A 72,089-nucleotide genomic window follows, 5' to 3' on the forward strand; every position below is an offset into this window, starting at 1 on the left:
TGTAACTGTCACTTAGTCCATTAAGCTTAACTCTGCTCACAGCGCTTGCTTTACGGAAGCGTCTTCCTGAATGACCTTTAAAGGTTATTCTTGTGTTGTCCTTTCAATTATCGTCGTAATGCGACCTCTGGAATTCTTACGATGTCAACTATTATCAAATCCTTCAGTCCCGAATTCATATTCAGTTTATCTTATTCACTAGCCCATACTAATTTCTATTAGTCCAGGGGTCTAACCTTGCTTTCTGGTAATCACGTTTGAGTCACCAACTCATTTCTCGAAATGGGGACATGACTCTATGGATTATACTCTTTTATTGTCTCAAGGCCTGTAGTTTCTTGTCTTTTCCTTCACTTGAATATAGAATCTGTAGTCCTGTCATATTTTGATTTACCGTTATCATCCATTTATCACATCTTACTCATAATTCTTTATTTACTTTTTTCTTATTCTTCTGCTAATATTTCTGTCTATCACCTTATTATGAAAACTTCTTCAAAACATTCCTTCACTTTTAGTTATAACGACCCGGCCGGTCCTTTCGAGAGTTATAACCCCGTTTTCCCCATTTTTACTTCTTTTTATGTTATTCAGCTATATTATATTATATCGGGTTAGTTGGTTTGGGACCGGAGTGGTTTCAGAGTGAATTGAGACACTTAGTCTCTTAAGTAGAAACTTAAGTTGGAAAAGTCAACCGGATATTGACCTATGTGTAAACAATCTCGGATTAAAATTTTGATGGTTCCTTTAGCTTCGTTAGGTGATTTTGGACTTAGGAGTGCATCCGGATTGTGATTTGGAGGTCCGTGGTAGAATTAGGCTTGAATTGGCGAAATTGAAAATCTGGCGATTTCGGTTGGCAGTGGAAAATTTGATATCGGGGTCGGAATGGAATTTCGGAAGTTGTAGTAGGTTTGTCGTATCATTTGTGATGTGTGTGCAAAATTTGAGGTCATTCGGACGTGGTTTGGTTGGTTTCAGCATCGGGTACCGAATTTAAAAATTTAGAAGTTCTTAGGCTTGAATCCGAAGGTAATTTGATGATTTGATATTGTTTTGAGTAATTCGAAGGTTCGACTAAGTTGATATGTTGTTATATGACTTGTTGGTATTTTTGGTTGAGGCCCCGAGTGCCTCGGGGTGATTACGGGTGGTTAACAGATTTGTAAAAGTTGGAAAATGCAGTTGAAGCTGCTGCTACTGCTATTTTCGCACATGCGAAAGGTGCGAGGCCGCAGGTGCGAGTTGGAGGTCGCATCTGCGAGCCCGCAGGTGCGAAACCTGGGGCACAGATGCGAAAAGGGAGATGCTGGGCAGGTTTCGCAGAAGCGGAGAAAAAGCGCAGGTGCGCTTTCGCAGGCACGAGAATTTGCTGCGCAGATGCGGAAAAATGTGAGGCCAAGGCTGGAGCGTAGGCGCGAAGGATTTGGCCGCACCTGCGAGCCCGCATGTGCGAGGCCCGGAGCGCAGGTGCGGAAGCTGGGGAATTAAGTGAAGTTCACGGATGCGGCACCTTGACCGCAGGTGTGGTCCCGCACGCACGGAAAAAGAGCCCGCAGGTGCGAAAAACCTGGGCAGAAATCATAAATAGAACCCTTCGCGAATTTGGTTCATTTTCACTATTTTCAAATCGGCTTGTGGAGCTTTTGGAGTGATATTTGAAGGGTGATTCAAGGGCTATCAGTGAGATAAGTTGCTTGAGCCCTAATACTTGTATATATGGTGATTTTTCGTTGTTTAGTCATTGTAATTAGTGAAAATGAGGGGTTAGGGCTTGGAATTTTTAAAAGTTTAATTTAAGGATTTGAGGGACCAAACGATGTCGGATTTTGATGAATTTGGTATGGTTAGACTCGTGAGTAAATGAGCTTTCTAGTTTTGTAAATTTTGTCAGATTTCGAGATGTGGGCCCGGGGGTCGGGTTTGAGCCAATTTCGGATTTTGGTCTAATTTTGTAGCTTTTCTTGTGAAATTCATTCCATTAGCGCGTATTGATGGTATTGTATTGATTGTGAATATATTCGGAGCATTTGGAGACCGAGTCCAGAGACGAGGGCATCCAGGAATAGGATTTTTACGCTGTTAAGGTAAGTAACAGTTTTAACTCTGGCTTTGAAGGTATAAACCCGGAGATTTGACATCACGTGATTGTTTGGAAGTGATACCCACGCTAGGTGACGGGCGTGTGGGTGTGCACCGCGAGGGATTGGGACTTGGTCCATCCCGTGAGGCTGTGAGGCCTAATGGCCATTATCTGTGGTTATGTGTTTATTTGTTGTTGAACTTGTTTGCCTTCATGTTAGAGATCATGCTTAGGCTTCATTCATGCTCACGTTATTTGTACTCAGTCATAGAAATTATTGTACATATTTACCACAGTCTCTATTATTTTGCTGATATGTTGTGATACTTGATGTGGGTTGTGTCCCCTTATTGGTGGTGCATTGTGAGGCTGGAGAGGTACATGACCGAGTGAGGCCGAAGGCTTGGTTGTGAGGATATTAATACCATAGCGCGTGAGCTATCCGCGTAGCACGTGAGTTGACCGTGCGGGTCCAGGTATTGATACCGTAGCGCGTGAGTTGTCCGTGTAGCACGCGAGTTGACCGTGCGGATCCAGGTATTGATATGATGGCACGTGAGTGCTCTGTGCTTAGCGCTTGGGCTTTGGGAGCCCCTCCGGAGTCTGTACACACCCCCCAGTGAGCGCAGAGTGTTGAGTGTGAGTGATGAGTGATGGAGTGACACTGCTGTGAGGTTGTATTTATTTGTGATGTTGCTGCATTTATCTGTTAAACTTCTTTGTGGCATTTACTGAGTTATGAAATTTACCTATTTATTTCTGTTTATTTTTAAATTGTGAAAATAAAATAATTGGACTGTTTTACTTAACTCGTCACTACTGCTCAGTTCCTTAGTTATTTCTGTTACTTACTGAGGTGGTTGTACTCATACTACACCCTGCACTTTATGTGCAGATCCAGGTGAGTTAGCGCATGGCGATCGTTGAGTTCAGGCCGGCTATCTGTGGATATTGCAAGGTAGCTGCTAGCGTCTGCATGACCTTGTTACTCCTTTTGTCATTTCTTTTTTTGGACAGTTAGACAATTTATATATCTTAGTTTATAGTTTTAGACGCTCATGACTTAGTGACACCCCGATGTTTGGGTCTCGTTTCCGTATTTATTTCTATATTATATTTAGAGTGGATTTAGTTTATGAAAAAGTTAAATGTTGGAAACGTTTTATTAAATTCTTATAATCGGTTTAGTAGTAATATTTTGGGGAGTAGGCTTGCCTTGTAACACGATAGGCGCCATCACGACCATGGTTAGATTTTGGGTCGTGACAAGTTGGTATCAGAGCTCTAGGTTACATAGGTCTCACGAGTCATGAGCGGGTTTAGTAGAGGCTTGCAGATCGGTACGGAGACGTTTGTACTTATCTTCGAGAGGTTGCAGAACCCTTAGAAAAATTTCACATTCTTGGATTCTTATCGTGCGTTTTGTGTATTCTAGTAACTAAACATCTTTATTTCATTCTCTCACAGATGGTGAGGACTCGTGCTACCGATCAAGAGGGTCAGCCACCAGTTTGGGCTGCAAGAGGCCGAGGCCGCGGTAGAGGTCGTGGTAGGGGCAGAAGTGCAACCCGTACAACAGCTGGGGCAGAACCTGCAGATCCACCGGTTGTCCCAGTTTAGGACCAGGTTCCAGTTGTTGATGCGCCAGCTCAGGCACCACCTGTGCCTATTATGATTCCTGGCCTTCAGGAGGCCTTGACTCAGATTCTGACAGTGTGTACCGGCCTTGCTCAGGCGGTCTCTATTTCGACGGCCGCAACCACTTCTCAGGTTGGGGGAGGCACTCAGACTTTCGTTGCTCACACACCCGAGCAGGTTATTCAAGGTCTTTAGACACCGGAGGCACCACCAGTCCAGCCGGTTGCAACTACATAGGATTATGTGGTTCCTGCTATGCCTGAGGATGATCAGCGTAGGTTGGAGAGGTTTGGGAGACTCCAGCCGCCACATTTCAGTGGCACAGAGAGAGAGGACGCTCGGGATTTCTTGGAAATGTGTTAGAGGATACTCCGTACTACTGATATTTTGGAGACTTGTGGGGTCTCATTCACTACCTTTCAGTTTTCTAGGGCTGCACTCAGATGGTGGGAGACTTATGAGAGGCATAGGCCTGTTGGCGCAGCACCCCTTACTTGGCAATAGTTCTCCGTTCTTTTTCTGGAGAATTTTGTACCTGAGTCCCGTAGAGAGTAGCTGCGCAGGCAGTTTGAGCAGCTTTGCCAGGGTGAGATATTTGTTACACAGTATGATATGCGGTTCTCCGAGTTAGCTCGTCATGCGGTCTGGTTGGTTCCCACAGACCGAGAGAGGATCAGGAGGTTTATAGATGGCCTCGATTTTCAGCTTCGATTGCTTATGACCAGGGAATGAGTATCTGGGGTTACCTTTGATGAGGTTGTCGACATTGCTCAACAGATTGAGATGGTTCGAGGTCAGGAGAGGGCTGAGAGGGAGGCTAAGAGGCCTCGTGGTCAGGGTGATTTCAGTGGTGCTCCTCAGGGAGGTCAGTTTCAGCAGGACCAGTTTTAGCAGAGTCAGTCATCATTCAGTGCATTGCCAGCACATGGTTCTCATTATGCCCCGCCTGCTCAGGTATCATTGGGTAATTTTTTTGGGCATCATGAGCAACAGTTTTGTCAAAGGAGGGGTTGTTTTGAGTGCGGGGATTTTGGTCACATTGCGAGATATTGCCCTAGGCTGTTGGGTGGGACTCCGCAGCGGAGTACTCGGCCAACGGCACCAGCACCAGTTCCTCCACCACCCGCCCAACCAGTTAGGGGTGGAGTTCAGCCAGCTAGGGGCGGAGCCTAGTCATCTATGGGTTGCCCGAGAGGGGGAGGCAGATTAGGGGGTGGTCAGGCCCGTTTCTATGCCCTCCCAGCCAGGCTAGATGTTATTTCCTCAGATGTTGTGATTTCAGGTATGTTCTTCTTTTAGACTCGTTCGAGGACGAACGTATTTTTAAGAGGGGGAGGATGTAACGACCCGACCGGTCGTTTCAAGAGTTATAGCCCCGTTTTTCCTATTTCTATTTATTTTTGTGTTATTCAGATATATTATGTTATATCGAATTAGTTGGTTCGAGACCGGAGTGGTTTCAGAGTGAATTGAGAAACTTAGTCTCTTAAGTAGAAACTTAAGTTGGAAAAGTCAACTGGATGTTGACCTATATGTAAACGATCTCGGATTTGAATTCTGATGGTTCTGTTAGCTCCGTTAGGTGATTTTGGACTTAGGAGTGCGTTCGAAATATGATTTGGAGGTACGTGGTAGAATTAGGCTTGAATTGGCGAAATTGGAAATCTAGCGATTTCGGTCGGCAGTGGAAAATTTGATATCGAGGTCAGAATGGAATTCCGGAAGTTGGAGTAGGTTCGTAGTGTCATTTTTGATGTGTGTGCAAAATTTGAGGTCATTCGGGCGTGGTTTGGTTGGTTTTGACATCGGGTGCCGAATTTAGAAATTTAGAAGTTCTTAGGCTTGAATCCGAGGGTAATTTGATGTTGTTTTGAGTGATTCGAAGGTTCGACTAAGTTGGTATGTTGTTATATTACTTGTTGGTATTTTTGGTTGAGGCTCCGAGGGCTTCGGGGTGATTCCGGGTGTTTAATAGATTTGTCGAAGTCGGAAAATGCAGGTGAAGCTGCTGCTACTGCTATTTTCGCACCTACGGAAGAAAGAGTCGCAGGTGCGAGTTGGAGGTCGCATCTGCGAGCCCGCAAGTGCGAAACCTGGGGTGCAGATACGGAAAAGGAGATAATGGGAAGGCTTCGCAGAAGCGGAGGAAAAGCGCAGGTGCGCTTTCGCAGGCGCGAGAATTTGCTGCGCAGATGCGGAAAAATGTGAGGCCAAGGCTGGAGCGCAGGCGCGAAGGATTTGGCCGTACCTGCGAGCCCGCATGTGCGAGGCCTGGAGCGAAGGTGTGAAAGCTGGGGAATTAAGTGAAGTTCGTGGATGCGGCGCCTTGACCGTAGGTGCGGTCTCGCAGGCACGGAAAAAGAGCCCGCAGGTGCGAAAAACCTGGGCAGAAACCATAAATAGAACCCTTCGCGAATTTGGTTCATTTTCACCATTTTCAAGTCGGTTTGTGGATCTTTTGGAGTGATATTTGAAGGGTGATTCAAGGGCTATCAATGAGGTAAGTTGCTTGAGCCCTAATACTTGTATATATGGTGATTTTCTGTTGTTTAGTCATTGTAATTAGTGAAAATGAGGCGTTAGGGCTTGGAGTTTTTAAAAGTTTAATTTAAGGATTTGAGGGACCAAACAATGTCGGATTTTGATGAATTTGGTATGGTTAGACTCGTGAGTAAATGAGCTTTATAGTTTTTAAAATTTTGTCAGATTTCGAGACGTGAGCTCGGGGGTCGGGTTTGAGCCAATTTCGGGTTTTGGTCTAATTTTGTACCTTTTCTTGTGGAATTCATTCCATTAGGGCCTATTGATGGTATTGTACTGATTGTGAATAGATTCAGAGTATTTGGAGATCGAGTCCAGAGACGAGGGCATCTCGGAATAGGATTTTTACGCTGTTAAGGTTAGTAACAGTTTTAACTCTGGCTTTGAGAGTATAAACCCGAAGATTTGACATCACATGATTGTTTGGAAGTGGTACCCATGCTAGGTGACAGGCGTGTGGGTGTGCACCGCGAGGGATTGAGACTTGGTCCGTCCCGTGAGGCTGTGAGGCCTAATGGCCATTATCTGTGGTTATGTGTTTATTTGTTGTTGAACTTGTTTGACTTCATGTTAGAGATCATGCTTAGGCTTCATTCATGCTCACGTTATTTGTACTCAGTCATAGAAATTATTGTACATATTTACCTCAGTCTCTCTTTATTTTGCTGATATGTTGTGATACTTGATGTGGGTTGTGTCCCCTTATTGGTGGTGCATTGTGAGGCTGGAGAGGTACATGACCGAGTGAGGCCGAAGGCTTGGTTGTGAGGATATTAATACCATAGCGCGTGAGCTATCCGCGTAGCACGTGAGTTGACCGTGCGGGTCCAGGTATTGATAACATAGCGCGTGAGTTGTCCGTGTAGTACGTGAGTTGACCGTGCGGATCCAGGTATTGATATGATGGCACGTGAGTGCTCTGTGCTTAGCGCTTGTGCTTTGGGAGCCCCTCCGGAGTCTGTACACACCCCCCAGTGAGCGCAGAGTGTTGAGTGTGAGTGATGAGTGATGGAGTGACACTGCTGTGAGGTTGTATTTATTTGTGATGTTGCTGCATTTATCTGTTAAACTTCTTTGTGGCATTTACTGAGTTATGAAATTTACCTATTTATTTTTGTTTATTTTTAAATTGTGAAAATAAAATAATTGGACTGTTTTACTTAACTCGTCACTACTGCTCAGTTCCTTAGTTATTTCTGTTACTTACTGAGGTGGTTGTACTCATACTACACCCTGCACTTTATGTGCAGATCCAGGTGAGTTAGCGCGTGGCGATCGTTGAGTTCAGGCCGACTATCTGTGGATATTGCAAGGTAACTGCTAGCGTCCGCATGACCTTGTTACTCCTTTTATCATTTCTTTTTTTGGACAGTTAGACAATTTATATATCTTAGTTTATAGTTTTATACGCTCATGACTTAGTGACACCCCGATGTTTGGGTCTCGTTTCCGTATTTATTTCTATATTATATTTAGAGTAGATTTAGTTTATGAAAAAGTTAAATGTTGGAAACGTTTTATTAAATTCTTATAATCGATTTAGTTGGCAAGTAGGCTTGCCTTGTAATATGATAGGTGCTATCACGACCATGATTAGATTTTGGGTCGTGACATTAGCCTCTCTTGATTCAGCTCACTGGCTCTTAGAATCGCCTAACACTTTCTCTTTACTTGGGACGAGAGCCATACAAAGGTAAATATTTATCTCTTCTAGGATTCCAATGCCAATCTTCTAAAATTTGTGAACATTCTAGTATTCATATCTTGTTGAACTATTCTAGAGTGCACCATCTAGGTGTCTCACAAGGAGAACTATTACCACGTTTGCAATATCCCTCGGAAAGGTGAGCTAATGATAACAATCCATCCACATTATTGGATTACTCTAACCCCAGCTGGATGCTGATATCCCATCTTTCTCTTAAGTTATATCTGTTAGCTCCCACATGGCATAACTGAAATGGGTGTTGTCAAGTGAATATATCTTTGTTATTGTTGAAAGTAACTCAAAATGCTTATATTTCTTTGCCTGAATTGTAAATACAGATAATCTTCACTAATTGGGTACCTCGTATCCTTCTTCACCTAGCTTCTTTTACTTGTTGAAACTTGTATCTACCTTCTGATTCTCTCGTTGCTTTTTACCATAGGGGTAGATAGATATTCATGCCTTAGGGATCCTTATCAAGAGGCTCACATGTCGTAGTACACACATATCTACTGAAGGTCTTACATTTACTCATCATAAGCATAACGCAAAATTGAGCTCCTCTGACTCAACTTTTCTATAACCACATTCAATCTCTTACGAACAGTCTTTCTGGATATAGATGCCGTTGTATAACGAATAAAATAGAACTTAGGAGTTTGAATTTCTTATAACTGAGCTCTACCACACGATCTAGAGTAAGAAGAAAGAGTGACAGTCCTAAATGCCATGTAGCTTCTTGCTTATAAGTGTGGTGTATAACACACCCATAAACAAGACTCTACTAGACACGGCTTGTAGACTCCATAGGACAGAACTGCTCTGATACCACTTTTATCACGACCCAAATCGATGGGCCGCGACGGACACCCGGTACCTTACTCAACCGAGTACCAACGTAACATATCTTTCGTATTATACTATCATAGGTAATTGAACAAGAGAGGTTGTTGTGAGATAAGTAGAATAATACATGAGGAAATACTCAATATAGGGTGACCCAACTTGATTTACCGATTTATATATATGATGTACTGGACTATAAGGCCAATCCAGTATCCGTATACATGACATCTGTCTACAAGCCTCTAAGAGTACATAAATATCATAAAGGTCGGGACAGAGCCCCGCCATACCAAACAATACATATTCAAATCATACTGACCAAATAAGAAACTTCGGAACAACTGGAGTGCACAAACACCTTCTGTTGAGCTGATAGCCTATTAGAAGAATTCTCAACCTGTCTATCGGGACCTGCGGGCATGAAACGCAGCGTCCCCAGGCAAAAGAGACGTCAGTACAAATAATGTACCGAGTATGTAAGGAATAAAAATCAGTAAATCATAGATATGAGAGAAACATGGAGTAAAAGACTCGACATGTAAGTCTGAATAGATCTGTGAATCATTTAATATTATAATGCCATACATGTGCGTATAAATATCATACCATGCATAGGTATATACGTACATAACATCATCAAGCCTCTGAGGGCATCCCATCATATCATCTCAGCCACTGTGGGCAAAATCATCAACGTATACCAACTGATCAGGTGGTGGTGCGTATATAACGCCATAACCTCTTCCAATATCCCATATACATATAATATACACGTATATATCGCCTTCTGGTCATGGGTAAATGTACATGTATAAATGTATGAAATGCATAAGAAATATGTTAATAAGATTTCTCGAATATCATAAAATCAATATGCCTTTCGGACAAACTTTATCAAATACGTATTTTTCCGAGACCCATGAACAGAGGATATAATAATAATTCACACGGAGAATCAAGAATATAGACATCCCTAGTATTTCTATGAATAGAGTCAATTATAAAAGTTGCGTATTTGCTCGTTTCGTTTGTATCGTACGGATCATGCCAAAAGGAAAGAAGGGATTGCCTTAACATACCTTAACTCCGTTGAGTCTTTAATACCTTCCAAGAAATTCTTCAAATAACTCAATTCAATCTACAATATCATAAGGAGATTCAAAATCAGTGTTGAGTAAAGGCTATGTCCGCAACTTAAACTAGTAGCTCGTTTACGTAAATTGGGCCAGCATCTCCCCAGTAACTAGGCCCTCCTCCAATACCCTATACCAACAACAACAAGAACACAACAATAACAATATGTAAGCATCATTTTCCAACCTTATTTCCATCACAATATACCACAAAATAACCCACACACCCTAATCAATTCATATATAAAACGACAACCAAAGTAGTGTCAAACAACCTAAAAAATGTAACGACGAATGGCCAGCCCACCATTTTATCATTATGTGGTGTTTCTCCACACCATTTATCCTCCAAAACTCCATTAAACAGCAGAAAAATATACATCCCAAAGGCAACACGAAACAGCCCATAAAACAGTCCACTACAAGTCAAATAACTCGAACTCACGGCTTTCGATCACCGTCTCGTGAGTTCTAACTATTAGAAAATAAATTTATCAACATTCCTTGATATTTAAACACCTAAATACAGAAAGTACACATTTTCTTAACTATGAAGTACCTTCCAAAACTCAAACTACAAAGAAAAAGAGAGGCGATATAGCGATACTTACGTCGTGGGGATCGTTTTAATATTATCGCTTCTTGATTCCGTGCCCGGGATGATCATATTGTTTGAAGATCTTGTAGAGAGCTTAAGAGTAAAGTTAGGGGTGTTATTTGGGAGAGCTCTCTGGAAAAATAGAGAAAGAGACGAGATGGGATGTAAATATCCCATTTTTTAAAAGTAAAAAAAAATGCTACTTGGCACCCTATGATTGGCCCTTCTTCCAACGCTTATAACTTTTTATCCGGGTGTCGTATGAACGAACGGTTAAGTGAGTTGGAAACTAAATTCCAAGACCTTTAATTTTATATATAATATGTCCCAAAAATACCTCATATATTACACTAAATATATTTCTCAAAAAGCTCTGTTACAGGGCAAATCCTTAGTCGATGTTTTCGCAACTTTAATCCGATTTTTTTTCAAACTTCATATTTTCTATCCAAACATCATATATAACCATATTATGACTTTAAAATTATTTAAATCATGATTAACAAGTCTCATATTCATTATGTCACCTTGGGACACACGGGGTATAACAAGTCACGTTTCATGTTTTTTCAACAAAAAAAAAAAGTGAAATATGTTTTAAAAAATGATGTCCAAACAGAATTTCATCTTCAAACCAAACTTAACCCAAATCAGATTTTTTAAAATAAATTTAGAAATCTATGACCAAACGATAGCTTAGTTTTTTGTTAATGTCTGGTTATTTGATTTGAGCTAAAATGATTTTTGATTTAAGTAATTTGATTGTGTGGAAATTTTATATACACAAAAATCATACTAGAGTAGATATGCATCTCAATCTTCATTAATTTCATAGTTCATGCTAGTCTTTAATAAGTCGATACATCTTAAAAGTATGAGGTTGATATGTTCTTTTCATATAAGCTTACCGGCTTAGCCATACTATATCAAAACTCGAGTCATTTGCTTCCTTAAGTCATGTTCATATCATTTATTTGGGCAGAAAAAAAGATAGTGAGTCACTTGAAATATTTTCGTTAATTAATCCTTGAAGTAGTTAATAAATAAAAATTAAACCTTTAAAATAACAACTTTTCCTTTTTTCCCTTAAGACGGATAATGCTTTGCAAATTTCACTTGCTTATAAAATGGGATAATTCAACTCCTACCTAAACTCACGTTTTCTCTTCCCCTCGTCATTCTACAATAAATGGCATTTATCTGTTTAATTTAAAAGGGTAAATGTAAAGGGAAAAAAATGTGCTGTATCAAATACTTTCATTTTAATTGTTAAAGTTTAGAATTTAATGTTTCTTGTAATTATCATATCTCCCTTGAGCCCCCGTCCCCTTTATGTGAAATATTACAATTTGAGGAGCTAAACTATATTTTTTTTAATTATGATTTTCTCGATCTCTTTTTAAGTATTTTGAATTATTAGCTATGTTGATTTATAGTACTTTTTATCAATACTAACATCTTCCACGTATAAACACAATTCCTGAAATTAGCTCCTGGATTATAACTCTCGATTAAATCAGCACGGACATTGGCCGTGGAAGCCACGGCAATCAAGTTATCGTCAGGCCGCAAAGGATATATCACAAACAACCCAAAATCTTTAGAAACATCTTTATTCCTACGAGAGCAATTCACAACCACGTTTAAGGTCGCATCATCTGGAATATTATTCTCAGGATGGCTATTAAACCTCTTTAACAAATCCACACCCGTTAAATCCGAATAATTCGACGCAACTCGAGCATATGTATCTCCAGTTTATGGAAAAACAAATAAGAATCTCTAATGTAGTTGGAAAAACACATTTATGGAAAGAAAAAACTTTTGGCGAGTTGTCCTCATCGAAAACAAAAACATATTAATTATCCATACCATATTAATTTTAAATATTTAAATATTAAGACTACATATCTAGTTTAAATGGAAATGATTTAATAACCAACAATTTAGTTAATTTTAAAGTTTTAAATATAAGGAAAGTGTTATAAATATAGGGAAATAATTAAATATTATTTTTAAGTAGTAGAAATTAATTAAATAACTATTTCTAAATAGTATAGAATTAATTAACTACTCCTAAATTAGTAGTAAGAAATTAATTAAATGACTATTTCTTAATATTAGGAAAATAATCAAATGACTATTGTCCAATGTGAACTATAGTTTAAAACTCTATTTTAAAAGGGTAAAAAAGATGAACGATATTTCACTAAGAGTTTGCGTGCTTTTAATATATATATATACACACACATATATATCTACATACATACTGTTATTTAAGGTTTGATACGAAGAAAATATATTCTTCGGAAAATGTTGAAAAATATTTTCAAGAAGAAACTTTGTCTCACCATCCAACACTCCAAAAATTTAAAATTATTCCAAATGGATCAACTAAGAAAAATACAAGAGAAAAAAGTCGTTTTCCTTTTTCCATTTAAAGGAAAATATATTTTTAGAAAAAATATCTTTTAGTGTTTGATTATAGAAAAAATTACTTATTTTCTGAAAGATGATTTCCTTGGTACCAAACACACCCAATCTTTTCTTTATTAAGGAATGCTGCTTAGTTTCTTGCTTTCCAAACACAATTAGCATGCATAGATATGTTTCTTTAAATGCTTAATTTTGCTACCGACTGTAGCATGCTAATTGCCTTCTAGCTAATTGGGGTACGTGAGTCGATAATTCCTTATCATATGAAGTATTAAATTGATAAAACTAGAAACTAGTCAAAGTAATATATTTAATAATTTTGAAAAATAATCATAGTAACAAACACATCCAAATTTACCCCGTAAAAGCCATAAAAGAAGATGAATCTTTATATAAATAGCGATTATATTTTAGCTGATATATATAAATTAAATATTAATTATATATAGTTATACGTATACGTATGTTATTGAGTGACTACCTGTTTAAGTCAATTCTTCAAAAGAAAAAGGAAATAAAGTGGAGAAAGAATTGCCTGACTAGACAAAGGACTAGAGTGCTGGTCCATTTGAGGAAAAATAGCTAAACAGAGAGGATAGACAAAGATGGTCATAGTTTTTGAAGCTAAAATACAAAAATCAAATGACTTTAGGCAGAGCGTATAAAGTCAAAGCCAAGTAATGCACTTGAAGCAAAAGCATGTCTTCTATGTCTTATGAGCTCTTAATTGCGGCATTTTCTCACATTATTGTTGTGTTTCTCTTTTACACGTTTGTTAAAAAACTATTTGTATACGGTCAAAATCGATTTTAACCTTCATATGATTAGTCAAGATTGGAACATAATGGACCGAAGGTCATCTTCATAATATCGGATATGAGGTCCGAAGCCAGATTACTGAGCTCGAAGTTATTACCGAGCCCGAGTCCAAATCAAACTATGAAATGAAGCGGTGTGGTCGAGCTTAAGAGCCAAAGACCAACCTATATCGAGCCCGATTCGATACCGAGCTCCGAGTCAATATTGAGCTCGAGTTAATATCGAGCTCTAAATCTAGAAATCTACCAATACCGAATCCGACCAAGATCGAGCCAAGAGACAAGAGCCATTACAACCGCACTGAGGGAGAGAATCTCGGCGGAAATTAGGGAAAAACTAATCTATCATGGCATTCCCACTATGTATTTTTAAATATATCTAAAGTAGGATTCCTCCACTATAAGGGGGATAACTACTATTTCTGTAAGAAAAAAGTATTAAGACATTAATACACTCTCATATTATTCACGGAGAAAAACATACTGATATCCATATAGAGATTATCCTCTTATGAGCTTTATACATTGAATCATCTTGCTTCATAAACTAGTTTTTTATTCAATTTCGTTTGTATTTCATTCTTTATACAGTCAATACTCAATATATTTCTATTTACTTTCCGATTTATGCTAAGTTATACCACGTATCCTTAGAACTACGTATAAATTCAACTCTATCCATTTTTCGGGTAAACAGTTTGGCGCCCACCATGGGACTAAGGATAACCGTGGTTGTTTGATACGAATCTCTATAAAACATACCATTTTACACTTGCTCTTGGAAGTATATTTGATTTCAGGTTGAAAACGACGAATTCTCAATTAATGGCCCTACCTATCGACAAAGAAGCTGGCCTTCAAGATGAAAACAACAACTTAACCCCCGAGGGTGGAAGGCCACTCGTCGATCCCGTTGGAGCTCAGGTCGAAGAGCCAATAGACGTCAATGCGCATGCGTCCATTGAGGCGAACCAACATTCCGACCCTGAAAATAACATTCATGGTGGAACTCGGTCTGCAGCTCGAAATACCCAAAACGCTGAGGAAAACGGAATCAGCTTGCGTATGATCTTCGAGATGGTGCAAGCTCAACAAGTAGCAATAGCCTAGTTGTAGATCCAAACCCAGGCACCGACCAGACTCGAGCCCAGTCCACCCTAGAAGTCACCCACAAAACGGGGCCAGCTATAGTAAGGTCAAATGAGCAAGAATCGGGGACTAATTCCGAAATTGTTAAGATGCTCGAAGAACTGACAAAATGAATAGAGTCGGGAGAAAGGAGGATCGAGGCAAACGACAAAAAAGTGAAAACATACAACTCAGGGTTAATCAGATCCCGGGGGCACCACCAATATTGAAGGGCTTAGATTCCAAAAAAATCATACAAAAGCCTTTCCCCCTGAGCGCGTGTCACGACCCAAACCGATGGGCCGCGACAGGCACCCGGCACCTTACTCAACCGAGTACCAACGTAACGTATCTTCCCAGGGGCACTCTCTTTTATTCCCGTAATATTCATACGGTACCTTTAACTACCCCGACTCCTATCTGAATATATCTCAAGTATTACAATGACATTACTGCGAGGCTGAATTCACTGTATTGGGTTTTACTATGCTAATCTTGCACGATCTGCTGATTCATCTGTAACCTCCTGTCTAGCCGTAACTAGGCTCTTCCTGATCAATTACTAACTACTCGTTGGCCCATTCTCATCTCAATATTCCTCGTAATCTTTATTGGGTTATTTCCTTTGCCTTAACTTACGTCTCACACTGGCTCCTTATTTATCAATAAGGTCTTGGGCCGGGACCCTTACTTCCTTTACTTGACGTCGTGTTTGCATAATGTTCTGGAATCATAACATATCTGTAGGATTTGGATAAGTGCCATCTCATTCCTTTTTCATTTTTATCGCATTCATTCTTTACCATTCCATAGTCACTAGAACCACTTAATTCAGACCTAATGCCACATCACTCCATATTCCCTCATTTAGGGGAGTACTAAGAACTGAAGCCACGAGGATCTACCTATAGATGTTTTACCTCTTCATCCTTGGCATCGTTTAACAACATCAATGTCCCTTACTCGCCTTGTGGCAATCCTCTTGTACCAAGGATAACAAATTCCCTTACTCGCAATGGTGACACTTAGTGCAACTGGCACATATAATCCCTTAAGTTTAACTTTGTTCATATTGCTTGCTTTTAGGGAAGCGTCTTCATGAATGACCATTCTCTGAATTTTTCATGAATCATTTTCTGTTGTCCATTCTATTATCGCCGTAACGCAAATCTAAAATTTTCATGATGCTGACTATTATCAAGTCACGCAGTCCCTAATTCATGTTTAGTTTATCTTGTTCACCAGCCCATACTGATTTCTATTATTCTGGGGTCTAACTTTTCCTTCCGGTAGTTGCGTCAGAGTCATGAACTTATTTTTCGAAGTGAGGATATGACTTTATGACCTATACTCTTTTGTTATCTCAAGGCCTGTCGCCTCTCGTCTTTCCCTTCACTTGACTATAGACTCTGTAATACTATCATTTTTTAATCTACGCATCACATCTTACTCATAACGCTTCATTAACTCTCTTCTCATTTCCCGCTAACATTTTTGTCTAACACTTATTTTGAAAATTTCAATAGGACATTCTTTTGCCTTTAGCTCCCCTTGTTCCATCTACTGGCTCTTCGGGTTGTCTAACATTCTTTCTCTACTAGGGACGAGAGCCATACTAAGGTAATATTTATCCCTTTAAGGCTTCCAGTGCCTATCTTTGTAGTACTCATATCTAGCTGTACTATTTTAAAGTGCGCCATCTAGGTGTCTCACAAGGAGATCTATTAGCACATTTGCAATATCCTTTGGAAATGTCAACTAATGCAAACAATCCATCCACCATTTTGGGTCACTCAAACCCCAGCCGGATCCTGATATCCCGTCCTTCTCTTAAACCATATCTGTTAGCTCCCATAGGGCATAACTAAAATCAATGTAGCCAATTGTACGTGCCTCTGTTACTGTTGAAGGTAACTTAAAAGGCTTATATTCCTCTGCCTGAATTATAAATACTGTTAACCTTCATTAACTAGGCGCCTCGTATCCTTCTTCACCTTGCTCCTTTTACTTGCTGAAACTTGTGTCTCCCTCCATATTCCTTTTTACCGTAAGAGTGGATAGACATTCTTGCCTTAGGGATCCTTATCAAGAAGCATACACATCTTAGTATACACATGATTTGCTTAATACCTCATATTTATCCATCATAAGCATGATGCAAAAATTGAGTTCCTCTGACTCAAATCTTCCACAGCTATATCTCATATCAACCGTCTTTCTAGATGTACGTATCATTGTACTATAAGTAAAATAGAGTTTAGGAAATTGAGTTCTTACAACTGAGCTCTACCACACGATCTAGAGTAGGAAGAAAGAGTGACAATCCTAAATGCCCTGTAGCCTCCTGCTTATAAGTGTGTGCACAACACATCCATAAACAAAACTCTATTAGACACGGCTTGTAGACTCCCTAGGACAGAACTGCTCTGATACCACTTTTGTCACGACCCAAACCGATGGGCCGCGACGGGCACCCGGTACCTTACTCAACCGAGTACCAACGTAACGTATATTTCTTATTACATCATCATATACATGTGACATACGAGCCTAATAGGCCAACATGATCATTTATAAACTCAAAACATAGGCCGTACAATCTTTCACGTACACGACATATGTCTATAAGCCTCTAAGAGTACATAAATATCATAAAGATCGGGACAGAGCTCCACCATACTAATCAGTACATGCCCTAATCATACTGACTACATAAGAAACTCCGGAGCAAATGGAGCGCACTAACACCTTCCGCTGAATTAATAGCCTACTTGGAGGACTCTCGACCTGTCTATCAGGACCTGCAGGCATGAAACGCAGCGTCCCCAAGCAAAAGGGACGTCAGTACGAATAATGTACCGAGTATGTAAGACACATAAATAAGTACATAACAGACCTGAAAGAAATATATAGTAAATGACTCAACCTATAAGTCTAGATAACTCTGTAAATCATGAAATACTCATAGTGACATGCATATGCATATGTATGTCATGTCGTGCATAGGTACATATTTCATAACATCAGCAGGCCTCTGAGGGCATCCCATCATATCATCTTGGCCACTGTGGGCAAAATCATCAACGTATACCAGCTGATCAGGTAGTGGTGCGTATATAACGCCGTATCCGTTTTGCCATATCCCATTTAAATATAATATACATATATACGCGTATATAACGCCATCTGGTCATGGGTCAATGTACATGTATAAATGCATGAAATGTATAAGAAATACGTTAATAAGATTTTCTCGCAATACCATAAAAATCAATATGCCTTTCGGATAAACTTTATCAAATACATATTTTTCTGAGACCCATGAACAGAAGATATAATAATAATTCACATTGGGAATCAAGAATATAGACATCTCTAGTATTTCTATGAATGGAGTCATTTGTGAAAATTGTGTATATTCTCGTTTCTTTTGTGTCGTATAGATCATGCCAAAAGAAATAAGGGATAGCCTTAACATACTTGGAGTAGGAAATCCGTATGATATTCTTGGAAAAGGTTGCACCGTACTCTTTTAGAACCGTAAAAGTTTTACGTTGTTAAGCTTCTAATAATTCTTCGTTGGATTTGGTTGAAGAAATCTCGTTGTTAATATCTTTGTAGGAACTTGAATTGTAAGAATTGGTAACGTTCTGTTATGAAGTGAAGTGTTGCTAAGTTTTGATATGAAGCCTTTTGTATTCAAATAACATAAATGAAAGGTTTTGTACTTACCACCTTACTTACAAGTCTTTGTATTTAAATTATAAAAAAAGAGGTGTCTTTGTTCTTGACATATTAAGAAGTTTTAAACACAAAATTTGAGCCCTCATCCGTAACTTAGCAATCTTGTATCCCATCTTGACAAGGTAAGATAGTCTCTTAAATTTGTAAACTTATGGGGCCCACTTTGTGGCTAAGTGTTGCCTAAAGGCTTCCTAACTATGCCACGTAACCTTAATGAACTAAGAGTCATTATTTTCTAGGGAATTTGCTGCCATGTTTAGGTCCTTTAAAGTTATCCATAACTTTAATTACTTAATTAACTTAATTAGCTTAATTATTTAGTTAATCTCCCACTAAAAATTTATAATTACCCAATTATCCACATAATCAAGAATTATCTCAAATTACTTAAAATACTACTCACTTATAATACACTTTACGTATCCTACTATCGTGGTCATGGGGTACCTTGTATGGCATTAGTCCATAAATGCCGGGTATTGTAGCTAGGACCGTATTTTATCCCAAATCGACAACCTTCAACGAACTCATTTTCTTTGATTCTTTTACCCTTTATTCTTCACGAAACTTACTTATCGCTCATTATAAATAGCATAGACGCGTATAACCTCGAGATAATACCATCCCCGAGTCTACGTCGATTAACTAAAGACGAAACTTTAACGTACAAAAATGCGGAATGTAATATCTCATTTTCGAGCTTATATCAATTTACTTATGGCGTACTTCCATATATGAAAACATGGGGTGTAACAACCCGGCTCCTAAACCGATCCCAAAGAAGTTTCTCATGCCTGAGATTCCTAAATATAATGGAACGACTGATCCCAATGAACATGTCACCTCTTACACGTGTGCCATCAAAGGGAACGATCTAGAGGACGATGAGATCGAATCTGTATTATTGAAATAATTCGGTGAAACCCTGTCAAAGGGAGCAATGATATGGTATCATAATTTACCGTCTAACTCTATCGATTCTTTTGCTATACTTGCAGATTGTTTCGTAAAAGCACATGCTGGGGCTATAAAGGTCGAGACCAGGAAGTCGGACCTATTCAAGGTAAGACAAAAGGATAACGAAATGCTAAGAGAATTCGTATCTCGTTTCCAAATGGAATAATTGGATCTACCACCAGTCACATACGATTGGGTTGTTCAAGCTTTCACTCAAGGTCTAAACGAACGAAGCTCGATGGCTTCACGGCAGCTGAAGCATAACCTGATCGAGTACCCAGCTATTACTTGGGCCGATGTGCACAATCGGTATCAATCCAAAATAAGAGTCGAAGATGATCAGCTGGATTCTGGTTCCGATATTAAAAGGGATATCTACCAAGAACCAAGGTCAAACAAGGATCGATAATGGCCGTATAACGGAGATCGTAGGGGTAGCGAACCTTCACACAACCCCATACGAGGTGAAAAAAGAAATGATCGAGGCCAAGGGTCTCAGGGGCTGATAAACAGAAATGGGTTTGACAGGCATACCGGACCCAAGGAAGCACCTCGGTTATCCGAGTATAACTTTAGCAACGATGCATCCGCTATCGTGTCGGCTATCGGACGCATCAAAGATACTAAATGGCCTCGACCTATGCAGACTGATCCTGCCCAGAGGAACCCCAATCAAATATGGGAATATCATGGCACTCATGTCCACAGAACGGAAGATTGCAGGCAACTAAGAGAGGAGGTAGTCCGGTTATTCAATAAAGGTCATCTTCGAGAATTTTTAAGTGATAGAGCCAAAAATCATTTCAAAAATAGGGATTTCGGTAGAAAAAACGAAAAAGAAGAGCCACGACACATCATCCACATGATCATGGGTGGGATCGATACCTCCGAGGGTCCGGTGCTTAAACGCACTAAGATGTCGATTGTATGAGAAAAGCGATCCCGGACTCAGGATTACATCCCTGAAGGAACCTTGTCCTTTAATAACGAAGATGCGGAAAGAATCATGCAACCACATAACAATGCACTGGTAATATCTGTACTTATGAATAGAACTCAAGTTAAACATGTGTTAGTTGATCCAGGTAGTTCGGCCAACATCATTCGATCGAGGGTCGTAGAGCAATTAGGCCTATAGGACCAGGTCGTGCCCGCAACCTTGGTACTAAACGGATTCAATATGGCATGTGAAACTACTAAGGGCGAAATAATCCTGCCAGTTAACGTGGCCGAAACCATCCAAGAAATGAAGTTCCACGTGATCGAAGGCGATATGAGATACAACGCCCTATTCGGAAGGCCGCGGATCCACAATATGAAGGTCGTACCCTAGACCCTCCACCAGGTTTTGAAGTTCCCAACATCGGAGGGAATCAAAACGCTCTGCGGGGAGCAACTGACCGCAAAAGAAATGTTTGCCGTATATGAAGTAATTCCGATATCATCATTATCATCAACAAAAGGATCGGATTCGAAGGAGGATCGGAATACCAAATAGCAATCACAAACGCCAGCCTCGACCCAATTAGAGAATCAGAATACTGACGAAGATGATGAATATAGGATCCCTCGATCTTTCGTGGCTCTCGATGATTCCGACGCCACCCAATCAACAATCGAAGAACTAGAGCAAGTCATACTAATCGAATATCTACCCGAACGAAAGGTATACCTGGGCACGGGGTTAGATCCCGAGCTCAGGAGAAAGCTTATTCAATTCCTTATAACTAACATAGACTGTTTCGCTTGGTCCCATCTTGACATGACAGGGATCCCACTGGGAATCATCACTCATAAGCTAAGCTTGGACCCAAGATTCCACCCGGTAAAACAAAAAAGAAGACCCCAGTCCGAGGTCAAACACGCCTTCATCAAAGACAAGGTAACTAAACTTCTTAAAATAGGGTCCATTCGGGAAGTAAAGTACCCCGAATGGCTAGCAAATGTGGTGGTAGTCCCTAAAAAGGGGAACAAGCTTAGAATGTGTATAGATTATAAAGACCTGAATAAAGCATGCCCTAAGGATTCTTTTCCTTTTCCTAATATCGATCGTATGATCGATGCCACGACCGACCACGAGACTCTCAGTTTTCTCGATGCCTATTCCGGGTACAACCAAATACAGATGAACCCGGAGGATCAGGAAAAGACCTCGTTTATCACTAAGTATGGGACTTATTGTTATAATGTAATACCATTCGGTCTAAAAAATGATGGTGCAACTTATCAACGCCTAGTAAACCGAATGTTCGAAAAGCAAATAGGAAAATCAATCGAGGTTTATACTGATGATATGTTAGTTAAATCCCTGCGAGCAGAGGACCATTTAAAGCATTTACAGGAAACTTTCGACATACTAAGGGAATACAATATGAAGATCAATCCCGAAAAATGTGCATTCGGAGTGGGCTCGGGTAAGTTCTCGGTTTCATGGTGTCCAATCGAGGAATCGAGATTAATCCCGACAAAATCAAAGCTATCGAGGACATCGTAGTGGTAGATAACGTAAAGGTCGTACAAAGGCTAACGAGATAGATAGTCCATCGGATCCAAATAAGTCGAGAGCTCTACGCACAAAAGCTATACGGTTCACCTTATCTAATGATGGAACGCTGTTTAGAAGGACGTTCGATGGTCCACTGGCAATATGTTTGGGACCGGGAGATACCGACTACATCCTACGTGAGATTCACGAGGGCATTTGTGGGAATCATTCCGGTGCCGATTCATTGGTCCACAATATAATCAGAGCAGGATATTATTGGATCGATATGAACAAAGATGCAAGGGAGTTCGTTCGAAAATACGACAAATGTCAAAGACATGCACCCATGATTCATCAACCCGGGGAGCTTCTCCACTCGTTCCTATCTCCTTGTCCTTTCATGAAATGGGGAATGGACATCGTCGGCCCCCTCCTATCGGCCCCAGGTAAGGCTCAGTTTATTTTGTTTATGACTGATTATTTCTCTAAATGGGTTGAAGCACAGGATTTCGAGAAAGTCAGAGAAAATGAGGTAATAGACTTCATTTAGGATCACATCATATGTCGGTTCGGGATGCCATCCGAGATTGTATGTGATAATGGAAAGCAATTCATCGGAAGCAAAGTAACTAAATTTCTCGAAGACCACAAAATCAAAAGGATCCTATCAACACCTTATCATCCCAGCGGGAACGGACAGGCTGGATCGACCAACAAAACCATTATCCAAAATCTTAAGAAAAGATTAACTAACGCTAAAGGAAAATGGAGAGATATACTACCCGAAGTTCTATGGGCATACCGCACAACATCGAAATCGAGTACCGGAGCGACACCATTCTCGTTGGTTTATGGGGCCGAAGCTCTTATCCCGGTTGAGGTCGGATAACCTAGCACCAGGTTTCGATATGCAACAGATGAGTCGAATAACGAGACGATGAACACGAGCCTAGAATTATTGGATGAAAAAAAAGAAGCGGCTCTCGTCCGATTAGCCGCCCAAAAACAGCGGATCGGAAGGTATTATAATCAAAGAATCAAAATTCGATATTTTAAAATCGGGGACTTAGTGCTAAGAAAAGTCACCTTCAACACCTGAAATTCAAATGAAGAAAAACTGGGTCCGAATTGGGAAGGACCGTATCAGGTTCTCGAAATCGTCGGAAAAGGATCCTACAAGCTCGATGTAATAAATGGCAAACAACTACCAAGCAACTGGAACGTGTCGCAACTAAAACGATACTACTGTTAAGGTACGACCCTCCTATGTTCATTTATATTTCAAAATTAACCCTTGCAGGTGTTCGACCATAAACAAGGATGAATTATTCAACTCGAAGCCTTAGGCCTGAAAGCATGCGTTGCACTCTTTTTCCCTTAAACCGGTTTTGTCCCAAATGGGTTTTTCGGCTAGGTTTTTAACGAGGCAACCATTGATCGTGCTAACTTACAACAATTCAACAGTATTCGAGGCCTCTTTACAATCAACCTCGAATACTGGGGGCATTACCCTCAAATATATCAAGTTCGATTATCAAGTTCAATGCAAGGAAGTTACTTCGTGACAACAGGGTTTCGATAGGAAAAATTATAAGAGCCAAATTGTCAAAACGAACTATGATCGTGTAGTTTTCTCGATCCCTGGTACAAAACATGAACAACATGTATAATGACTCCCTGGGATGATTCATTTCGAGGTCCTCAGATAGGAGCCACCGATTTTTCTCCCTGCGTAAAAAGAAAAGCAATTTTTCATGGACTCAGGAATGTCAGCAGGCTTTGAAAGAGCTAAAACAGTATTTATCGAGCCCTCCATTGCTTCATACCCCGAAGGCAGACGAACACATTTATCTGTATCTAGCTGTCTCGGAGATAGCGGTAAGTGGAGTCCTAATTCGAGAAGAGCGAAGTACGCAATTCCCTATTTATTATGTCAGTCGAACTCTAGGCGAGGCCGAAACTAGATATCTGCACTTAGAAAAATTAGCGCTTGCTTTAATAAGTGCCTCTAGGAAATTAAAACCATATTTCCAGTGCCATTTGATATATGTTGTAACAACTTATCCTCTAAGAAATATTTTACACAAACCTGAGCTTTCAAGTCGATTGGCCAAATGGGCCATAGAGATCGGCGGGTACGACATCGAGTATCGACCTCGAACCGCTATCAAATCTCAAATCTTAGCGAACTTCATGGCTGACTTTACGCCGGCCTTCGTACCCTAGATCGAACAAGAATTACTGATAAAATCGGGTACCTCTTTAAGAATCTGGACCCTCTTTACGGATGGTGCCTCGAACGTAAAGGGGTCCGGACTGGGCATCGTACTAGAATCGCCCACAGGTAATATAGTCAGACAGTCTATTAAAACTACAAAATTGACTAACAATGAGGCCGAGTATGAGGCCGTGATTGCAGGTCTCGAACTAGCCAGAAGTTTGTGGGCCGAGGTCGTGGAGGCTAAATGTGATTCCCTCCTCGTGGTAAATCAAGTCAATGGGACTTTTGAAGTTTGAGAAGATCGAATGCAGAGGTACTTGGATAAATTACAAATGACTCTACATCGATTCAAAGAATGGACTTTGCAACATATACTTCGAGAGCAGAATAGTGAGGTCGACGCTCTTGCGGACTTAGGTTCGTCGGTCGAGGATGACAAACTCAACTCGGGGACTGTCGTGCAACTCATAAAATCAGTAATCGAAGAAGGTCATGCCGAGATCAACTCCATAAGTCTAACCTGGGATTGGAGAAACAAATATATAGAGTACTTCAAGAACGGCAAACTCTCATATCTCAGAATCCATCATCTATTTTGTGATCTATTATGCAAATATGCTTAAGGGCCGACCATTACCCCATAAATCGAGGACTGTCAAATATTATTGAACATCACTTACATTACTCGAGTTTGAGCAAGCACTAACTCAACTACTAAGCCTAAGGGATACTCTTACTTCGAGTTCGAGCAATCACTCACTCGACTATCAAGCTTAAGGGCTAATCTTATTTCGAGTTCGAGCAATCACTCACTCGACTACTAAGCCTAAGGGCTAATCTTATTTCGAGTTCGAGCAATCACTCACTCGACCACCAAGCCTAAGGGATACTCTTGTTTCGAGTTTGAGCAAGCACTCACTCGACTACTAAGCCTAAGGGCTAATCTTATTTCGAGTTTGAGAAATCGCTCACTCGACTAGCAAGTCTAAGGGCTAATCTTATTTCGAGTTCGAGCAATCACTCACTCGACCATAAAGCCTAAGGGATACTCTTATTTCGAGTTCGAGCAAGCACTCACTCGACTACTAAGCCTAAGGGATAATCTTATTTCGAGTTCGAGCAATCGCTCACTCGACCATAAAGCCTAAGGGCTACTCTTACTTCGAGTTCGAGCAAGCACTCACTCGACTACTAAGCCAAAAGGGCTAATCTTATTTCGAGTTCGAGCAATCACTCACTCGACCATAAAGCCTAAAGGGATAATCTTATATCGAGTTCGAGCAATCGCTCACTCGACCATAAAGCCTAAGGGCTACTCTTACTTCGAGTTCGAGCAATTACTCACTCGACCAATAAGACTAAGGGCTACTCTTACTTCGAGTTCGAGAAAGCACTAACTTGACTACCAAGCCTAAGGGCTAATCTTATATCGAGTTCGAGAAATCACTCTCTCGACCATAAAGCCTAAGGGTTACTCTTACTTCGAGTTTGAGCAAGCACTAACTCGACTACCAAGCCTAAGGGCTAATCTTATATCGAGTTCGAGCAATCACTCACTCGACCATAAAGCCTAAGGGCTACTCTTACTTCGAGTTTGAGCTAACGCTCACTCGACTATTAAGCCTAAGGGCTAATCTTATTTCGAGTTCGAGCAATCACTCGCTCAAGGCTACTCTTACTTCGAGTTCGAGCAAACACACTCGACTATTTTTTAACGTTCGAGCAAACGCTCACTCGGTTATAAAGACTACAAGGTCCGACTTCGATCAAATTGCCTAAAGCCTCGAACTTATGGAAACTTTCATAAGGCATGAATGAAACAAAATTTTCACAAGGCAGAAAATGAAACAAAGACAAATCGGGAAAGGAAAAGATCTTCATATATATAAGTATTTACATGGTCCGATATGGACCCTACACAAAATGATCAAAAAACAAAAACCCCTAAGGTTCCTGATTATCTCCGGGAGCAGTCTCTTCTCCATCGAGCTCCTCCCCGCTCTTGCTCTCATCATCATCATCATCATCATCAGAAGCGAGGGTTCCAGCATCGTCTTCAAGCTCTTAAGACTTTTTTTTATCTCTTCAGTGAGATCGAAACCTCGAGCACGGATTTCCTCGAGGGTTTTCCTCCGAGATTGGCATTTGGCGAGTTCAACAACCCAATATGCTCGAGTTTGAGCGGTTTTGGCTGCTTTTCTTGCTTGTACTTGAGCGGATTTAGCATCAGCCCGATAGACGACCACGAATGCATCCGCCTCAGCCTTTGCTTTTTCAGCTTCAGATTAGGCCTTGGCAAAATCGGAAGCCAACCGAGGTTCAAGCTCCTCTATTTTTCTTGCTTGAACCGAGCTCCTCTCCTTTATGCCTTGAAGTTGACTTTCGGCCGATGATAATTGGGCTCGAGCATCCTCTTTATCTGCAGCAAGGCGGTCCATACCTTCTTTCCACCCCAAGGTCTCCGTTTTTATTATATCGACCTCCTCACGGAGCTGCCCGATCATCTCGAGCTTCTGTTGCAAATGCGAGATCGAAATATTAGCCTCCGATCCCGAATCAAGCCCATGAGTTTTTAAGATTTTCATTACCTGCTCGGTCAGATAAGTCCGATCTTGGTGAGCCTTGGTCAACTCGGCTCTGAGGTCCTTGGTCTCCTCTTCTCTTTGCTTACAAAGTCTGAGGGCATTTCTCTCCTCCGTGAGCCTTCGGAGGTCGGCCTCGTACCAACTCAGCTCAGCTCGGGACTGAGAACATGCTTATCGATGAAGCACTGAGTCCTACACAGAAAGAAAAGAAGTTAGAAAAGAAAAACAAAACAGAGAGGTAGTACCAACAAAGAAAGTTAAGTCTTACCCGATTCAGAGCCCGCTACACTTCGTTGAAAAGGCTCGATGCCTCACCCGAGTCCTTCATCGAGATTTCCAAATCGCCCAGGCCGGTAACATATTTGATCCCGGTAAAATAATCACGAAAAGGATCTTCCCTTCTGTGGCCCTCCTCGATAGAAAGGGTCTTCAAGGCCCGAGCCTCCCGAATCATTTCCTCGGAAAATGAGGGGAGAAGCGGGGAGCCTCCAATTTCTATTGCCCCAAGTGAATCACTTAGTGCGTTCTCTCTCTCTTAGGGGCCTCGAGACCAGTCCCCGCAGTCGTACCCACAATTGGCTCATTATAGTGGGAGGTAGCCTCGATCCTCGATGACTCAGGGACTTCGACCAATTCTCTTCCCGAGACTCCCCCATCACAAAATTAAATCTTTGCGGCCATCATCGATTCAGTAGCCTTTGGAGCCTTGGCGCTCATTTTTCACTCGGGACACCAGCCTAGAGTCATTATGTTCTTCTCCTTCGTCTTCATCCCTTAGGCGCCGAACTGCTTCTTCGGTCAGAGGGATGGTATTATTTCTCGGCTTACGAGATGTCCTTGTCTTAAGTTCTGGATCCTCAGAAGTAGAGGCCCTTTTTCTCTTGTTGTCCTTCGCCGGTTTTCGAACCGAGGCCGAAGCCTCTTCCTTGCCAGACGGGGGCCTCATGACCACATCTTTTCCTTGGCCTACACACAAGAAAGTTAATTAAGTATAGGAAAATCATTATGTTCGAATCATCGAATACATGGGAAAGAGGCTTACCATGATTTTTAGCCTCACATCGTCCCTTTGATAAGTCGCACCACGAGCGCTCGGCATATGTGGAGGTCGAAGCCAGGTCCCGTACCTAGATCTTAAGGTTAGGAATAGCACCGGGCATCCAAGCAACCGCTACATCACGGAGAAGGATATCGGTAAAAAAGAAACAAAGGAGCAAAACAATAAGACCTAACAGTAGAAATTATACTTACGCTTCATGTTCCATTCCTCGGGAAATGGCATCTTCTCAGCCGGGATTAGGTCCGGAGTCTTCACTCGAACGAACCTGCCCATCCATCCCCGGTCCTTGTCCTCGTCTATGCTCGAGAACATCATTTTGGTAGCCCGGCGCTGGAGTTTTATTAACCCACCTCGATAGAGGCGGGGGCTGTACAACCTAATGAGATGGTCGAGGGTGAAAGGCATCCTCTCGACTTTGTTCACGAAGAAGCGGATCAGAATAACGATCCGCCAAAAGGAAGGGTGAATTTGGTATAGAGTTACTTGGTATTGGCAACAAAAATCGATGACAACAGGATCGAGGGGGCCCAACGTGAAAGGGTAAGTGTGCACACTTAGAAACCTTTCACATGAGTAGTAATATCTTCTTCGGGAGCCGGGATTATCACTTCTTTGTCCTCCCAATTGCAATCTTTCCTTAGTTGTTCAAGATGGCCCTTGGTAATCGAGCACATGTACCTTGATACTGGCTCGCATTGACCAGGAACCGGCGAAGCTTTATCGATCTTAAAATCGGAGGTAAGAACACACACCTCGGGAACACACTCCTCAGGTCATGGCTCCACCGGTGTTTTGTCGCCAACGGGCCGCGAAGAGGAAGCTTTTTCTTTCTGAGGAACGATTTTTGACATTTTCGCCATCGGGATTTGAAGATTGAAGATAGAGGAAGATGACAAGATTTGGTGTTCTGAAGAGGGATTTTGCAGTGAAAATCACAAATTAACAGATGAAGAACTCAGAAGATGCGAAAGGAAACTTAGAAGATTTGGAGATGTAAAAGGGAACTTAGAGGATTTGGAGATGTAAAAGTAAAAAGTGATAAAAAGAGGGGTTATTTATAGGATTGGCAATGACGGTTCTGTGTCAACAAAGGCTGACCATCATCTGACACGCATTTAATGCCTTGATAAACTGAACCGACGGGACATCTATCACGTACGTCATGGTCGGGCTCGGCGCAAACGCCAGTTTGTATCGAGTCATACCGCTTGAAAATCATGTCGTTTCTCGCCACATTCTTCCCGAGAAACGAGAAGACTATCTGTATACGGTCAAAACTGATTTTGACCTTCGTATGATTAGTCAAGATTGGAACATAATGGACCGAAGGTCATCTTCATAATATCTGTGAGCACCTAATTTATAATCCCATTTCGAATAATGTCACTTAAATTGAAAAAACTCTCATATCCCTTATCCCCTCGGGAAAAAGGAGGTATGACAATATCGGGTATGAGGTCCGAAGCCAGGTTACCGAGCTCGAAGTCATTACCGAGCCTGAGCCCGAGTCCAAATCGAACTATGAAGTGAAGCGGTATGGTCGAGCTTAAGAGCCAGAGACCGACCTATATCGAGCCCTATTCGATACCGAGCCCCGAGCCAATATTGAGCTCGAGTTAATATCGAGCTCTAAATCTGGAAATCTACCGGTACCGAATCCGACCAAGATCGAGTCAAGAGACAAAAGCCGTTACAGCCGCACTAAGGGAGAGAATCTCGACGAAAATTAGGGAAAAGCTAATCTATCATGGGATCCAGAGGCGGATCCAGAATTTGAAGGTTACGGGTGCCAAGTTGGTCAATTTGATCAAATTTAGCCTTCGGTTTGGGTCATACATCTTTCCGATTAATACAGATAAAACTCGATCAAATGAAAAAATATAATAATTATGAGTACTTGGCGCAAGACATAAAACTTTCACTAATATTACTAGTATCATAAATATACATCATTCATTTATCATGGTCTGTGACGAGTTTTCATATTTTGAAAATGGTAAATAATGTCGAGTTTGGGGGAGGGGTTTTGTTTTAAAAAAACAAGTGTCAACTATAATGTGTTTGTCAGTGTACTTAAGTTTCTTTAAAGAGATTGCTCTCAACGGGACTGGAACGCTCGACCAATGGAAAGAAAAGCTAGACCTTTGCCACTGACACCTCCGTCCCTTTTGTTATTATGGGTGGCACTCTATATATTTATACCATTTATTATACATATATATATATACGCATACAGTTTCTGCCAAAGCTTGCGGGTGTCGTACCACCCCGAATCTACTACATAGATCCGCCCCCTGATGGGATCCCCACTATGTATTTTTAAATATATCTAAAGTAGGATTCCTCCACTATAAGAGGGATAACTACTATTTCTGTAAGAAAAAAACATTAAGACATTAATACACTCTCATATTATTCAAAGAGAAAAACATACTGATATCCATATAGAGATTATCCTCTTGTGAGCTTTATACATTGATTCATCTTGCTTGTTCATAAATTAACTTTCTATTCAATTTGGTTTGTATTTCATTCTTTATACAGTCGATACTCAATATATTTCTATTTACTTTTCGATTTGTGCCAAGTTATACCACGTATCCTTAGAACTACGTATAAATTCAACTCTATCCGTTTTTCGGGTAAACACTATTAATAAAAGAAATGTTTTACTACTATATCCTTATTTAATAAACTTTTAGGTTTTCTATGCTATGTAGTCAACGTTTTTACTTTTAAGAACATTTGATACTAAGGGCAAAAAGAAAAGAAAGTAATCAATTATACCTTGATTTTCCAAAACGGCAACTAATTTGTACCAAATGTATTAGTAACCACCACAACTATTATAGACCGCAAGGGAGTATTTTCACCACCATTTATATACGAGGACATTTTAGTGCGTGACCTAGCTAAACTTGTGTGTGTTAATATGAGCTTTCACTAGTTATTTACACAGATAGCCGACGATATTTATTGTTTATTTTTTCTAACCATATAAATTAATTATACATAATTATACACATATAATACATAAATTATGCATATATTATACCTCAATCAGCTATTTTTAGTTTAAGTTGTTGGGTGAGTGGCTATTTGGGTTAATTCTTCAATAAATAAACTAATACTATAATAGATGCTTTTAAACTGAAATATGTGTTGGAACTGGGAAGAAGGGGACTTCGTAAAGCACCTGAATAACCTATGAAGCTTTATTAACCGTTTCGATGGCATACTCCAAGAAAGAAGCCAATTCTTTCATAGTCATAAAATTCGAGAATATCGAATAGTATATGGCAAAGTGATCGAATATACTTTACATTATGCGACGTGGCGGGATGGATGAAATTTATCCAGCGTTAACCAAAGGTTTTAGGTTCGATCTTTGGGAATTAGCAACATCTAAGACGTCACGTTTTTTTCTTAGACGAGCCGTACACTGCGCGAATATAAATTAATTAAGCTGTTGGATTTCGAATAAAGCAAAAGACATAGGTCCGTAGGATCTGTCTTGACAAGGTAATGATCTTATTGGTCAGTTAAAAGGAAAAAAAATACTGACTTCAATTCCAAAATAACTTCTCTGTCTTGGGCTAGTTCTTTTTTTCCTTTCATTTCCAGTATCTTTAGCTGACAGGTCAACCATTGTACTAATCAAACCTTGTTCACCAAGCAACAGATTGTTTGTTTGCCCATTGACTAAAAAGGATAATCTTATTTGACTTTACTATAGGACAATAAAAACACTTTGAGCTTACAACAAAAAAAGTAAAAAAATACAAAGAAAAAGAGCGGTATTATTGAACCAGAAAAAACAACAAGCGATGAAACCAATGACGGATAAAGCCCCTTAACTATAAGCTAAGTAAGCCTCTCTATACCATACATGTGTGCGTCGAGCCTTTCATTTAGAGCTGGACGATATATATATGAAACTATGAATTCAAGGGTCCTTTGGTTGAAAAAGTTGCATTTGAACTAATGTATTCAATCAAATGCGCAAGTAAAAAGGATTTAGTTTATATACAGAGTGTAAATAATTTTCACATATTATAATTGGTTATAATAGGTTCTTTATATTACTTTTTAGGCCAGCTACCAAATTAGGCATAATATAGACAGTTGCCTTTCATAATAAGTCATTCTTACCTGATGGCCGTGTAGAAAAACTACATACTGCCAGTGTATAGAAGTTAACTCGCGTTAAGATGAAATTTCAAAAATTCTGTCCTTACCAAAAACTCATTGGTGAGTCTGTATTTCAACTTTGGAAACCCAAAGTTGTAGAGGAGCAATAAGAACAAAAAAGAAAGAAATAGTTCTATTTCTAAGCCCTAATTATTAGCTATTAGCTATCTTCATATTGCCAACACTAAGCATTCTAATAACTACATTATATGCCATGTTTGCTGCTCTGTTCAAAGCAATTTCTTTCTTTACATGGCACATGCCTTTTTGTCACGATCCAATTTAGGATCATGACCGGCGCTTAGGAGCGAGTGCTCCCAAGTAAGCCTTATCGGTAATTTACAAAAAATCGGATAGAGTTTTTCCTGTTTTAGGACTATCTAAAAATAAACCTGTCTCAGAAATCAACAACACAACCAACCTATATCGACCAAACAAGTTTTAATCCTCATTCGTGAAATATTTCCAACACAATAATACTAACTTCATCTCCAAGTATACGATAGGAAAGACTAATACGAGTAAGTCTATATCAATAAAAGAATATTTATGACTCATAAAAATGACTATGGAGGGAGCGACTCTAAGAGTTTTAAGAAAGAGACTATAACAAATAAATAACAATCTTTGGCCACACGAATAAATGAGGGGCTCACCAGGAATTGTCAACTCGTGTACTCTAATTAACGGAATCCTCATTTGTGTCTATTGTTGTCTCTGTAAAAATAATAGTGGGGAGTGAGTCGCTAGCTCAGTGAGTAATAATACTTAACCACAACTATTTTTAATTGAGGACAAGTCAGAAAACATGCTAGTATATCAAACAGAAAATATCATAAGAATGCCCTTTCTAAAACGGTAAATATAATCAGTCTTTTCATGTGTTTCCTATAACCGAAATCAATTTAACAAATCGGTAATAAACTCAGTAAATACTTTCTCATAGCAAATCTTTATGTTTGGGAGGTTTACAAGAAAGGATCATGTAATCTGTATCACTGTGTGGACCCCTTCGTAAAAGGAGTCAAATATAACTATAGATCCCTACTCGAGGGAAAACTGTAACTATATGCTAGTTCTACCTTCCCACTAGCGACGGTTATAACTGCACTCGTTAATCGGTAAATACAAGGTGCACCAGGTCTAACTAACCTGTCGTTAGCTACGGGATCCTTCAAAGTCTCCTCACATTTATACTTTTCTTTGTAAACAGTAAATATTCACGTGGAAGCATTTTCAAAATAGTACAGGGCATTTCAATTCTTATTAAATCATGTAATCCAAATTCCGGTAACGGTAATCATATCTCAAGTGACAGTAAAACATATCTAGCAACAATGAGAACCTTTTAAATAACTGTAAACATCTCAAGTAAACTATTCAATATCATATCAAGTAAAGGACTCGTCTCACATGCAATTTCAAACATTCGGTAATACCTTTTATTTTCAAAATATAGTATAAACCATGCAAGTTATGAAAACACAAATTGCGGTATAATTACTACTCACAGTACTCGTGTCAAAATACCAAATTCGTCATCTCGAGCGATTTGCACACTTTCTTCAATTACTCTATAATCACGTCAACAATGAACTCGTATTAATTTTCTTGTTTAGGCTAATTCTTAGTTAATTTAATTTAGAATACATAACCCTCGAGGTTTCATATTTGACTCTTAATTCGCCGAATCGTATTTACTCATGCTATGAGTAATTTAAATTAGTCCAAAATCTTCTTTATAAAAAAAGGCATTTATGTAGTTTAATCCATGTACTATTCAATTTCTTTAATCATGTATATAAGTTAAAACTTAAATAGCATTATTATCTATATATCTTTTTTTTTATCCTTCAATTTTCAATACCTGGTGGAATCCCATGAACATATAAATCGGGATTTAGAGAAATCCTAGAAACTGAAGAAGAATCAAAGAAAGGGAAATATTGATCTTTTTGTGTAGGAATCAACAATGAAGCTTTATAATCTTTCTTCCTTCTTCCTTCTTGAAATTTACTAATAAAAGCTTCTCTTTTCCCTTAAAGCATTGCTGCCCATGAATTTCCTCTGCGTTAGAGTTCTTTTATTTTCCAAAGCTTTTTTTTCCTTTTGTTGTTTCCCTGCCGTGAGCATTCGCCCCTTTCCCTTATTCCCTTTCTTTCTTTTCCTTTTGGCCTGATTTTCATCTGGTGGGCTTGGGCCCTTTTGGTTCATCTTTTTTTTATTTTTAAAGTAGTTGCTAATGGCCAATAAAATTAGGGGATATTACATCCTCCCCACCCTATAAAAATTCGGTCCCCGAATTGAACTCAAGTACGTACTTGTTTACTGGAATAAATTAGGATATTTGGTGTGCATACCATTTTCTACTTCACAAGTAGCTTCTTCAACGGTATGATTTCTCTATAAGACTTTAACAAACACAATCTCTTTTGATCGTAGCTTTCTTACTTGTCTATCAACAATAGCCATCGGCTCGTTCTCGTAAGATAACTTCTTATCAAGTGGTATAGTCGGTGCTTCAAGAACTTGAGAGAAGTCCGATATATATTTTTTTTAGCATACAGATATGAAACACTGGATTAGTAAAATACAACTCAGAAGGAAATGCCAAACGATAAGCCACAACTCCCACTCAGTCTAGTATCTCATACGGTCCTATAAACCTAGGCTCAACTTGCCTATTTTCTCAAACCGCATCACACATTTCATAGGGGAGACTCGTAGGAACACTGTGTCCCCGATTGTGAACACTAACTCTCTTCTCCTCTTATCCACATAAGACTTTTGTCTATTATGAGTTGTGAGCAATCTGATCACTGGACCTTGTCAATAGCTTCTTGTAATAAGTCGGGTCCTAAAAAGTTAGTCTCATAGGCTTCAACCATCCGATAGGAGAATAACATCATACACTTATACAAGGCTCCATATGGTGCCACCTAAATATTAGACTGAAAGCTATCGTTGTAGGCAAAATCAGATATAGATATATAAGCGTACAAGCTACCTCCAATAAGTTCTCAACATATCTTTCAAGATCTGTATGGTACATTTAGACTGCTCGCCTGCCTGCCAATAAAATAGAATACTAAGATCTACTCGTGTAACCAATGTTTCTTGGAAAAGTTTTCAAAATCGTACAGTAAATTGTGATCTTCTATCAGAAATGATGGATAGACCCCGTATAGTTTGACAATTTTCTATTCATGTATATTTGAGTATATTTATCCTCAGTGTGAGAAGTTTTAACGGGCAAAAGTGTGCCTACCATGTAAGTCAATTTTCAGTTACTTTATTACCGCATATAATTATAACTTCTAATTGTTTGAGGTAGTTTTCTCATAAAATTCACTTTGATTCTATTCAATTTTCTCTATGGAATCCCGAGTTGTTGTAGTGCGCCTCTGAGTCATAAAGGTTGACATGCTAACAAGTTAAACTGTTAGAAACAAGGTTAAGTTAATCTTTGTCCTTTTTCCACAAATATAATTTTCTTCTAGTCATGGTACATCTTACTAGGCTCCGAATGTACAACGTATTTAGAGTTGTGAGTTCCTCAAGAATAACTCATCTTAACACATCTACATGTAGTACACATATCTAATTACCTAGTTGAGAATACAATTTCTGTCAATAGTTATATCCTCGCTTTTACTAACTAGAACCTCATCTCGATGTTTGCACAATAGCTCATCTTTATATTAAGTGGCCTTTATGTACTTTACTAATGAAAATCTTACTTGAACACAAGCCAACAATGGATCTGAAATTTTTCACACTAAATCTGACACCTATACCATTTAGTTTGTGCATATTCTTAACCAAAAGTCTCTTTATAGGAGCTATATATGTCTAACTACCTTTTTTTCTGCATTAGCCACAATAACGGACTTTCCAAAATGATACAGAGTAGTGCAATCATAGTCCTTCAATAGTTTTATCCGTCTATGTTGCTGAAGGTTTAGATATCTCTACTGGAAACGTACTTCAGACTCTTGTAGTCTATACAAATCTCGCACAAATAGTGTCTCTAGACCCTCAGAGCAAATACAATTATAGCCATCTCCAAACTATAAGTGAGATAGTTCTGCAAATATTTCTATAGTTGTGTTGAAGCATAAACTATCACGTGATCATTCTACATGAGAATATATCCTAATTCGACATTGGAAGCATTACATAACACTATGAATCCTCTAGAACATAATGGTAAGGCTAATACTGGTGAGGTTGCCAAACATATTTTCCTTTTTTTTCTTTCTGTTTCTGAAAGTTAATCTCACATTACTTCGTCTGCTGAAACTTTGCATTTTTCTAAGTTAACTTGGTTAGCGGCGTTGTTATTCTAAAAAATTCTACTGAAACTGCCTAAAATAGTTTGTGAAGCCCGAGAAGCTGCGATTTATGAAAGAGTAGTGGGTTTTGACTATTTTTTGAACTAGTTCTATCTTTTTAGGATCTAACATAATCTTATTTTTTAGATACAATATTACCGAGGAATACCACACAGTCTAGCCAAATCTCACACTCGGAGAACTTGGCATAAGTTAAATTTTCTTGCAGCGTCTATAATATAGTTTCGCGTAATCCTCGTGTTCTTCCTGGCTACGAGGTAACATCATCAATAAATACTATGAGAAATCTTCCCAAAAACATCATGAACGCCCTATTCATTAAGTCCAACAATGCAACTAGAGTATTTGTAAGTCCAAAAGATATCATAAGGAACCCATATAATACCACACCGAGTGTGGAATGCTGCCCTAGGAATATATTATTCTCTAATACTAGAAATTCATTAAGCAGATCATTTATATGAGGCAATGGGTACCTATAGCGCATCATTACCTTTTCAATTGATTTTAGTCGATGCACACCCTTAATGACCCATCTTCCTCTTTCACAAATAGTACTAATGGTGCACCCCATGAAAATATACTCAATCTAATAAAACTATTGTCTATTAGGTCTTGCAACTGTTCATTTAGCTCTTTCTAACTCCGTTGGTGTCATGCCATATGGGGGTTTCGATATAGGTTATGTTAGGTATCAAATCAATGCCAAAGTCTATTTCTGCTACTGAGATAACCCTGGTAAATTCTCAGAAAATACATTAAATAATTCTCTAGCTATTGGTACATTTTTCAAGCTAGGTGTCTTATCCCTTATGTCTCTTATCATAGCCAAGAGACCCCAGCAATCATTCTTTAGTAATGTTGAGCTTTGATACATGATATAACCTTATTTATCTTTGGAGCTTGTTTACATTTTAGGATGAAACTAGGTTAATTCAGTATCCCAAACTCAATTTCCTTTACATGGAAATCAAGAGTAGCATGGCAAGAAGATAACCGATCTATTCCAAAGTAGACCATATTAAGTAATATCAAGTTGACTAGGATATCTTTATGTTCAACTTGAATTTGACAAGCTTATTAAACATATTCGGTTAACTCAGATTCTCCCACATGATTAACAACCCCGAAAGGTCATTCAAAATCTCACCGTCTATGTTTCCAGTTGTTTGACTCGCACTAAAATACTCATCGACAGAATTCCCAGTCTTGTACTTCCTCCGTAAAAATTTGTTGCATGCCTATCATGTCTATATTTTCAATATCTTTAGCAAGCTAGCTATCGTAGAATAGGCCATACTTTTTGTATACGAGGTTACTGTCTTATTTAAAAGGTTAAGCACCCCTTAGATAATTTCTTAAGGTTGAGATAATGTGTATCTAGCTAGCTGGGGAAGTCTATTGTCATATATTGGTATCCTAGTGTGTTAACCAATTTCTTACCTTGTAGATTCACGCTTTTGGCTTCAAAGAATGAAGCAATTCATGAATAGTTTAGAGACTTGTTCCAAATCAATTGTGTTGCACCTATTTATGTTCCTAACAGTACGATATCATACCATATATTTATTGACCATGCTCCCCAGGCCATAAGTTTCTAGCTCCATGAGTCTCTTATTAGAGCATCCTAGAACTCGTAATGTAAGTATTTCATCAAGAACCTCTTAGGATCCTCCGAACAATCAGAAACGTTAAACATGGTGGTTTCAATTTTTAGGAACTTTATTAAGGATATATCCCTGTTTTCGACCATCTTAGTTAATTTAGGTGCTTGAGGCCTTTAGGAGCCCACTTGTTGCCCATTATTCCTTGTCCATCCATTATACCTATCAAGATGAGGTAAGTACCTCAATGGTAACACTTCCATATGGCTATATTGGTGGGATAGTACTTATTTCAGGAGAGGATCTTATCAGGCGTCTCGTGGTGGTAAGAAATCCTCACATGGTGGCTTAAGAGCCCTTTCATCGGCCTTTTAAGGAAGCTCTACCTCTTCCCCTTGACGGTTATCTGCCAAGGGCCACGTTTGATGCCCCTTGAACCTCTCGCCTATTCATATTATCGAGTGATTAAGATCGAGTCTTATGGTAATAAGATAAACAATGAAAGATTCAATTAGTTGACCCTAATCGTCACATACGTAAGGAAAAACAAGAAAGAAAGATAGACACATCCTATCACGCTCTCGCAGAATCACGATTATGGGAATGGCCGGCTACATAACCATAATTGAGATTCTACTACCGACGTGTGCTCCATTAGTCACAAGAATAACCTAGGCTCTGATACCAACTTTTTCACGACCCATTTTAGGATCATGATGGGCGCTTAGGAGCAAGTGCTCCCAAGTAAGCCTCATCGGTAATTTACAGAAAATCGGACAGAGTTTTCCCTGTTTTAGGACTATCCAAAAATAAATCTATCTCAGAAATCAATAACACAACCAACCTATATTGACCAAACAAGTTATAATCCTCATTGGCGAAGTATTTCCAACACAATAATACTAACTTTGTCTCCAAGTATACGATAGGAAAGTCTAATACGAGTCACAAGTCTATATAAATAAAAGAATATTTATGACTCATAAAAATGACTATGGAGCGACTTTAAGAGTTTTAAGAAAGAGACTATAACAAATAAATAACAATCTTTGGCCACGCGAATAAATGCGGGGCTCACCAGGAATTGTCAACTCGTGTACTCTAACTAACAGAATCCCCGCATGCGTCTACTGCTGTCTCTGTAAAAATAATAGCGGGAAGTGAGTCGCTAGCTCAGTGAGTAATAATAATACTTAACCACAACTGTTTTTAATTGGGGACAAGTCAGAAAACATGCTAGTATATCAAACATAAAATATCATAAGAATGCCCTTTCTAAAATGGTAAATACAATCAGTTTTTTCATGTGTTTCCTGTAACATAAATCAATTTAACAAATCGGTAATAAACTCAGTAAATACTTTCTCATAGCAAATCTTTATGTTTGGGAGGTTTCCAAGAAAGGATCATGTAATTTGTATCACTGTGTGGAACCCTTCGTAAAAGGAGTCAAATATAATTGTAGGTCCCTACTCGAGGGAAAACTGTAACTGTATGCTAGTTCTACCTTCCCACTAGCGAGGGCTATAGCTGCACTCGATAATCGGTAAATACAATGTGCACCAGGTCTAACGAACCCGCCGTTAGCTACGGGATCCTTCAAAGTCTCCTCCCATTTCTACTTTTTTTTGTAAACAATAAATATTCACGTGGAAGCATTTTTAAAATAGTATAGGGCATTTCAATTCTTATCAAATCATGTAATCCAAACTCAGGTAAGCGGTAATCATATCTCAAGTGACAATAAAACATATCTCGTAACAGTGAGAACCTTTTAAATAATTGTAAACATCTCAAGTAAACTATTCAGTACCATATCAAGTAAAGGACTTGTTCCACATGCAATTTCAAACATTCGGTAACACCTTTTATTTTCAAAATATAGCATAAACCATGCAGGTTATGAAAAGACAAATTGCGGTAAGATTACTACTCACAGTACTCGTGTTGAAATACCAAATTCGTCACCTCGAGCGATCTGTACGACTTTCTTCAATCAATCTATAATCATGTTAACAATGAACTCGTGTTAATTTCCTTGTTTAGGCTAATTCTTAGTTAATTTAATTTAGAATACATAATCCTCGAGGTTTCATATTTGACACTTAATTCGCCGAATCGTATTTACACATGCTATGAGTAATTTAAATTAGTCCAAAATCTTCTTTATAAAAAAAGGCATTTATGTAGTTTAATCCATGTACTATTCAATTTCTTTAATCATGTGTATAAGTTAAAACTTAAATAGTATTATTATCTATAATATCTTTTTTTTATCCTTCAATTTTCAATACCTGATGGAATCCCATGAACATATAAATCGGGATTTAGAGAAATCCTAGAAACTGAAGAAGAATCAAAGAAAGGGAAAAATTGACCTTTTTGTGTAGAATCAACAATGAAGCTTTATAATCTTTCTTCCTTCTTCCTTCTTCCTTCTTGAAATTTACTGATAAAAGCTTCTCTTTTCCCTTAAAGCATTGCTGCCCATAAATTTCTCCTGCGTTAGAGTTCTTTTACTATTCAAAGCTTTTTGTTTTTTTCCTTTTGCTGTTTTCCTACCGTGAACTTTCGCCCCTTTCCCTTAATCCCTTTCTTTCTTTTCCTTTTGGCCAGATTTTCATCTGGTGGGCTTGGGCACATTTTGGTTCATCTTTTTTTTTTTTTTTTTTTAAATTAGTTGCTAATGACCAATATAACCTTGTCTAAAATTAGGGGATATTACACTTTTCCTCTTAGTTGATTGTAAATAAAAACTTCAAAACTCTCATCATGTGACCACATATCGACTACTCGAACTTTAAGTAAGTTTATGCTTCTGACAGGTCTCATGGAGCTTCTTCACCGGATTTGTTTGAAGCATTTCCGGTGAAATTATGGGCTCTAATAGAGTCTTGGCTACCTACAGGTCATACAAAATCAAAAGTAGTATACGTTAGAGGCGGGGAAAGAGAAGAATATTGTCCAAGTGACGCTAATATTTTGAACTGCTTTTAGAACTAGGAATTTGAGGGGGAAAAGAGAACATACCTCCCATGTAGTGTCAATTGAAGAATTGCTATCAATAAATACTGCTTCTATTGTTGATTCAACGATATCAGCAAGCACCTTTGGAGCATTTATCAATCCATGGGAATGCAATGGATACTCGGGAAGAGCATTTATAAATGATTGAATATGTGAATATAGATAACTTTAGTCAAGTGGAAGAAGATCAGGGTCACACACAAAACCTGAAAATGAAACATTAAGAAAAAGGTAGAGCAGTAAAGAAGGAGCAACATATCAATGAAAATATTTACTTATTTCACAGGAGATTGAGAAAAGACAAAGGAAGTAAAACACTTCTGTACTTTCTTCTCCTACTTTTTTTATACCTGAGGTATTATATGCATCATTTCTTTAGAAGACTCGGTTCTCTTTTTGACCACTCATTCATCAACTTTCCGTAACGAATGCTAACATGTACATGGAAGAAATTTCTATGCACCAACCAATACATAAATTTATATAGTATATAGTATTATTTTATTTTTTTCAAATTTACCGACCTACTAGTAGAACAAACAAAACAACAAGCAATGAAACCAAAGCCGGATAAAGTCTCTAAACTATAAGATAAATAAGCCTCTCCAGATCATACAAGTGTGCGTCGAGCCCTTCATTTACAGCTGGATGAGATATATGAAACCATGAATTCAAGGGTCCTTTGGTTGGAAAAGTTGCATTTGAACTAATTTGTTCAATCCAATGCGCAAGTTAAAAAGATTTAGTCTATATATAGAATACTAGATGGGATAGGCCCGTGCCAACATTTTGTATTATACTGTATTTTATATATGAATGTCAAGATTCAAGCACAAGGGAAAATTATATATACTGACTGAAGTTATTAAACTGAGACTCAGGAATACATATAAATAATTTTCACAATTAGTGTATTTTAACTGGTTATAATAGGTTCTTTATATTACTTTTTAGGCCAGCTACCAAATTAGGCATAATATAGACAATTACCTTTCATAATAAGTCATTCTTACGGATGGCGTAGAAAAACTACGTACTGTCAGTGTATAGAAGTTAACTCACGTTAAGATGAGATTTCAAAAATTCTGTCCTTGCCAAAAACTCCTTGGTGAGTCTGTATTTCAACTTTGGAAACCCAGAGTTGTAGAGGAGCAATAAGAACAAAAAAGAGAAATAGTTCTATTTCTAAGCCCAGATTATTAGCTATTAGCTATCTTCATATTGTCAACACTAAGCATTCTAATAACTTCATTATATGCCTTGTTTGCTGCTCTGTTCAATGCAATTTCTTTCTTTACATGACACATGCCTTTTCCTCTTAGTTGATTGTCAATAAAAACTTCAAAACTCCCATCATGTGACCACATATCGACTACTCGAACTTTAAGTTTATGCTTCTGGCAAGTCTCGTGGAGCTTCTTCACCGGATTTGTTTGAAGGATTTCCGGTGTAATTATGGGCTCTAATAGAGTCTTCGCAACCTACTGGTCATACAAAATCAAAAGCGGTATATATTAGAGGTGAGGAAAGATAAGAATACTGTCCAAGTGACGCATTTTGAGCCCCTAGTAAGAACAAAACACAGAACAGAACTTAAATAAGTTAGCCTTCACATGCCAGTCTTCTCATTATTCAATGTGGAGATAGAATTTAAAGTAAAGAAATTGAGCACCCAAGCTCATCAAATTCTCAAATGGTTCTCTTTTTCCCATATTTTTCTGTGAAGTAAAAGTCACTACTTCAGCATCCAATCACAGAGATTCATACAAGATTCCTTATGAATTTTCAGTCATAAGATAGTATCATAATATATCGTTTATACATACTTGGTGGTATGACTAATTCATCAAATGACTGTCTTCAACGGAAGAGCCATATTTCCTCCTTTTTTCTGAAGTAACAAAATTTATATGCCATAAATTCACAAAGTGTGCCTGCCTTCTAGCCATGCTTGAGACGATAGCAGGCTAGAAATGGAAGCCAAAGCTAAACCTAGCATTTGCATTGGCTCTAAGCAGAGCGGACCTATGCGTAATATTGAGGGGTTACGGACCCCGTAAACTTCTGCCAAAATTTTGTATACGTATATGTGTAAATCTTGAAATGGTTAATTCAAATCACTTTGGCACCCTGAACACTAAAAGCCTTTAGGGGTCACTAGTTGAGCAGAATAATGTGCCCCCGTCGCATTAAATCCTGGGTTCGCCTCTGGCTCTAAGTAGACTTCCATGCAACAACATGTAAAATTTAGCTAAAGGAAAAGGTACTCCTCTTTCCTTTTCTTTTGCTGGTTCGCTTTATTTCTTTCTTTTTTTTTTGGGGCGGGGGGGGGGGGGGGGGTGGTTTGGAGATTCAAGATGGAACCTTAGCTCCTAGCAACCTATAAGAATTACAAGACAATTAAATGAATCGTGATCAAAACCTTCCATATAAAGAGGTACATGTATGGCTAATATTGAACTGCTCTTAAAAATAGGAATTTGAGGGGGAAAAAGAGAACACACCTCCCAGGTAATGTCAATTGAAGAATTGCTATCAATAAATACTGCTCCTAAATTTGATTCAACAACATCAGCAAGCACCTTTGGAGCATTTATCAATCCATGGGAATGCAATGGATACTCTGGAAGAGCATTTATAAATGATTGAATCTGTGAATATAGATAACTTTTGTCAAGTGGAAGAAGATCAGGGACACATACAAAACCTGAAAATAAAACACTAAGAAAAAGGTACAGCAGTAAAGAAGTAGCAACATATCAATGAAAATATGAACATATTTCATACGAGATTGAGAAAAGACAAAGGAAGTAAAGTGAGACTTTCGCAAAGGTTAACAGATATTTTCAATAAAAACAGTCAAGGTGGAAAAAAGAATTCAAGAAGTATTAAAGAATTTAAGGTCAACTATGTTAAATCTTCCTCCTTATTCCACTAACTGTTGTTTTTGCTTTCTTTTATGACTTTTCTTCCGCCCAAGGTTTTGATTGCGGAACTCGGAGGAGGAGAGTACAAATTGGTATTGAAATTCTTTTCTCTAAGAGGAAATGAAGAGTAGAGTAGCAGTTCAAATGAAAACCATCTAATGTGTAATATAGGAGAAGCCAATCAGCAAATGAATAAGTACATTGATTTACTACATCACTCCATTCCTATAATATTCAACTAGACATAGGAACCAGGCAAACTAGGGTATGGCGGTCATGGATACATTTTAATTTATTAAGCAGCTCTTGGCATGCATCTTTGCTTAGTCAGAAGCACAAATACAGGCACTCCGCTGATCGTGCAGTGAATTATTGTGACTTGGGTGCTATAGGTATGGCTTACAGTGGCACGAGCCTTCATATTGCTCCAGATTGGGTTAGCACCAACTTGTTGGTTTCGTCAATGATAAAGATCTTGAAGTAAAAAGAAGAAGGCAAAAACCTCTTTTTTGGATATTTTAAAAGGATTAAGCAGAAAGCATAACAGCTCTATAACAAAATAGTTATGCTTCAGACATTTATTGCAAACCCTACAAAAATGATAAGCAGGATTAGATCTTGAAGGGAAAAGAAGAAGGAAACTTTTAAGATTTCTTATAAACACATGGAAAAACTGAGCTACTTTCATATGTACTCATATGTACGTAAAAATGCTTCAATTTCCACTGGCACAGAAACACGGAACAGCTAGACACCGACGTGCTATCTTAATTAGCTAACAAATGCTAAAATATAGGAACTGTGCAGGTTATTGGCCAATAAGTACAACAACAACAACAACATACCCAGTATTATCCCACATTATGGGATCTGGGGAGGGTAGTGTGTATTACTTATTGGCCAATAAGTAATACAAGAAAAAAATAAAGACAAAGTGAATGCCCTTAATTAGTAAGCTCATTTACCCGTCGTGTAAGGATAGGCCTTCCATGCCGTAAATACTTGTGGAAGCTATGCTTAACAGCAACACGTGCAAGCTTCTCCGTGTCAACATTTGCTGCACGTAGAGGTGACAACAACCCAGGTGGAAGATTTGGATACTTGGAAAACTGTTGTTTTGTAATCATAAGGTTAAGAACCGAGTCACCCACATACTCGAGCCGCTCATAAGATATACAGTCCCTGTCATACGACGGATGTGTAAAAGCTTGCCACAGTAAATTCTGATCATTAAAGTGGTACCCTATGATTTTCTGTACTTCTTCAATATTTTGTAATTTGTCATCTTGCAATGACCTTTTTGTTGCCTCCTCGTTTTCCAGGATACCTGGTAGGAAGCTATTCAAAACAGCCCCTATCAGAATAGCAGCTTGAGTCAAACAAGAGCTATGACTATAGCTAATTTTAAATGTTCTATCATGTCTATTGCATTAAGTCCAGTAGAACAATTTCACTAGCGTAAATACAAAATCAACTGGAAGAAATAAATCTTAAGCAGAATGATTGTTGCTTTGTATCTTTTTATTCCCACATTCTACTGCCAGAAAAACCGCTATCTTTTCAAGCCTATTTGCACCTGAAAAGAAACTTTCTGACGAGGTGAGACAGTGTCTCCAAGAGCTGTAGTTTGAGAGTATTCATAAGAGAGTACCAGAAGTTACTTGGATCTTGAATTTGGTAAACAGCAGCTTTTCTTTGTCTCATACAGATAACTATATCAGTTTTTGTCAATTTTAAATACAAGGCCACCTAACTGCAGAAATTGAGTTGATTATTAAAGTACTAATGTCAATAAGAAAATAAGAAAAGCTTAAAGTTGCTGGAACTCCTATTTTCTGCCACAAAGGTGGAAACATATTTCATAAAGTAAACCAGCAGGATAAGATAAAGACAGTCGACAGCCACTAAAACAACAACAACTAAACTTCAATCCCAAACAAGTTGAGGTCGGCTACATGAATATTCACTTCTTTATTTAAGCTCAATTCATATAGCTCGATGTTACAAAACCACCTCAAAATTTGCTGCAACAGCGACAGCACGTACACCTCAATTCCAACCTAGCTGATGCAATATTTGTTGCATTACTGCAAAATGAGAAATCAAATGTTAGGAGAAATTCATACCATAGTTTATTGTTTCTTCTCATGTATCTGCATTCCTACTTTTTCCACAGCAATTAACTAGTCTGTTGAAGAATGTAATAGGTTGAAGTCTTGAAGAATCATTCTGATACTACTAGTACAGCAGTTGCACCTGATTAGAATCAAAACTATATTTTAGAGTTTGGGCCTTATGAGACGCCCAATCTACTAGTAACTAACTAAAGTTTTTCATCTATATATTAAAAAAAATTATTTGGTAAAACTAATAGTAATAGAGTAGTAGCATAAGCTAGTAAAAGTAGAAATTTTTAAAACTAATGCTATGCTAAACAAAAGCCAATGAATGACTGCTTGAAAACCTATAGTTGCAACTAGCAACTCATAGTAACATCCTTCTCTTCCTAAAGACAAAGAGAGGAGCCTACAGCATAGAGAATGATGAGATAACCCAGGTCGCGCACTGAAATCATTGTCATAATACACATATCATTTTTCTCGTTCTACTCTACTTTACTTTGAAGAAGTTGGAGCTTCACAAACCCATCATACCACGTAATTTAAAAACTGTAACAGCCAAAGCACAAATAACAGAACATCTCCATAGCTCCTTCACACTTAATCAAATATTACTTCAAATTGTCTAAGTGCTGGAAACGTTTCTAGTTCAAAAACTAAATATATGAATATAAGTCATTGTTCATGACATTTCAAAATATGGATTATAGCTACAACCGTGCTTGTGGTCAATCGAGGTGCGTGTAAGCTGGCGTTAGCATCATCCAAAAAGAAATCCAGATATTGATTGGTTCAGCTTGCGAAGTTACAATTCAGCACTGGAAACAATTGCATTCAAATATTACTTTTCATCCGAAGAACTTTGAACCAAATTCTAATTTTTCAATTTACTTTCCATATAACTCCCTAAATCCTTAGACACCCATCAAACAAACAAGAAACAGTAAACCTGCCTTATTATGAAAGATTCAATCTTTAAGCTCAGATATACATTTTAAAAGACAGACAAAAATCACTATGCATATTCGATTAAAAAAAAAAAAGGAAACACAGATTAGACTTGCTAACCGTATTTCTGGAGGTTTTGAACGGAGACCCAATTCACGGCTGGAGTGAAAAAGGAACGTAGCCAAGATCCCATTTGCAATTAGAGCATCTATTGATTTGTTCTTTTAGCCATTTCTTCTCTTCGTTTCCCTCCACTTCTACGCCTTAGACTGGAATCGTAGCAATTTAACTATCTGGTTGAAGAAGTTTAAGCTTGAGCCTTTGAGTTCCTTCTCTCTTGTAAATTTAATGTGAATTTTGTTTACAAATTCCTTTTTTTTCTCTCTCTTTCTTCAAGTATTAATATTAATTTAGGGTGTGTTTGATAATGCATGAAAATATTCTTTTACGGATTTTGAAAAATACTTTTTAGGAAAATAAGTACGTAATTGTTTTACTTATTTCAGTGTTTTGTTGATGAGCGAAAAATATTTATTTTACCAAAAAAAAATGTTGATAATGAATAACACGGCATCTAAGCTCTTAAACCTGGAAATATAGTTAATACAATCAAAAAACAAAATACATTTTTTTTTCAATTTAGGTTGCGACTCGAATCTTTAAATCAATCATCTATTACTTGCTTTAAACTAGGTACTTCAACCGTAGTAATTGAACAAGAATCAACAACAACAACAACAACAATCCACTGTAATCCTACAAGTGGGTAGAGAGGGTAGGATGTACGCAACTTTACATCTATCCTGGAAGGGTACAGAGACTGTTTCTGATAGACTCTCGGCTAAAGAAAGGATGGAAGAAGCACTGATAGCAAGTAATATCAATACAATGTATTAGAAAACAAAACCCAAGATAGCAAAGAAAGTATGAAAGAATTACTAATAGTCAGTAATAACCGTACAAGATATGAAATGATAGCAAACTAATGGCGTACGGAAGGCAAGTAATAATACTACAAAATATGCGGTACTAGCAAAATATGTGGAACGAGAATGAAGAGAAGAAACACATTTTACGATATCATTGAATTAATTTATGATAATTGGAAATTTTAATAAAATCGAGTGAATCAAGTCGTACGTGCATGACCTGTATGAAGTCCATCACATTTGAAAAGACACAACTTTATTAATTATCTTTAAATATAGTAAAAGCAAATGAAGATTTCTAATGTTAGAAGTGGATGATTAAATTCCAAGGAAATTACGCATGTCCTCAAAATTCGAGGATTTCACCTCCTTCAAATAATGGCTAATTGGCGTTTCATTATTCTATTATCTATATGACCCCTCAATTGTTGATCTTATATTATTTGAAACTAGTTAATTTCTTAAATGCTCATCCAAATATAAGGATTAAGGACATGCTTTTACTCTTTAAGTAGATTAAGATAGCCTTCTTGTAATTCAAAGTATCCTTTGAACGTCTCTTTTCCAATGATGAAATTGCTAAGCCATAAGCTATGAAGCAAACATGAAACAACAACTCCTGAACAATACAAACAAGAAATGAACATTCAAAAGTTTGGCTATTGTCTTCTTTGGACATCTGTGACTGAGTATGGGACAATAATAAACACTGCTATCAGACAAAAAAAAAACATTTATTTCCCCTTGAGGAAATGTTCCATTTCTAACTCACAATGAAGGTTATTTGGTTCTAAGTGTTATAAATCAAAGCCAGCTTTCTATGCTTTCTTACACTACTGAAACAAGTACTATACAATATAAAACTGCACAAGTAGTCACTGATCCCAGTGCTTAAAACAGCATCGTCGTCTCAGTCTCGTTCACAAGCAGGGAAATCCTGTTTTACTATCTTCCGGACATAAGATTTATAAGACCTTGGTTCCCATAGAAAGATCCAACATCCCAATCTTCTGTCGATGAAGAGAGTGTCATCAGCGCAACCACTATTGATCTCATACTTGGCCTTATTAGAGGATTTTCATGGGTGCAAGCTTTGGCAAGCTGCGCCATCTGTAATGGAGAAGACATGGACTTCTATAAGAAGCAAAAAGAAACAACTACCACTGTTATCAATGCATGTTTCGTTTAATCTTATACCTTGCGGACTGAATCAAGGGGATAGTCATTTCCAAGTCTTGGGTCAACCAGTTTGCGAAGGTCTTCATCAGGTTCTGGCTGATTAAGTACTTCTTCAAACTATGATCATCAGAAGGAAAAATAGGTATCAATATAAGGAAAAAGCAGGAGACAAGCAAAAGGAATGAAGAGCTTAGATATGGTCCTTTAAAGAAAGGTTCAGTTCAAGCCTGTGAAAGGGTTCGTGTAATCCGTATCATTGAGAAAAGAAAAATGCTAAACGAACTTACCAAACCAACAAGACCCTTTGATTCAGTAACAGATTCATTTGGCTTGACTATCGCTTCCTTGGCTGAAATAAGTTCATATAGGACAACACCAAAAGCATAGACATCAACTTTAGGAGAGACATCACCATATTGAGCATACCTGCAAAATAGCATTGCGCAAATCCATAACATAAGGCTGTAATGGCACTCAGAAAACGCATAAATTAAAAAACGCCAATTTAAGCTTTGAGCAAAACGTTCATAAAACGTGGTCTAAGTTAGAACTACGCTTTTCCCCAGTGACCAATATCTAAAAAAGATGAGGATAAAGTTACATTGTTATGCAAACAACTTCATTCCTACTTTTAAAGGCTGCACTATAAAATGGAAAGCACTTACTCCGGAGGCATGTATCCAAAAGTACCAACGAGTCGTGTTTGCAAAGATGAACTTCCAACTTCAGTCAGTTTTGTTAATCCAAAATCTGCAACCTACACCAGAGATGATTCACACAATTACAAAAGAATCTTCCTCAATGTACATACATAGAAAAAGGTTCTTTGAAAAACCTTTGCATGGAAGTTTTTGTCTATCAGAATATTTGCTGTTTTAATATCACGATGGATGTAAACTGGTACGGTGTGCTCATGTATGTACTCAAGACCTCTAGCTGAATCCAAAGCAATTTGAACCCTAGTAGACCATGGCAATGGGTCCCTTCCTGGAAATAAATTGACCAGATTGATTAAAAGTTCTTTAAGGAACTATCACAAACTAACGGAAAAGTGGTTAACTATGACATGTGATTTAGTTCACATTAAAACTACCTGTACCACGCAGATGTTGGCCTATGTGGCCATTCTCAACGTATTCATATACAAGGAAGAGGGAGCCTTCAACACAGTAGCCTATCAACCGCACCTGCACTCAATATCATTGGAAAGATAAGTCAAGCGTATATGAAAAGAAGGATTGCACCATATCATGAGTTTCAATGGACCATCAATTTAAGACTATTGAAGACCCTCGAACAAACTGCAAAACCCGTTAACAAGTGTAACCAATCAACTGGAATGTCTGAGATGGAGCAAACTTTCTGCACTTACTTCAGGATATCAAATCAAGAAAAGTGGATTTTAATCATCTCAATGTGGTATCATATCCTTCCTGAAGTGTGTCATGCCCCACATCAAAATAAGACCCCACTCATCACATCTATCAATTTATAATTAATCGACTTGTATTTAAGAATTTACTTTCCCAAGCACCCCTAGCTTTAGTGCTGTCCGCAGCACCCCTTTCTTTTGGTCCTTGTTTCTCTTCGGAGCGCTCTATGTGCACTTCAAGCAATTTATTTTGTTGTAAATGAATGACAGATGGTAATAACTAGATTACACTAAGTATAGGTTTCAAGGACCATTGCAAACATGAAGTACGTTCTGGGGCATTCACTTGACTTATGATCTATAATAGGATAGAGGTCTCAAGCAGCAAGACTGCCAAGTTAATGAAATCAATTGGCTTACATCATCTGTTTCAGTTTAGTCTATTGAATATATCGTTTTAGTATTGCACCCCCCCACCCCACCCCCACCTTTGGTTGGATGCCCTTCCACCAAATTATTCACATCACTAAGTGTCAAAGCAAGTTAAAACTTCTTAAGTTGCACTCAGTTGTCCTCTTCAAATAAAGCTTAGCCAAATTTTCGTGCTGACAAAGCACAACGCCAAAGAAGATTTCTGAGAAAAGATTCTCGTTCAAGTCCTTTGATCCTTCAATAGTAGTGCATAATATTACAGCTGTAGAACACTTGAAAATAAATAGAAATTATTAAAAACCTCCTACATTAATATTCTATGTAATGGAATCTGTTCTTTGTTCAGCTTTCTGCTCTTTTAAAAATGTCTTCTGGAGTGTGCTTTACGGTGGAAGTGAAGCCTGATCTACAATATATTTCTCTGAAAATGTCCTATTCATATATTATTTTTATACTTCATCATTTGCCTAGAATGATGCAGTATCACCATTAACACTGACAGTCGTTATCATTCACAAGTTTCTGCAAATTTATCAAGCAGCAGTCTGAAAGAGGGAAAACGGAGCTTTTTGGTTCCCTAACAACAAAACATAGCTTTTTGCTTCCCTATCAACTAAGGTTACAACTATGCTAATTGCCCATCATTAAGATATACCTAGCAGTATCACCTCGTGTGTGCTCATGCTGCATGCATAATTTTCGTTATGTTCAATAATTGCTCAGGAATATCATTAAGAATTGTCATTTAAGCCGTAAGATGACTATCTAAACTGATTATGTGAGCTGTTATGGCAACATCAAATGTGAAAGATGGGTTAAGCAACTTCTCATATGCAACAAGATGTGTCCTGAATTTGACATAGTAACAGCTAATACAACTAAATTAACAAAAAATCCCGATTAGTAAGTAAAACAAAAGTTTCATGACTAATCCTCAGAAGAGAATGAGAAGAGCATCAAAAAGGACATGCCTCCAGTGGTACGGAATTCAGTTTTTACCAGATTCAGATGATGAACATGTGTCAAGACCTTTAATTCAGCAAGAAACTCCCTTGTAGCTTCCATGTCCATTTTCTTAATAGCCGCTTTCTGAAATAGTTCACAGCAGCAAAAATATTGAGTATAAAGAGATTAAGTAGGTTTTATTTTATGGTTAAAATTTTACAAATAAGCATTACTAAAGAAAAATCTCGAGACATGCACCCACTGGAGAATGAAATCATGATTCAGTGTTGGCAGGATTAATATATATGCAAAGACGTGCATCCCATGATGAATGTCAATGCATCACTAGAACATCACAAGATGAGTAAGCTATTCATTTATTTGTAGAATGTTCATCTTCATTTGCCCTCCTTGCTCTTTGTTATTTCTGCTTTCTCTAGATTACTGTTTACCCACTTCATTAGATCAGAACTAAACAATTTCACTTCTTTCATAACATAATAAGTTATACCAAGAAGTAAGATTAAAGAACATCTCAAACCTCGCCTCTGAGCTCAGCATAGTAAACAGCACCAAAACCACCTTGTCCGATTTTGTTAGCAATGCTGAAGTCATTAGTTGCAGTAGCAAGCTCTTCATAAGTGAACTCAACAGATTTATCCACTGTTATGCCTGAAATCCCTGGAGAATTGCCATCAGCCAGGCGACCGGAATCTGCAGCTTTAACTGTCGTGCTGCCTTCTGGGCCTAAGCCAAACAAAATGTTAACATATAAGTCGACTAGCTAACATTGTTTTCTACCACTCCAATAGTTGTTGAAAGTTGACAGCATAAGTAAAGGAAATATTCAATTCCAGCAAATAAATCAACTACATTAAATTGGATTTTCAGCTTTAAACTGATCTATGCATAAGCATCTTAAGAAATACTGTACGTCAAATAAATGAATGTCGTAAGAATTAGAAAATAGGGATTGACACCTACCATGACTAGAGTGATGGAGGTGGTCTTCGGAAGAGAGCAGCGAAACCTTTTGTGCTTTCTTCCTATAACATCCTACGTAAACCAAACCAGCCAGCAGCAAGACTACTGCTATTGCTCCTACAGATATCCCAGCTATTGCTCCACCAGAAATACCTAATTATTTAGAAGTATAAAACGATAAGAGTAGGTAGCATAAAAGACTTCCTTTATTATCATGAATGGTCTGAGAAGGGATAACAAAGTAGTCAGCATTGAAGACAAGGAAAGGTCCAAACCACCTGTACTGCAAATAAGAGGGGAGAAACAATACAAATGGCAAAGGTCAGCAATGTGCTAGTGGGTGGAAGATCAATAAACAAGATGATCAGATTATAACATCAAATGTTAATGAGCTACCTTATTGGCAGTGGCGGAAAGTTCCCACTTTTATCTGCAAAATGAAAGAAATGATGGTTCAGACATTGTTTATACACTAAGAACATACAAAAAATGAAGAAATCATAGTAGTTACAAGCACTAAAACAACCAAGCCGTTGTACTTAAGGTGTTACCTCTCTCCAATTTTAGTTGGCCAACTTAGTCTATTCAGATATTGGAAAAAGAAAACATCAAAAGCATCATTACATAGACGTAGGTCAGCTATTTAAAATATTAATTCAATAATAAGTAAAACGTGTGAAGATGGAGTAATTTGTCAAAATATGCCATATTGAAGTTAAAAGTAATTTGAAGTATACCAGTTTCTTTTACTTTAAACTTCTGGCACTGAGAAATTTTAGCATCATATGAAACAGGTCAAGGAATTGGGATGGATTAAAGAGGGAAGATTGATCAAGTAAACTATGGTCTTTAAAGAGTATCAAAGATAGAAGCAAGCTCTTTTCGGACAATTTTCCAAGACACAAATTTGTATCAGGTTGATTTAATTCTCATAAACTCACTCTCTTTAGAGCACAGCAATATCCTGGCATTTATTGTATTCCATTTTTTCTCTACGAAGTACTAACAAGCAACATGCTTGCGCTGTAGTCCTGCTCCCCTCAGGTACCCGAATAAGAACCAAAAAGAAATAGAGATCCTGCAAGCACTTTTTTCTTTTTCTTTTTTCCTAGAAGAGGTTTTTTAGCATTCATTCTGAAGCCATTGTGAGCCATTATCAACCATAAACATCCTCAAAAGCATGACTCTGCTCTTACAAGCGTTTCTTCTTGTTTGGCGCGCGTAATGTTTGATTTTTAGAGAACCAAAGTGGTTCTGAATAATGTTTGAAAGGGCTAGTTTGCGTTTCCAAAAAGCAAGACCTCCAGTTAATTTACTATCAATTCACAAAATTAAAGAATATTCTACATTTATTTCATCCAATTCTCTTCGGGGGTAAATGCAACTCTTAATCTTCGACATTTGCATTCCATCTTGTATATATCTGCAGTCTGAAGAAATGATCCCAGGATGCAGATTGAAGAATTCTTAACCAGCTCAAAGAAGCCAAGCAACAGAAAACAGTTGCTCAATTGTGCTTCTGCTATTTGTGAATACTGACTTGCTCTTGCCGTTACAGCTCAGTGATAAACTCAGCTGGTATAGCTAGAATTTTGCTAATCAAAAGCATTTGCTAAATTTCATGGCGATTTTACATAACACTATTTCGCTTGCAAGACTATCACATTTTTTCTTTATTAGCAATAAGGCACTACTAGAAATATTCATGTGCTTTGAACCTATTTTGGTTCATGGATGTGGGAGCAACTTTAGAAATTAGAACCAAGGAAGACGACAATGCTGAAGTTCAATTGGTCCACTGTCACACAGTGCGTCATGCCAAAAAGGAAGAAAGGAAAAGGGTAATCATTCACAAGTTTGTACTAATGCTGCATGCTTAGTGCTACATCCCTGCGACCAGGTTCAGTTACTCATAAACAAATCAAAACGCATTCTAAAGGGTGCAATCTTCATCGATATTAAAACTATAAATTCCAATTTATAGTAAACAATAAACTTAAATTAAATATCACCCTTAAGCAAAACATTGTGCTTCCTAATTTAGTTCCCTCCTTAAAAGTGCATTTCCCCCATTTTGCCACAACACTGAAACATGAGCAAAAAAGTACTCGGACTTTAACCTTAAAGTTCTAAAGCATAGACATAAAATCTTTCTAACACGAAATAAAACAAACACATAAAAACCATCAAATTACATTAACACCTCACACAAGAAAAGACAAAAAAAGTATCTTAGTCATTACTCCATGTCACATTTTTGTTGCATACTTCCCTAAGAATGACACATTTCTATATTTAGGAACAACTCAACCTTAAATTCTCATTTTACACTTAACAAGATAGTCTATAGCTTGTTTTAGATCACAATGTTTATGCCTAGTCGAACACTTGACATAAAATGGGACAGAGGGAGTAAAAAATGGATCTTTACAGAAATAGCTGGACGGATTACTATTTAATTTTTCTATCCGGTATACATAGATTATACACTGATTATATACGTTTATACAAGGACAGATGTTACACGTTTGGGTCCCAATTCCAATACGACCCCCACGCTTCATTAGCCCATACCGCTCCCGAAAGGATTCCTATGAGGTTGATACGAGTCATTTGCTTTCTTAAATCATGTTCATATCATTTATTTGGGCGAGAATAAGACTGTGAGTAACTTGAAATATTTTCGTTAATTAATTCTTGAAGTAGTTAAAAAGTAAAAATTAAACTTTTAACACCGGCGACAGTCGTCTCCCTCAGCAACCAGTTCTTCAAAGTTTAAATATGTATTTGGTCGGAACCCGACAAGCATGTCACACGGATTTTTTTATGAGTTAAGGAGATTTGTTTGTGCATTAGTTAACTAACTTGTTTTCCTCTTCCAATTGAGTTATCAATGTTTTAATCCGTACCACATACTTATTTACTCTCCCTTGTACCGGATATTGCATGTCACATGGATTAGAAACAACAACCCAGTATAATCTCACTAGTGGGATCTGGGGAGGGTAGTGTGTAAGCAGACCTTACCCCTACCCTGGGGTAGAGAGGTTGTTTCCAAATGACCCTCGGCATCCTTCCCTCCAAGAACTCCCCACCTTGCTCTTGGGATGACTCGAATTCACAACCTCTTGGTTAGAAGTGGATTAGAAAATATTATATAAATATATCTGTTCCGAAAATTTTCCTTATCTCTAGTTCTCTATTTCTTTTTTATTGTTTATTTGATTGTGTCAATAAACCGCCCGATAATCGTTAATCCGCTGCCAATCTGTCCGATGTCTTATTGGTTGGCTAGCGGATTACTATATTTGTAAATCGATTACCGATAAGTCAAATCGTTAAGTGTAAATATCTGCCCGATCCGCTCGATAAGCACCCCTAGTGATAATAGTTGCTAATTTTACTTGCTTATACAGTCAAAACCTCTTTATAACAACCTCATTTATTCCGATATTTTTTGGCTGCTATATTGAAGTGTCGTTATAGAGGACATATATTATAACATAACATAAAAATAGATTCCGAGAATAACTTGGCTTTTATAATGAATGACTATTATATAAGGAAGATGTTATAGAAAGGGGAATGATTCAATTCCCGCCTAAAATTCACCTTTTCTCTTCCTCTCGTCATTCTACAATAAATGCCATTTATCTTTTTAATTTTAAAAGGGTAAATGTAAAGGGTGGAAATGTGCATTATCAAAAATATCAATACTGACCTCGTCCCGGTATAAATACAATTCCTTTCCCAGCACTGAAATTAGCTCCTGGATTATAACTCCGAATTAAATCTGCACTGACATTGGACGTGGAAACCAAGGCCGTCAAGTTATCCTCGGGCCTCAAAGGATACGTCACAAATAGCCCAAAATCTTCAGAAACATCTTTATTCCCACAATAGCAATTCACAACCACGTTTAAGGTAACATCATCTGGAATATTATTCTCAGGATGGCGATTAAACGTCTTCAACAAATCCACTGTCGTTAAATCCGAATAATTCGACGCAACCCGAGCATATGTATCTCCAGATTTAACCTTGTGCGGAAAAACATGGCCTAAGAACTCACCATCCAAACAATCACAACTGAAGGGTATGTTAATTCTTGTCCCTGCTATAACACTGTCCTGATTAGGTATGTTATTGTTGTAGTCCATGATTTCTTGTCTACTAGAAACGGAGAATAACTGTGATATGTGAGTAAGATTTGTCCCCCGCCAAACGTAGAATGAACCTAAAGCTAAATCGCACCCTTTATTGCAACTGGACTCAACTGGTATAGAATTGGAGGATAAGTAAACTGTGATAAGGATAATTCCTAAGCTTAAAAAACTTCTTTGTCTGGATTCAAACATCTTTCATGAGAAAAACATTAATATTTCAGAAATGGCTACACAAAAATGTATTCTGGGGAATTTTAGCTGGGTTTTTGGAGGAAGCGTTGACTGTGTTTTGATAAAAGTTAGATTGAAAATTACTTTAAAAAAGTTGAATGATTGAATTGGTCTGTTGTTAACATTCTGGATTGTATTAAACTATTATTTTCCGTTCGGCTTTAATATTTGGTAATATTTTAATGAAACGATATTGTCGTTGCCGCAGCTGTCAGGAATTTAAAGAAAGCCGTGTTCTAGCTGCTTTTGACTTATTCGTATGGTTTTGGGAGATAGTCTTCTATGGCGGCCTTCTATAGCGTTTACTGTTGGCACATTCTCAACCGTTAGATTGATAGAAATTTGAATCGAAGCCATTTATAAAGAAGGTCGTTAACACCAATTCAAGTTTGACCAAAGTCAAATTTTACTACGAAAAATTTTCTACGTACTACTATTATGTAGTTTTTGTTATTGTCTGATATTTCATTTGAGCAAAAAAAATATTTTTTTTATATAAATATTTTTATACTAAAAGATCGAATTAGAGTAGATATATAACATCTCAATCTTTAATACTTTTATAGTTCACCTGCTTATCAGCTTATGAATTTTTGTTGAATGATTAACAAAATGGTTAATAAATAAAATGAATAAGCTCTTTAAAATAACAAGTTTCCGTATAGAATGTCGTAGTTAACTATTAAATTAATACATACAATATGTTCATATTATGTTCGTTTACAAAATACGCCCTCCGATATGTCGAATGGGGTCATATTTACTTTTGTTTTCATTTCTATACCTATTACCATGATTATTCTCCAAATCAAAGAGTACTAACACAAGTCAATTAATATTATTACTAGGTTTTTAAGAATATAAAGAAATTAAAGAAGAAAAGATCAAGAACTAGTCCTTGTACGTATTTATTTATTTATTTATTTGTCTCTTTAATGACATTTTTTCAAAGTCCTCTAGTTTGAATTTCCAGGTCTAATATATTCTAGATGTTGCCTTTATTTTGAATTTAATTACAGGTTCAAGTTATTCATTTTATGGAAAATTTATAAATATAATCAACCTCATTAAAGTCCTCTTCGGCCTAATTTTTGGAGCTATATATTTGTCAATCGTCTGGCCTTGAGCTAGTACGTTTGTACAAGTCTCTTCCTCCTCCTTCTTCTTTCTTTTTTTTTTTTTTGGGTGGCGAAGACGAACGACAGAGCACAATTTTTGTTAACATTAAAAAACTTACAAAATGAGAAAATCTTTCAAAGATATCCTATTTTCAGTGTACACACCAGGAGAATACCCAAAAGAAAAGGAAAAATAAACTCCTTGATACTATTGCTTATTTTACTTGTCCATCACCAAATTGTTGGAATTATTATGTGATATGTGAACTTAACATAATTTGATTAATTTTTATAAGTTAGGGTAAATAATTGTTGAATTTTCTGTTTTATCTTCATCACTTTATGTATCGACGTAGACTGCAGCGGAGGATCCAGAATTTAGATTCTATGTGTTCAACTTTTAAGATTGAACCCATTATATTTTTAAAGTTATGGGTTCAGACCTACCATTTATTGCAATTTTAATAAATTTTTATACACAAATTTATACGTCAAAGATACTGGGTTCCGTTGAACCCGGCGGCCAAACTCTAGATCCGCCCGTAATTCCAGGCACTATAAATAGGATAGTTTCGTGATGGGGAGGTCCATTAGGTCTGACCGTTCTTAATTATAAATAGGATGGTTTTACCTTCTAATCTCGATATCGTTATGTTTTTAGGGTATCAATTACCTTCCACAAATATCATTGTTCATAATGCCACAATATAAATTACGAAGATGAAGTTGTGAGGTAACTATCATTTGAATTGCACGGTGTATGGATCAAAATCTACCTTTAGAATATAAGTCAAAATGATATGAGTAAAACATCTCCAGGTCGTCATAGGTCGAAGTGATCTAATTACCAATGAAAGTTGTGGTCGAGGAGTCAGCAAAGATCGAAGACCCTGGAGTCGTCAATAATCGATAACAGAGTTATAATGACTAGCTTTAAGATAGGACCTGAAGGAGAATATTCTAGTGGATATTCTCTGCATTTGTACTATTAGGGTTTCTGGAAACATGTTCCCTACAAAAAGAAAGAGACACAATGATAGGGGACATGTGATATTAATTTTGTAAAAGACACTTTTGACTTGAGAAAGAGAAAATCCGGTTTCAATCATAAGCACACAAAAACAACATTTTTCCCAAGATCCTTGCCTACACTTTTTCACTGGATCTGAGAATATCTCGGGCACTCAAAGATTTATTCATCATTCTCGACTGTCAGAGAGAATATTCAATACTTCCATCTTGTCTAGGATGACTTTTTTGCATTTATTTACATAAATGTCATTTATTATTGTTCGTCAATATTCAATGTTGCATTACTTCTATATTTATTCTTGGTTGTTGGCTATTGCATGCGATCATATTTGTTGGAACAAATTTGCGCATCATTCGTTACACTATTGGGAGTTTCTTTTTAGAATATTATTGCTAACAAAAATTAACCTTCATTAATATAAATTTAATTAGTTAAATCAAGATCTCCATTTTTGGTCAAATAATTTGGCACCATCTGTGGGGATTTCTTTGTTAATTTTATAGTTTCCTTCAGATCCGTAACTAACGCAAGTCACTAACTGCGCAAACCCCAAAGATCTTCTTCTCTCTTTGTACGTACATAAATCAACATAGCAGGTAACCAAGGAGAGAAGACGAGAATAATAAGTGATCTCCCCAGCAACCTTATGAATATTATCAACGAAAGCTGCAAAACAGTAGGCGAGGACGTGACGTCCAACGCTTCCCTAAGGCGCGAGAGGTCTCCTCCCCCCACTGCAGCATAACAAAACCTAGTGGAAAAGGGGCCTCCACGTCCGTAGAAGAATTGACGCCTCCAGCTGTGAAAAAACTCCTCGAAGCATGGCTGACCGACACGCTGGTGAGCGTCCTCAACAGACCCTCTCCAGGCATGACTACAAAAATCGCAAGAGTTTGCACGATACAACAAACGGACAAGTAGTGCAACCGACCAAGCTCGCCGACGACAAGTATAACCCACAATATTACTAACAGTGCAGATGACAACGCCCTCGCTTTCGTTCTAAAGAGGATGGAAGAAATGGAGAATGAAAACAAAGCACTCCGAGATCAGATGAAAGAACACCAAGAATGAATCAGCAAGATATCGGGCGCTCCTAAGTTGTTGCCAAAATGGGACGCCGGCAGGTTCGTAGAGCAGTCGTACAACGATAATGCAGCCCTGCATGGCATACCAAAGACCTTCAAAATGCTGCCTTACCTTAGGATATACGACGAAATGACCGATCCTGAGGATCATGTGACCCATTATGTCACCGCCGTGAAAGGCAACGACCTCGCAAAGGAACAATTGTCCTCTATTTTGCTAAAGAAGTTTGGCGAAACCTTTACGGGAGGTGCATTGACATGGTATTCACAGCTACCGGCCTGCTCCATAGAGACTTTCGAGGAAATGGCCGATAAGTTTGTAACTGCCCATACCGGAGCCAAAAAGGCCGAAGCAAAAGTAAACGGCATATTCGCTATCAGGAAGTCCTTGGGAGAGGGACTAAGGGACTTTCTCGCCCGATTCAACTAAGTAAGGATGACTTTGCCGAACGTATCCAAAGGGATGGCGGTTGCGGCCTTCCAGAACGGATTGAGTATAGATGGTTCGAGAGCGACTAGAAAACTATTGAACCAATTAATGAAATATCCTCCAACCACTTGGGACTAAATCCTTAATGCCTATTGCGCCGAGGTCCAAGCAGATGAAGACGACCTCAACGGACCAAACAATCGACTAACCTCGGTACAAACTGAATCCAAAAAAGAACGAAGAAACAACATTAGGAGGGATCACCTGGTTTGCGACCCAATAGGGAATGACACCAGCCATATGTCAGGGCGGACGACGCAACTTCCCCCCGCTATGAAGAAGGCCAATCCAGGCCAAGAACATAGATTCATCGGAATGAAAGAGGTATGCCCCCTTTATTATCTGCTCACAATTTTTGTGTATCACTTACAGAAATAGGTTACGCTCTTGAGAAACTCGGAACAAAGGTAAAATGGCCACCGAAAATGAGATCAGACCCGAACACCAGAAAACCCGACGCCCTCTGTGAGTTCCACCAGGAATGTGGGCACAAAACAGAAGATTGCATTGCCCTCAGACAAGAAGTCATAAACATGTTACGGTAGGGACACCTCAAAGAGCTACTAAGCGACAAGGTTAGAAACAACTTTGCTAGAGGACGCGAACACCAAGGCATGCCAAAGCTGCCATCACCAGCTCGTACTATCAACATGATCACCGGCGGCGGCAGCAATGCCTCTATCAACGGCTTGAAGTTAACCACCACTCACAATCTCAAGCGGCCTATCACCCGCGAACGGTACAACGGACTCGAAGAAAGTATCATCTTCGATGAGTCGGATGCTGATGGTTTGACTTTTCCTAATAATAATGCCCTCATTATTACTTTACACATTTTAGATACCGATGTCAAACATATCATGGTGGACGATGGAAGCGGCACATTATCCATCCCCGAGTCCTTACCCAAATAAGACTCGAGGATAAGATAGTGTCGCGCTGCATCACGCTAACCAGTTTTAATAATGCAGTTGAGCGGACATTAGGGGAAATTACATTCCCTATCTTGGCTGCCGGCTTAATGCTGGAGACGACATTCCACATCATGGATCAGGCCACCGCATACAATGCCATAGTGAGACGACCATAGATACACCCCATAATGAGCCATCCCCTCCAGCCTATACCAAATAATGAAATTCCCAACACCATGAGGAATATTCAGCATACGCAAAGAATAACGCATGTCTCGGGAATGCTACCGTATTGCATTAGACAGCATGACAACCTAAGAAAAAAAGACAAGGAAAAAAGGCATAGCAATCAACAGGGTCGAGGTCGATGCAAGGATAGACCGGAGACGTGATCATGGATCTCGACATGCGAATTTGACCATAGAAAACCTCGACCCCGTTCAATTGTGTCACGACCCAACTGGAGGGTCATGACTAGCACCCGGGCCATACTTGCCAAGCACCAACGTACATTTTATCTAACCTTCCTTATTATCTTTAAGGGCCGACAAGATCAATATAAATAGTAGACATGGATCATGAACATCCAACAATGAAAGATAATGTCATGAACATACATAACATGGGACGACAAGACTGTCAAGAAACTATATATAAGGTACGAGCTATCATGATGCCATGAAAGACTATACAACAAAAATCAGCCGAAAAGGCATTCTAAACCATACATAAGTCGACACCTGTCTATGAGCCTCTAAAGGAACATAAGTGCTACAACATTGCCGGAACAGGGCCCCGACATACCCATAATGTCTATAACAAAAATGCATACCAAGACCACGGCAAGTCCGGAGAAGGGATCTCGCCAATAACCGCTGAACTGGACAGCCTACTGTGGTGGGGGAGCTACGTCTACCTGTCTATCAGGACCTGCAGCACGACATGCAGCGTCCACAAATAAAAAGGACGTCAGTACGAATAAAGTACTGAGTATGTGAGGCAAGAAAGCATAAGTAAGAACAGTAATGTAAACAGGGATAGAGAATATACAACCTGTGACATCTGGGTACCTCTGAGGGCTACTGACATGAAATACATGATACATACATATATATACATAAACTTTTAAAACATACGCCTTTGTGGGCATCACCATCATCATATCGTACCCGGCCATAATAGGCTCGGTAAAACGTACCCGGCCATCATAGGGCTCGGTAGAATCGTACCCGGCCACGTGGAGCTCGGTAAAACCCAACTGATCAGTGGTTGCACAATAGGTGCCATACCCGGCCGACTATAGCGCGGCTCGGTAGAGTAAAATAGATACATATATATGATGCATGCTGGACTCATTGGAATCACATTTTGAACCTTTCGGAGTGACGTAAGGTCGGTATCCTTCGTACACGTTATTAGGATTAACTCTTCATCAAGAATCTTATAAGAATCAGGAACTACCAACAACATTGATAATATAAGAATAATAGAAGTAACATCAATATCAATCGTTTCATAAGAAGGGCAGCAATGTAAGTACTGCTAGCTTCTAAGAGTAGAGTATCTTTGGGAGCTCGTCATTACATTATGTACAATCGGAGTCGTGCAAAAGAATGAAGGGGATAGCCTCACATACCTTGTATATACTGCCCAACCTCAAGCTATGCAAATGTCACGACTCCTTAGTCTACAATAAGACAAATGACACTATCATTATCGTTTAAGCGTCGTAACTATTATGTATCGACCACAACCTATTTTACGATGAAACGGACAGCACCTCCCCTATTTATATGACTTCCCACAAGTCAATACAATCACCAAAACAGCCCAAACAACATCATTAATAATCATATTGAGCCTCCAAAATAGTCCACCAACCAACAACATTACTACCAAGCCTTTCGATATATATTTCACAAGTTCTAGCTTCAATGACTTAGCTGCAACTTGGATAATCTTAAATATATATAGAGTAAGAGGTTCCTTACCTTTAAACAGAAAGAACAACTCCAATTTGACCTTAATTTTCCACGAAATATCCCTTCAATTCTGCCACAAGAACAAGGAAGCGAAACTAGCAATTAATTCGGATTTTTCGGCACTAGAATTACTTTAGAAGACTTGAAATCACCTAGGGTTGATATTAAAAACTTGAAGGTGTATTTACAGGACATAAAACACTTAAAACAACCTCCCACACGAGCTGGAACAACACAAAAATCAGCAACAACAAGAAGAACAAGAAACTTACTAGCGCCGCGGGATTCCCGACATTTGATTTGTGTTGTTTGCCCTTTGTTTGGGTCTTGGATCATGAGAGAACCTTGAGAGACTGTTTTTAGGGTTATAAGGTCTGAATATACTGAAAAATAATGACTTAAAACGGGGTTGAGGTATCTTATATATGTCCATATGTCTTAAACCGCCTTTGTGGGCCCCATAGAGAGCAGCTTGGCGCACTCTCGCGAAAACGCGAATATCTCTCTATTCCGAGATCGTATCGATGAACGGTTTAATGCGTTGGAAACTAGACTCATAGATCTTCAATTTGATAGGTAGATCACCCCATAATTCCAGGCACATTGGGAGAAAAATGCAGTAACATTTGACCTAAAGTTTAAGTAAAATTATAAACCTAAGTTGCGACAACTTTTATCGACTTTTGTTTCATAACTCGCTTGACTTCAAGACTTATGATGCGGATATTATATGATTCAAATACATTAAAACAAGACCTCTTGGGACAATTAATCACCTCTAGTGTTACCCGAAAATACGGGTTACAACATCTTTGATTCGTTTAACTTCAAATACTTGTTAACCACTCTTATACACCCTTGTATCGTTTAAGACCAATAGGATTAACTTCTTATCATCTCAAAGATAATCTCTTCTTGGATTTACGTCGACTAACTTACGGTGTGATCTATGGTATGCGAATTTGGGTTGTAACACCCTCCCTTAGGAACATTCGTCCTCGAATGTAAGGGTTTATGGGGTGTCTAACTCATTGTGGATTCCGACGGAGATTTCCGGCTGAGTTTCCCCTATAAAATGGACACTAGCCAAACTTGCAAGAAGTTAAACCTAACCTATGGCCTTACAAGACTATACAAAGCATTATGGATTTGTACATTATCTGCATATTACCATTTTGTATTAAAAAAAAAGAGTATTCACAAGATATTGCTTACCTCATAGAGCCGTTTCACCTTATAATGCGTCCTTCTTTCCCCCGGCATCCTCGTTATCTTCTCTCTGGAATAGGTAAGGGTATTTAGACTTCATCTCCTCTTCTGCTTCCCATGTCATTTCTTCTATATTCTTGTTCCTCCATAATACTTTCATGGAAGCTACATCCTTTGTTCTCAGCTTGCGGACTTGTCGATCTAATATAGCCACTGGCACTTCATCATATGATAGATCCCTTGTAACTTGTACATCTTTGATAGGGACGACCCGAGAAGGGTCTCCAATACATTTCCTCAACATAGATACATGGAATACCGGGTGGACAAATTCCAATTCAGATGGCAATTCTAACTCGTAAGCAACCTGTCCAATTCGTCAAAGAATTTTGTACGGCCCAATATACCGCGGACTCAACTTACCCTTCTTCCCAAAACGCATAACACCCTTCATCAGCGAGATCTTCAGGAAAACCCAATCACCAACCTCAAATTCCAGATCACGACGTCGGACGTCGGAAGAAGACTTTTGCCTGCTTTGTGCCGTCCTCAGTCGCTCTTGTATCATTTTCACCTTCTCAATGGCTTGGTGAATCAAATCTGGCCCATATAATTCTGTCTCACTGACTTCAAACCATCCAACTGGTGATCTACATCTCCTCCCGTACAGTGCCTCATACGGGGCCATTTTAATACTGGAATGGTAGCTATTATTGTAGGAAAATTCTATAAGTGCCAGATGGTCATCCCAATTCCCCTTGAAATCTAGAACACATGCTCGTAGCATATCTTCAAGTGTCTGGATGGTACGTTCAGCCTGTCCGTCAGTTTGCAGATGGAATGCAGTGCTGAGATTTACTTGTGTGCCTAAACCCTTCTAAAAAGACCTCCAAAAGTTAGCCGTAAATTGAGCTCCTCGGTCTGATATAATAGATACCGGCACACCATGAAGCCTAACAATCTCCTTGATATACAACTTCGCATAATCTTCAGCTGTGTAAGTTGTCTTAACTGGCAGAAAATGGGCAGATTTTGTAAGTCGATCAACTATCACCCAGATGGAGTCAAACTTATGATAAGAGCGAGGTAATCCAATAATGAAGTCCATATTAATCACCTCCCATTTCCAGGTCGGAATCTCTATATTCTGAATCAATCCACTAGGTTTCTGATGCTCGATCTTTACTTGTTGACAATTAGGACACTGGGCTACAAATTCTGCAATAGACTTCTTCATGTTATCCCACCAATACTGCTCCTTAACGTCATGATACATCTTTGTCGAGCCAGGATGGATAGAATATCGGGACTGGTGAATCTCAATCATAATCTTCTCTCGCAACCCTGCCACACTAGGTACACATAATCGGCCCTGGTATCTCAGTGTCCCATCTCCTCCGATCTTGAAAGCTGTAATCTTACACTGCTGAATTCCCTCTCTCAATCTTACTAAGGTAGGATCTTCATATTGCCGTGCTTTTACCTCGGCTACCAAAGATGATTCTGCTGTATTCTGTACAGTAACACCTCCGTCATCAGAGTCCAACAATCTGATTCTCATATTGGCCAGCTGGTGAAGCTCTTTGGTCAACCCTTGTCTACCTGCCTCAATATGTATTAAGCTTCCCATTGACTTACGGCTGAGAGCGTCTGCCACAACATTAGCTTTACCGGGATGGTACAATATCTCGACATCGTAGTCTTTCAGTAATTCAAGCCACCTACGCTGCCTCAAATTCAACTCCTTCTGCTTGAAGATGTATTGTAAACTCTTGTGATCTGTGTAGATGTCAACATGGACGCCGTATAAGTAGTGCCGCCATATCTTCAAAGCATATATTACTGCAGCCAATTCCAAATCATGAGTCGGGTAATTCTTTTCATGCTTCTTCAATTGTCTTGATGCATAAGCAATCACCTTCCCACGTTGCATCAATACGCACCCCAAACCTATACCTGAGGCATCACAATATACCACATAACCTTCTGTTCCTTCTGGGAGAGTGAGCACTGGCGCAGAAGTCAATCGATTCTTTAGCTCCTGAAAACTATGTTCACAAGCATCAGACCACTGGAACTTGGTAGCTTTTTGTGTTAACTTAGTCAATGGTGCTGATATAGTGGAAAACCCTTCTACAAACCGCCTATAATATCCTGCTAGCCCCAGGAAGCTGTGGACTTCTGACGGTGTTGTAGGTCTCGGCCAATTCTTCACTGCATCGATCTTCTGAGTGTCGACACTAATACCCTCATCAGATATCACATGGCCAAGGAATTCTACTGAGTTCAGCAAGAATTCACATTTAGAGAGCTTAGCATATAACTTATGATCCTGAAGGGTCTGGGCATAAGCCTGAATACGGGAAATATCCATGCCCTCTACCAAGGAGGCTGTTGTGCACTCATTTATCAGATGTGGTCCCAACCCGTTCACGAACAGATGCACCCTATCACTCATCTCCGCCACCATATGGGGAGCATACCTTGCTAAAGAATCAAACTGTATACTATACTCTCGTACACTCATATTACCCTGTCGAAGGTTCAAGAACTTATCAGCTCTAGCTCGTCGTATCTCAACTGGCAAGTAGTGACGAAGAAAGGCCTCAGAAAATTCCTTCCACACGGCTGGAGGAGCGTTCGGACCCCTAGATCTCTCCCAACTATCATACCAGAAAACCGCTAAATCCCGTAACCGATAAGAAGCCAACTCTACTGCCTCCGTATCACTAGCATGCATAACCCGCAATGTACGATGAATCTGATCAATAAATATTTGTGGGTCCTCCTTGGGGTCTGATCCGGTAAACACTGGAGGGTCTAGATTAATAAAATCACGAACTCTCGCACTAACCGGTTTATCAGCAGCACCGGTATTCTGCCTCTGAGCCTGAGCAGCTACCAAGCTAGTCAACAATTGCACCGCACTGCGCATATCATGGTCTGTAGTGCCAGACGGAGGAACTGGATGTACTGGGTGCCTCCTAATATCCTCTGGAGGAGACGGAGAGGTATGAGATGGCATCTCACTCTGAGCCTCACTTTGGCCTGCTCTGGCTGGAGGCACCTGAATGTTATCCTCTCCCACAGCTGTATCAAGCCGTTTACTAATTGCTTGATTCCTAGTCGAAGGCATCGCTAAAAGAAAACAAGGTGAATATTAGATATGAACACTTACTACTCAACTCTACGCACGATCTAGATTCAGGAAGAAGGTAATAACCCTAGATGTCACATAGCCTCCTGATTATAAATGTGGAGCGCTACACATCCATAATCAAAACTCTACTAGACACGGCTCATAGACATCCCCTAGGATAGACTTGCTCTGATACCAAGTTTGTCACGACCCAACTGGAGGGTCATGACTAGCACCCGGGCCATACTTGCCGAGCACCAACGTACATTTTATCTAACCTTCCTTATTATCTTTAAGGGCCGACAAGATCAATATAAATAGTAGACATGGATCATGAACATCCAACAATGAAAGATAATGTCATGAACATACATAACATGGGACGACAAGACTGTCAAGAAACTATATATAAGGTACGAGCTAACATGATGCCATGAAAGACTATACAATAAAAATCAGCCGACAAGGCATTCTAAACCATACATAAGTCGACACCTGTCTATGAGCCTCTAAAGGAACATAAGTGCTACAACATTGCCGGAACAGGGCCCCGACATACCCATAATGTCTATAACAAAAATGCATACCAAGACCACGGCAAGTCCGGAGAAGGGATCTCGCCAATAACCGCTGAACTGGACAGCCTACTGTGGTGGGGGAGCTACGTCTACCTGTCTATCAGGACCTGCAGCACGACATGCAGCGTCCACAAATAAAAAGGACGTCAGTACGAATAAAGTACTGAGTATGTGAGGCAAGAAAGCATAAGTAAGAACAGTAATGTAAACAGGGATAGAGAATATACAACCTGTGACATCTGGGTACCTCTGAGGGCTACTGACATGAAATACATGATACATACATATATATACATAAACTTTTAAAACATACGCCTTTGTGGGCATCACCATCATCATATCGTACCCGGCCATAATAGGCTCGGTAAAACGTACCCGGCCATCATAGGGCTCGGTAGAATCGTACCCGGCCACGTGGAGCTCGGTAAAACCCAACTGATCAGTGGTTGCACAATAGGTGCCATACCCGGCCGACTATAGCGCGGCTCGGTAGAGTAAAATAGATACATATATATGATGCATGCTGGACTCATTGGAATCACATTTTGAACCTTTCGGAGTGACGTAAGGTCGGTATCCTTCGTACACGTTATTAGGATTAACTCTTCATCAAGAATCTTATAAGAATCAGGAACTACCAACAACATTGATAATATAAGAATAAGAGAAGTAACATCAATATCAATCGTTTCATAAGAAGGGCAGCAATGTAAGTACTGCTAGCTTCTAAGAGTAGAGTATCTTTGGGAGCTCGTCATTACATTATGTACAATCGGAGTCGTGCAAAAGAATGAAGGGGATAGCCTCACATACCTTGTATATACTGCCCAACCTCAAGCTATGCAAATGTCACGACTCCTTAGTCTACAATAAGACAAATGACACTATCATTATCGTTTAAGCGTCGTAACTATTATGTATCGACCACAACCTATTTTACGATGAAACGGACAGCACCTCCCCTATTTATATGACTTCCCACAAGTCAATACAATCACCAAACAGCCCAAACAACATCATTAATAATCATATTGAGCCTCCAAAATAGTCCACCAACCAACAACATTACTACCAAGCCTTTCGATATATATTTCACAAGTTCTAGCTTCAATGACTTAGCTGCAACTTGGATAATCTTAAATATATATAGAGTAAGAGGTTCCTTACCTTTAAACAGAAAGAACAACTCCAATTTGACCTTAATTTTCCACGAAATATCCCTTCAATTCTGCCACAAGAACAAGGAAGCGAAACTAGCAATTAATTCGGATTTTTCGGCACTAGAATTACTTTAGAAGACTTGAAATCACCTAGGGTTGATATTAAAAACTTGAAGGTGTATTTACAGGACATAAAACACTTAAAACAACCTCCCACACGAGCTGGAACAACACAAAAATCAGCAACAACAAGAAGAACAAGAAACTTACTAGCGCCACGGGATTCCCGACATTTGATTTGTGTTGTTTGCCCTTTGTTTGGGTCTTGGATCATGAGAGAACCTTGAGAGACTGTTTTTAGGGTTATAAGGTCTGAATATACTGAAAAATAATGACTTAAAACGGGGTTGAGGTATCTTATATATGTCCATATGTCTTAAACCGCCTTTGTGGGCCCCATAGAGAGCAGCTTGGCGCACTCTCGCGAAAACGCGAATATCTCTCTATTCCGAGATCGTATCGATGAACGGTTTAATGCGTTGGAAACTAGACTCATAGATCTTCAATTTGATAGGTAGATCACCCCATAATTCCAGGCACATTGGGAGAAAAATGCAGTAACATTTGACCTAAAGTTTAAGTAAAATTATAAACCTAAGTTGCGACAACTTTTATCGACTTTTGTTTCATAACTCGCTTGACTTCAAGACTTATGATGCGGATATTATATGATTCAAATACATTAAAACAAGACCTCTTGGGACAATTAATCACCTCTAGTGTTACCCGAAAATACGGGTTACAACATCTTTGATTCGTTTAACTTCAAATACTTGTTAACCACTCTTATACACCCTTGTATCGTTTAAGACCAATAGGATTAACTTCTTATCATCTCAAAGATAATCTCTTCTTGGATTTACGTCGACTAACTTACGGTGTGATCTATGGTATGCGAATTTGGGTTGTAACAAATTGGACCTCAACGACCATAGCAAAAAAGCCTATATCGGCTACAAACTCTGGGAACCAGGTAAATTCAGTCAATTCTTAATAAATAATGCAGATTTATTTGCCTTCAGCCATGCAGATATGCCGGGCATCCCAAAGGAAATAGCCACACTCAAATTAAACGTAGACCTGTTCCACCCTCAGTTAGACAGGTTAGACGTAAATTCAACCCCGCCATCAACGTTGCAGTCTGCAAAGAAGTGGAAAATTATTGGAGAACGACTCCATCAAGGAGTCGAAGTACCCTAAATGGATAGCCAACGTAGTGTTGGTCAAAAAAGAAAATGAGAAATGGTGGATGTGCGTGGACTTCAGAGACTTTAACAAATCATGTTAGAAGGATTCGTTCTATTACCTTACATCGACCAACTCATCGACGCAACAGCCGGGCACAAGCTATTGACTTTTTTGGACGCATACTCAGGCTATAACCAAATTCTTATAGAGGAAGAAGACTAGGAGAAGACCATGTTCATCACCCCCCAAGGAACGTATTGTTATAGGGTCATGTTATTTGGGATAAAGAACGTGGGGCCTACCTATCATAGATTGGTGACAAAGATGTTCAAAGAGCAGCTCGACAAGACCATGAAAGTATATATAGATGACATGTTAGTTAAGTCCATAAAGGCAGAGGACCATATCGATCATTTGAATGAAGCTTCCGACATACTAAGACATTAAGGGATGAAACTAAACCCGACGTTTGGCGTAGCCTCGGGAAAGTTCTTGGATTTTTTGGTGTCACAAGGGAGGATCAAGGTCAACCCAAACCAAATCAAAGTTATCGAAAGGATAACTGAGCTCTTGAATACCAAGAAGCAAGTCCAAAGGTTGATTGGTCGAATCGCTGCCATATTCATTCATCTCGCGTTCGTCTGATAGATGCCACAAATTCTTTGGCTTGCTCAAAAAGGACAATGACTTCAAATGGACACCTGAGTGCATCTAGGCTCTGCGAGAACTGAAGGCA

The 72,089-nt window shown here is 38.7% G+C and overlaps 1 protein-coding gene, 1 long non-coding RNA gene and 1 pseudogene across 8 annotated transcripts; 1 reads left to right on the plus strand and 2 right to left on the minus strand.

Annotated features, from left to right (window-relative positions):
* Window positions 1–17,427: 17,427 nt before the first annotated feature.
* Window positions 17,428–47,541, minus strand: LOC104096445 (ribonuclease 3-like protein 3). 7 transcript variants are annotated; one of them, XR_011409514.1, is made up of 9 exons: window positions 47,277–47,538; window positions 45,054–45,442; window positions 43,666–43,812; window positions 41,165–41,367; window positions 40,513–41,036; window positions 40,072–40,135; window positions 39,213–39,273; window positions 32,832–32,892; window positions 17,428–17,733 (listed from the first exon to the last, which is right to left on the minus strand). XR_011409514.1 is itself a non-coding variant. In XM_070181320.1 (5 exons), the coding sequence occupies exons 2-5, from the start codon at window positions 46,235–46,237 to the stop codon at window positions 42,361–42,363; spliced, it is 825 nt and encodes a 274-aa protein (XP_070037421.1). In that variant the 5' UTR covers window positions 46,238–46,344; window positions 47,277–47,541; the 3' UTR covers window positions 42,231–42,360. The 7 variants fall into 7 exon arrangements, 4 of the variants coding, with proteins under 4 accessions (XP_070037421.1, XP_070037420.1, XP_070037423.1 ...); XR_011409515.1 differs by lacking the exon at window positions 39,213–39,273; XR_011409513.1 differs by lacking the exon at window positions 17,428–17,733 and having other exon boundaries at window positions 32,219–32,892.
* Window positions 47,542–48,705: 1,164 nt separating this feature from the next.
* Window positions 48,706–57,528, minus strand: LOC104096447 (lysM domain receptor-like kinase 3; annotated as a pseudogene).
* A 1,644-nt stretch (window positions 57,529–59,172) lies between these two features.
* Window positions 59,173–59,623, plus strand: LOC117276803 (uncharacterized). The gene is made up of 2 exons (XR_004507072.2): window positions 59,173–59,245; window positions 59,332–59,623. It is a non-coding gene; the product is annotated as an uncharacterized lncRNA (long non-coding RNA).
* The last annotated feature ends 12,466 nt before the right edge of the window (window positions 59,624–72,089 follow it).

This window comes from Nicotiana tomentosiformis, chromosome 7 (genome assembly GCF_000390325.3).
Source record: "Nicotiana tomentosiformis chromosome 7, ASM39032v3, whole genome shotgun sequence".
Lineage (NCBI taxonomy): Eukaryota > Viridiplantae > Streptophyta > Magnoliopsida > Solanales > Solanaceae > Nicotiana > Nicotiana tomentosiformis.

What these genes read in the sequence shown, in the direction of transcription:
- LOC104096445 (XM_070181319.1), bottom strand. Translation starts at nt 47,349, where the DNA reads ATGGGATCTTGGCTACGTTCCTTTTTCACTCCAGCCGTGAATTGGGTC. An exon ending in TCAAAACCTCCAGAAATACG is followed by an intron (nt 45,443 to 47,276) that starts GTTAGCAAGTCT and finishes CTATTCTGATAG; the next exon opens with GGGCTGTTTTGAATAGCTTC. An exon ending in GGCCTATCCTTACACGACGG is followed by an intron (nt 43,813 to 45,053) that starts GTAAATGAGCTT and finishes CTATATTCACAG; the next exon opens with ATTCAATCATTTATAAATGC.